The sequence below is a fragment of the Rhinolophus sinicus genome, linkage group LG01, assembly GCF_036562045.2.
Source record: "Rhinolophus sinicus isolate RSC01 linkage group LG01, ASM3656204v1, whole genome shotgun sequence".
In the NCBI taxonomy this organism is placed as follows: domain Eukaryota; kingdom Metazoa; phylum Chordata; class Mammalia; order Chiroptera; family Rhinolophidae; genus Rhinolophus; species Rhinolophus sinicus.
The window spans coordinates 183,764,825-183,824,602 of NC_133751.1; the positions used below are offsets into that span (position 1 = coordinate 183,764,825).

Consider the following 59,778-nt stretch of genomic DNA (forward strand, 5'->3'; position numbering starts at 1 on the left):
ATCCTATTCCACATGTTTTCATGCCAAGCACTTTTTCTTTTGTTTAACTTTATTTATTTTAAGTGTGTTTTTCCAGGACCCATCAGCTCCAAGTCAAGCAGTTGTTTCAATCTAGTTGTGGAGGGCACAGCTCACAGTGGCCCATATGGGGATCAAACCCACAACCTTGTTGTTAAAAAGCACCGCATGCGCTCTAACCCACTGAGCTAACTGGCTGCCCCACCATGCTAGCACTTTCTTGATCTAACTAGAAGAGGTCAATGGATTATTTTCAGGTAACATTTGGGATTCATTTTCCTTTTTCAATGATTTTTTTTTAACTAAAACTTAGAGGGGTTGTAATTGACTAAACATACCGTTGGGAATAATAACTAAGTCATTTAACTTTTTTTTTTTTTGGTCGGGGTGTTAGGCTTACTATTGGTTTCCAAAACATATTAAGAACTAATGTACTTGCTGAATAACTCAGGGCTGCCAGAAGTCTAATAGCTTTTAGCCAGCCCTATATCTCTCTAAGTGCTGGAAGAATCTCCTTTTTGTCTCAGAAAAATTTTCCCTCTTTTCCTAGGAAAAACTCTCTTTAAGTTTGAGAGACTCCTATAACCAGTTAATTCCTTCTTCTTAGGGCTGTGGTTTTTATTCACAATGCACTTAATTCATTTGAAATAAGGACAATTTGAACAGCTAGCTACATCCAAGTTTCTTTACGTGGAGGCAGCGACAACTAGGTTGATACAGCCCCCAGCCACTATTAAGAGACCAGTTTGTAAAATGCATTCGGCTTTCAGAGACGTTAAAGTGTGAAAAATGTGTGTCTTAGCATCTGTGAAATACATTATATCACAGGCTGGGTTAATGTATAATGTATAATGTATAATGGGTTTTCTTTCACAAATTCCAAGGTTGGGATGTGGAAAGAGCTTGCCTTAAAAGAAATCAGTACTTTTTTTGTGTTAAAAAATCTAAAGGGGGTTATAAACCAAACAGTTGCAATAGCCCAGGTTTAAAGTGGGAGAAAGATGCAGTGGGGGAAGCAGAAGCTGAAAAATACATAAAGAATGGAAACTGTGAATGCAAAAACAATGGAAAAGAACGAAGTCAAAAGGTTATCAGAAAAGGGTAATAATTATAGCAGTAACCAAAGAGCAAAGTAACTCATTCTAAGATTATTTTCACGTAAGACATAAGGTCGCCAATTGGAAGCTGTCTCCATTTTAGGTATGATTATTTTCCTTATCACAGATTATCATGATACATTCACTAGTGTGATAGATTCAGGTTTATGTCCCCCATTACACTAAAATGTTTTTGCACAGCACTATATACGCAGTGGAGAGTACGGAGTATCACTGAATGAGTGGATTTTGGTTAATATTTGTAACCCTTTCATGTGCAGTGTGTGTCTTCGAATACCTAACCTTCTTAAGCCTCGGTTTTTTCGTTCGTCAAAAAGGTATAACAGGATTCATCATAAGATCTATAAAGGGTTGCTCCGAGGATGAAATGCAAGAATACACGTATAAACCTTAGACACAGTGCTTAGCACAAAGCAAGCGCTCATTAAACAGCAGCTTTTGTTAGATGCATCTCACTGCGGGAAATACACCAAACAGCGCAAATGACTAGCCCGTTAGTCCCCTTTTCTTTTCTCCAGCTCCTGTGTTGCTTTGAATTGGCAAGCATTTTCTATTTGGCCCCTCAGATAATAAAACCTTGGTGTCTATCTCGCGTCCTAACTGCGCTCTAAGCCTAGTCATTTTGTTTAGAACAGGTTTGATTTCATAAGCTCCGAGTGGGGCCCTGACCCTGGAGGAAGTGTTCGCTTTAAAAGATGTCGGGGAGGGGAGGGTTGGGGGCGGGAGGAAGGGGGCTCCAGCGCCGGGGATGGGGGTGGGCAGGGGGCGGTCCTGCTGCTCCTGCGTCAGAAGGGGCCCTGTTTTCGCACCTTCCCTGACGTCAAACCTCAATCGGGGCTGCAACGCTGCGTTGCCCCTGGAGGACTACGTGGGTTGAGTCGTGACTGGGGTCCGGGTCCTGCAAGTGACGCTCTCACTTTGCTTCTCCTCTCGCACTGGCGGGAGAGGCGAGTGGCTCCTATATCTGGTTACGCGGGCAGCAGGCAGCAGGCGCGGGCGGCCGCGGCGCTCTGGACGGCTCGGGGGTCCGGGCACCGCCATGGGACCGGAATAGGAAGGGAGCGCACCCACCGGTCCTGGGCCTCCACCGAGGCCCGGAAGGAATCCGGGCGGCCACCGCGGAGGTGAGAACGGCGGCGGGGGCGGGCGCGGGCGGGCTGGCCGAGGCGGCGCGCAGCCGGGCGACGCCCGCGGGCTCTGTGCGCGCGGCCGGGGGTGGGGCCTGCTCGCCTCGCGCCCTGGGCGCCTTCTTCCTCCCGAGGGACGCTCGGACCGCTCGCCGGCTCCCGCACCCGCCTCGCAGGTCCTCGGCTTCCCCTCACCCCAGTCCCAACCTGCCCCTTCTGCGTGAGCGGGACCGGTGTCTCCGGGCCGGGATCGCGGTGGCTGGGGCGTGGGGTGGAGGTGGGGCGCGGGCTGCCTTGTGCTTCTGTCGGGGGCCCTGGGACGGAGGGGCCCGCGGACGAGGCCTTGAGCTGGAGCCTGGGGAGGAGGCGGCTTGCGGAGGTCGGATTTAGGGCTTTGTACCCGCGGGGACTTTCACGGGCACCTGTGGGGCTGAGATCGGAACCACCTGTCTACAAACCCCCTTCCCCTAAAGCCCTGCGCTGTGTCCAGCTGTCCTCAGACCTAGGCCTTTACCAGCCTCCTGCGATTAGAATTTGTTTGGGAAACGTTAGATTTTTGTGTTAACGATCAGTTTACTATCGCCGTGCAACAGTTGTGTAAATCTGGTTAAATTACGCCTTCGTTATTACGTGCTCCTGAAAAAGGCCCTTTCCAGCTTCTAACATCCGTCGCGATGATTCTGGCAGCGCGTGGTGGAAATGCATAACGAGATAGTGGTTCAAAGGCACTAAAACGTTTTTTACCCCCACAATAGAATTATATCTGTTTTTTACAGCAAATATATACTATTAAAAAAACCCACTGAAAAAGCCCATAGCAGTTTCATCTTTAAGAGAGAGTCACATTAACAATTTGGGGTTCATAAAGTATATTCGTGTGTTACATAATTGGCTATTAATGTGATCTGCTTTTTTTACTTAACACATCGAGGACGTTTTCTATATCGATGCATAAACATATTTTCACTGCCTTGTCAACTTGCACTGATTTGCACCTAAAGCGTGGAAGGCATGAATTTTCTTTTCTCTGCACCTTTGCCAATGATCAGACACTCTTTAAAGATTTGATGAAGTATCACCGGTAATGGCAAAGATACTGGATAGAAATAAGCTGAATTTTGAGGGTAACAACCATCTTCTATGAAATATTGTTTGCTCTGCTTAATAATATGAAGGCGTATTTTTTCAAATTGCAGTTTTCAGTCCATTGGTGAATTGTGAAATTTATTTGGTGAGTCATAACTAGCAGTTTAAAAAAAACGAAATAAGATAGCATAGAAAATACCAGAAAGCATTATATTACATGTAGGAGGGCATTGTTTTGCAAAACTGTGTGTGTGTGCGCGCGCGGGTGTGTGTGCTTGCATGTGTACCTGCGCGTGCGTGCTGGGTTGTGATATAAAATGTATTTCGTGAGCCACATATTTAAGTTTGAAAGTCACTAATCCAAGGTACTGTTAGCATATATCTCAGAATGGGAGCAGTGATGCAGTTAAGCCAAACATTAGTTTTACTCTTTTCTTTGGAATATGTGACAGTGTTTATTGCAGCAAATTAGATTCCTAATTATTTGTTTTCACCTAATATTAAAACAAGTAATTAGCATTCCTGAAAATGCAGAGAGGAAGTGTTTTATAGAAGGTAAGAGATTAAGAGCATAAACTGCTCAGATTGACCTAGGGTCAAATCCGAGCTACACTGGTTGTTGGTGTGTGACCTGGAACAAGATACTGCTTCTTTAGCTCTAAACCTGTTTCCTGAATTGTAAACTGGTAGTTATCATAACACCAACCTCATCAGGCTGTTTGATATTCAGATGAGATAAGATAATGCTTGTGAATCTGTTGACAGTGCCTGGCCCAAATTAAGTACTCACTAAAAGTTAGCTGTTATTATTTTAATAAGACTGAATGGAGGTATCCAGGGTAATGGTTGTCATCAGAGGAAAACCAGCATTAAGTGGATAATCCAGAGTAGTGAGAAGTTGAAAATCAGGTTAATGTAAAGAAAGGGACACTGAATTATGATTCTTAAATATCATTTGGTCATTGTTCTGCGATTGCTCCCCGATCGTATTCCTAGATTGGTAATTTTGATTATCTCATTCAATAAACGAAATGCCCTTCTATTGTCTTTTCTAGTAAATTGGTGTCTCTCTTGTCAGGCAATTGAAAAATGTTTCCCATAGGGATTCTTGATTTTGTTAGCTTTATTTCGACACTGCAGTCAGCTTGAGAAACACGCACTACAACTCCGAACTCATTTCAACAATGTGTTTTATCTCTGCAGCAGGTACAGATCTCAGGTGTGCAACAAATAGTGTTATAAAGATAAATTAAACTTTATTTCTATTTTGAGACAGTTGTGCTGAAGTGGTCTCAGACAGTTCTGAGATCTCTGTTCACTGCCCAAGATCGTTTTATGCAGTTTTAAATGTTACCTAAACCAGTGAAACGAGAGGGTAAGCATTGTCTTTTTTTTATAGCATTGTTATTTTTATAAAAAATAAATTGAATGCTTTGGATTGGAAAAAAGGCTGTTGCAAAATACTTCATTTGGTGTGACAACTGTAAAACGTTGGGCAAAATCTTAATCATAATAGAGCTCTTGGTTTTGTAAATGTCTTTAAGTTCTTGTGCTTTAGAGGAACGAAAATGGAAACTTGTTGAAGGTATTTAGTGATGAGGTTTTTGACAGTATGAAAAAAATATGACTTGGAACTCTAGCTGTCCTATGGGCGTGCACACATACACACACATACACACCCCTCAGTGAAACAAAAAAGCCTAACTTGACCTTTAATCAAACATACATACATTTCTATGTTTTAAGTTGGATAAAATATTAAGATTATATGTGTATGTATTTTTAAAATAATCTTACTAATTTTTAAAAAGTTAACCAATTACTGTGTCTTGTCAGATTAGAGGGCTTTTATCTTACACTGATAAAATGAAATGCTATGCAATCATTAAACATTCTGTTTTGGAATGATACAGTGTCATATCGCGGTGCTCATCGGTGCTTGTCATGTATGGTTAAGTGAGAGAAGCCTGTGGAATAGACTGTATAGTACCATTCCATTTTTGTAAAAACGTGTTTAGATCAAAGAAGAATATATGATAAATGTTGATGGGTAGTGGGACGATGGCTGATTTTTATGCTCTTTATTTCTTTAGTTTTATAATTGTATTATAGTATGTTTTACTTTCCTAATAAAAATAAAGGCATTTTTGTAAAGAAAAAAATTAGTGTTTTCCTGACTAATTTACAAGCATAATGAGACTAAATGTTTGTTCTAAGGGATACTGATTCTTTAAATTTTGATATTTTGGGTATAAACTAATTCTCGAGTATTCTAGGAAATTGTGCAGAATAGTTTATATTCTGTGAAAAGCTCCTTTGAGTAGGAAAGAACCATTGTTTCAGAATTTTCTTAAAGCACTCTGAGTATAGTATACTGCTTTGCAAAATAGTTCCATACTAACCAAAGGTATGGTCGAGATTTAGATTCTTTAGTCTGTTTTTAAACGCTATCATGGCAAAACCCAATCTACTTTTCTTTATTTCCCCTTAAATTCTTAAATGAAACTATTAGCTCCACCAAAACTTGTCAACTTATTAGCTCCGAATATACCTGTGCTTTCTTGTATTTGTAGTTTTGCTTCTTTGTTATTTGGGATAGCTTTTCCTGACCTTCGTATAAGCAAATCCTACTAATTTTCCAGTGTCCAGTTAAAAAAGCATATCCGTTGTGACATCCTGGCCCCTCCAACTAAAACTGATTTTTGCAACTGAACCATTGGCACTTATTATTTTTGTACTTAGACGTTTCTCAGATACCACCTGATATTTTTACATTGATTTCCCAATTCCATTTTACTTTTCGAGAGCAAGAAAGTTGTCATGTTTTTCTCTCTCTCTTAAAGTTTCTAACATGGAACCCTCCGCAGGCTAGGTGCTAAATATTCATTCCTTGCTTATACAGTGGTGTCACCAGCTCTTATGAGTTTTAAGTGTTGGAATATTTTGTTAACCAGTAATCCTGGATAAGAGTCAACACTTTTCCCGTAACAGTGTGGAAAAAGAAAACATTGAAAATTTGGCTGAATCGTGGATTGAGATGGATAGATGATAAAGAATTGACAGTTTTTTTCATTAAAACCAACACAGAAGCAAAGAGTGGGGTGGTTAGTCCAGGACCTAAATTTAATTTCACATGAATATTTCTTTTCAAAGTTTCTCTTCAAGCTTATTTTGGGTTTGATAGTATCTTTGCCCTTAACCTCGTTAGAGGCACCATTTCGCCTGACATTTTTTTTTACAGATGCTATTCCCCGGCCCCAGAGATCTGGTGTATTAGATGGGGGTTATTTGGGCCATCACCGTTACTCTGCTCCAGAGCATTTTAGGAGGTTAGGTGGGATTCAGTGAGTCATGTGTAAAGTGCTTTGTGTTCAAGAGTTAATATCTTTTCCTCATTATTGGAAACATAATGGTGTCACTTTTCAAACTTAAATATGAATTGGAGGTACTTATTCTGTCGATGCTAGACACTTCTGGGACTTATCTTTTAAAAAAAATGTTTTATTTTGTCTTACAGATGTGTGCCAGGACTAATAATAGCTGATGAAATACCTACCCTTTTCTGCTCAAGGTAAATGGTTTGTTATTTTATAAAAATACCAGGTACCAGTAGAATTCAGAGTTTGTATAAAAAGACCCATTCAGTCATGCAATGTAATATAATCCCAGACCGCAAAGAAATGATCCCTTTAATAAGTAAGAATTTATTAGTACATAAAAATGATGAGATATTATTGGTTCAACCTATATCAGAATCACTTGGGAGCATTTTAAATACGCATAATATGCATGTGCCTGTTTCCTCACCAGCGGATTTTGATTCAGTTAAGTTTTTCAAAATTTTAAAAAATGCCAACAGGTTGTTCTCATTCATTGTAGCTCATTGTCATTGTAGCATGTATATGACACTAGAAATGATGGAAATGGCAAGTAATAATGCCATGGGAGTTCAAGGACATAAGGCTTAAAGAGCAAAAAGTATCTCAGGTATTTAAATTGTGTGTGTGTGTGTGTGTGTGTGTGTGTGTGTGTGATGTTAGACTCATGCTTTCACTTTGCCTTTCTGTAAATGTTTTAATTGTATTTAAAAAAAAACTTAAAAAGTTTTTTATTTTATGATTCTTCAAAGTTTAGCTGTAAGCTCTAGGGTTCTCTCAGCCTGAAAATTACCATATCTATAAATACAACTTAAAGCTTGTTTCATTCCATTGCTTCAGATTACAAATGAAGTCAATTAATGGACATAAGACCAAAAATTGAGTAATTTCTTATATATTCTTTATTTCAGAGACTGATTTAATTGATTTTTTTCCCCCATAAGTGTTGGAAGTCAAAAAGTCAGTTTCTCATAATAAAAAGTAATAGGTAAGTGAAAGTTATGATAGCATTTTGACCTAATGAAGTTTTTCTGTTCTCATCTTACTGGTTTTGAGGCTGTGATTTCATTTTTTAACCATTAATTTCAATGAGTAAACTTTCTCTGTTGCAGGGTCATCCTTATCAGAAATATTCATAACATATTATAGGATAATTCTATTATATATGTTCCAATAGACAATGTTTAAAATAATTAGAGTTAAAAAGTTGATAAAATTATTTCTTACAATTCTATTTTCACTTTAAGAAAACACAGCCAAAAAACTGCATTGTATTGAATTTGTTACTTAAAATAATCGTAAACTATGTACACTTTATGTCAGTGAATGAATTGGGTATATATCACAATTACATGGGAATTTAAAAAATTCTGAATTCTAGATTCTATCTCAGCTCTACTAAACAGAATTTTGGGGGATGATTTTGATACTCCTGGTTTGGGAACCACTGCAGTATGTAATATTGAAGGATTACAGTTTGAAGGGGATAGAGACTTAGAAACTGTTTGTAGAGAAATCTCATTGCATTCATTGGAAAAAATTCCTTATATTTATTTGGTTTATGTAATTGTCAAAGAGAAATGTTTTGTGTTTCAGAGACTAAATTATTTTGATTTTTAGCAACTTTGTTGGGTAAATTTTTTAAAAATCTGCCCCTTTCTGGACTACACAGAAAATACAAGTGGTATATTTACTCTCATGACAGAAAATTAGATGTTATATATGACACTGACAGTTCAAGTAATCTGGAATTTTGTATAGAAGCATAATGGGAAAAATTAATAAGCCTCATTAGCATATAGTAAAAACTATAGTAAAAACTTAGAAATAGTAATTTCTTTGAAATTGAGTACTGTATTCTTCAATACTGAATCAATCCTAATAATGCTAATAAGTTATCAGAAAACTGATAAAAAATTTAGGCTTCAAATGTTGGCAGTAAGTAACTCTTTTAGAAGATGCATAGCTATCATCTCTACTCCAAGCTCACTGATTGATTCCATAGCTCATGGGAGTCTTATTTATTTTCAGTATTATGAGAAATAAGAGTGGGTAGGACTTAAGAATGAATTTCTGTTCTCCGATATTATCATAGCTGTTTTCCTCATGGTAGTAAGGAATTATTGTGATTTTGCCATTTTTTACAGTTTGAGTATTCAACGACAATATCCATTTGGCTTTGGTTATTCAACATGCAGAGCAGACAAGGATATTGCAGCTATTGCTGTGTGCGCTATAATAATCTGGAACAGGTGAGAGGATCCTATTAATATGGGTAATACCTCAAAGGACCAAGTTGTGATTTTCTGTTCTTTTACATTTTATTAAATTCATTTATTCATTCGTTGAACAGGTCACATTGAGAATTTACTAGTTGATAGTGTTTAAGGTTCTAGGGATATGACTGTGAACAAAACCAGGTCCTTTTATTTATGAAGCTTACATTATAGTGCAATAAAACAAAATAGTCGTATGAATCTAGTACATAATATGTCAGATTATGATAAATGTTAGGAGGAAAATAAAATAAAGAGGGGTGTACAATATTAGGTAGGGTGGCCAGGTAAGGTTAAGGCAGTGACATTAGAGTTGAGATTTGAATGAAGTGTGGGAGTCAGGCTTGCTTATATCTGGAGGACGAGTTTCTAGCTAGAGGGAAAAGAGAGCAAGGACAGAGACCCTGAGGTAGAAGGGTAGTTGACATGCTAACCAAAAGCCAGGAGGCCAGTGTGGCAGCAGTGGAGGTAGGGTAGATGGGGGGTTGGTGTTGAGTTATAGGTGAAGAATTCACAGAATTAGATTTTGTAAGACATTGTAAAATAAGGTAAGACTTTGAATTTTATGGTTTTATACACAAAAGTTTTAAATTTTGCTATAGTTGAATTTAGCTTTTTTAAAATTCTTTTTGTTGCTTGTATTTTGGGTGTCATAAAGATTGCTGAATCCAAGGTCGTGAAAATTTATGCCTGTGTTTTCCAATAAGAGTTTTATAGTTTTAGCTCTTGCATTTAGGTCTTTGTTCACTATGAGTTAGTTTTTGTGTATGATGTGATTTAATTACCTCCTAAAAGTCCTATCTCCAAGTATAATCACATTGGTAATCAGAACTTCAGCATATGAATTTTGGGGGTACAGAATTCAGCCTACAGCAGTTACATTAACTGAGTTTCAGATGTTAAACCAATTTTGCATCCTGGGATAAATCTCACTTGTTCATGGTGTATAATACTTTTTATATGTTGCGAGATTTGCTTTGCTAGTGTTTTGTTGAGGATTTTTCCATCTAAATTCATAAGGGAATCGTGTCATAGGAGAAGTAGTAATATAATGAAGTTTTGGTTCTGCTACTGCTAAACTGTTTCATCTTAGATGATATCAAATACAGGTTTACAATATAATACTTAAAAATTCCGTTTAGTGGCATTTGTTTTGTTTAATTATCTAATAGTAGCCACTTAAATTCATACTAAAGAAAAGTCTCTATTGTGATTTCCATACCTCCACCTTCTTAAAAAGAAATAATTTTTAATGCTGGTTATAAACATGATGAGGCAGATAATAAATCTCAAAGCTCTCTTTAATATTTCTCTCATAAATTAGATTACTTGACTGGGAGATTATTTGTTGAAACTTTGATAATGATAAAACATTAATTTTTTAACTACAAGTTCTGTTCAATAAGCTTTCATATAATTTTTTTGCTTAAGGTTTAAGATAATTTTTAGACATTTGGATATGCCTGCAATAAACTGACATTTAAAAACACTGTTGATGACAGCCAAGGTAATTTCTATAAACTGTAAAAACTTGAATAAATATATATATTTCAAACCTTTGGAGAGCTATTAAGGTAGTGAAGAAATATGTGGCTCAGGTCAACAGAAATGATGGAAGCCAAAATAAAGGAAACAACTATCAATTTAGAAGTTTGTATTCAATAAGTATATCCTTTAAAAAAGAAGGCGAAGTAGAAACATTTTCAGAAAACAAAAATTAAGGGAATTTGTCACCAGCAGACCCTTACTAAAGGAAATAGCAAAAGGACTTCTTCATGTAGAAGGAAAGTGATTCCAGTTGGAAGCTCAGAGATACGGGAAGGAATGAAGAGCAATGGAAAGAAAGGTAAATATGTAGGCAATCTAAATGAATAGTATCTTGTGGGATTAACAACAAGAGCATATAAATTAGAAGGGGAGTAAATTGAGTTAATACCTAAGGACCTTGAATTGTTCAAGAAGAGAGTAAAAGTAACAAGAAATGTTAGACTTTGATAGGTCAGGGTTGCTTGTTATAATCTGTTACCACTAATGGACTAGGAAAAACGTCTCCACCTACTAAGTTAACAGAAAGGGAAAAATTGGAACAATAAAAAATAGTCCACAAGAAGGCCAGAAAGAAGAGATATAGGGACATTGTATAGGCAAGAATACTAAAAATAGATTTAAAAATAAAAACATTAAACCCAAATATATTAAGTGAAAATAGACTTGATGTTTGAATTAAATTGTATGCAATATTTTATCAGAGATCCTAGCCAGGGAAATAAAAGAAAAAGCAATAAAAATTATAGAGATTAGATAATAAATGAAACTAGTATTGTAAACAGTGTGATTGTGGAATAGGAAATTCTAAAGATACCTAGATGAAATATTAGAATTGATAAGTGAATTTAAGAAGCTTTTTGGGTCAACATAAAAAGAAATTGTATTTTTATATACAAACACCACACAGAAAATGAGATTTAGAAAAGATATTTATAACAGCTTTAAAGAACACAGCTCATATGGAATAAATATAAGAAAATATGTATAAGATCTTTATAAAGAAAACTATAAGCATTGAGAAATTTAAGAAAAATTATATAGTTGGTGTCATATACTGTGTTCATGGATTGGAAAAACATTGTAAACATGTAAGTTCTGCCCAAACTGATACATTGATTCAATGACATTCCAATCAAAATTCCAGCAAACTTTTTAAAATGAAGATTAAGACAATTCTAAAAATGTATGTGGACATGCAAAAGGCTAAGAAGAACCAGAAGAATCTTAAAGATGAACGAAGTCAGAGGACTTACTGTACCAGATATTAAAACTTATTATTAAATTATAGTCATTAAGACAGTGGTACCAAGTTAGAAAGACCATGGAAATAAACCAGAATCTCCAGAAACACATATATACATTTGATTTATGACAAAGGTGGAATTAAAGAGCAGTGATGACAACACTTTCTTCAATAATAGATACTGGGACAATTGGATATTCATATGGGGGAAAAATGAAACCTTACTGCTAAATCATCTTGGATACAAAAATCAATTCCAAGTACATTATAGATATAAACATTGTAGGTAAAACAATAAAGCTTCAAGAAACAAGTAGGAGAAAATCTTCATGACTTTGAGATAAGGAGAGATTTCTTAAACTGGTCACAAGAAGCACTGACAAAAAAATTGGTAAACCTGACTGTAAGTTAAGAAACAAGATGATGTAACTATTCTTGGGAAAGATACTAGATGTACTTTGTATGTGTGTGCACACCAGTAAAACTATTTGTGAACACACACACACAGATACACAAAGTGAAAAGGCAAGCCACAGAGAAGATGATACGTGAAACACATATAATTGAACAAAAGAGCTCATATCAGAATAAATAAAGAATTCCTATAACTCATTAAAAAAAGAACATTTATTTGAAAAATGAGAAGAGACTTGAGACACACACACACCCTGTTTCCCCGAAAATAAGACCTATCCGGACCATCAGCTCTAATGCGTCCTTTGGAGCAAAATTAATATAAGACCCGGTCTTATTTTACTATAATAAAAAGACCTGGTCTTATATTAATTTTTGCTCCAAAAGACGCATTAGAGCTGATGGTTTGGCTAGATCTTATTTTCGGGGAAACACGGCGTCATAAAATAGGACGTCCAGGTGGTCAGTAAATATGAAAAGCTGTCACAAAAATTGCAATTTAAAGCCACAGTGATACAACATTAAGCCCCCTCTACAATAGCTAAAATTAAAGAGACTGACAATATCAAGTATTGAAGAAGTGGAGCAGTGGAGGTTATGATACACTGCTGGTGGGGGTATAAATTGGAACAGCCACTATGGAAGGGCGTACTAAAGCTGAGCAAACCCTTATGACCCAGAAGTTCTACTCCTAGTAATGTAGTCAACAGAGTGCGTGCACATGGGCACCAGAAGACACATATAAGAAGGTTTTTGCAGCATTGATAGCCCAAAGCTGCAAACAACACAAATGTTCATCAAGAGTTGATGAACAAAATATGGTATATTCATAGAACGGCATACTACACAGAAATGAAAACATACAGACTACGGCTAATAGGAAAAAGTATCACAAATGTTGAATGAAAGACCTGAATGCAGAAGAACATATATTGTATTATAACTCCATTTATATAAATTCAGAAACTTTTAAAACTAATCTATGATATTAAAACTTAGGATAATAGTTATTTTTTGGGAAAAGGGCGGAATATTAGATTGGTACGGGATATTAAGGGGGTTCTGGGTGCTTATTAGTTTCTCATGATTTGATGGTTATAGATGTGTTTACTTTGTGATCTGTGTGCTTTTCTTTATGTAAATTTTATGTAAGCGCACTTCTCCATTTGCATGCTTTTCAAATTTTTATCTAGGTAGAGAGAGGACAAGGTTGGATTTTAATTGAACGATTATTTGTTCCCTTGTGCATTTGTCCCATTCACCACCGGGCAGGCTAGTCCTGGTCATGGATACTGGGCAGTGGGGTGTTCTGTAGCCAGAGAATCTTGCAGTTGTAATTCAGATTGTTACTGGGGCTCAGGCAGCACCAGAGTAGACCCTCAAAGTCAGCATGGAAGGAAATAATTCCAAGAGTTGTTAATAGTGGTCAAGAGCTAACACAATGTTTTAAGTTCTTTTGAGACCTTTACAATGGTATTTAAAACATTACTTCCCCCAAGTATTATTAAAATATGTTATTAAATTGTCTAACTTACTTTAGAAATATGGTTATTAGCACTAGAACTAGCATAATACAATGAAAAGAAGAAGCTTTTAGAGTTAGACTCAGATTCAAATCCTGGCTTTTTCACTTGCTAGGTACACAACTTTGGGCAGTTTACTCTTAATTATTTGTGCTGTAATCTCTTCATGTGAAAATGGGGACAAGATTCATACTCAGTGAAAATTCAGTGAGCTTACTGTGTAAACAGAATAGCACTCTGATATGTTATAGGTGCACAGTAGCTATCAGACTTCTTTTTCATCCCTCCTGGTAGTCCACTAAATAATACTAGTAAAGGCAGAATCTTTCTAACTGTAGAAAGAATTACAAAACAGAAAAGCATAATATATTTATTCTAATCTGTTTAAGGCAGGATTTTTAATCTCTGAAAAAAAATGATGGCCTTTTTGTGAATTAATTACTCTTTGACTTTTAAAAAATACAACGATCCAACTCTTGTCCCTCTTTTTTTAAAAAAATTATTTTTTATTGGGGAATATTGGGGAACAGTGTGTTTCTCCAGGGCCCATCAGCTCCAAGTCGTTGTCCTTCAGTCTAGTTGTGGAGGGCGCAGCTCAGCTCCAAGTCCAGTTGCTGTTTTCAATCTTTAGTTGCAGGGGCACATCCCACTTTCCCAGGCGGGAATTGAACTGACAACCTTGTTGTTAAGAGCTTACGTTCTAATCAACTGAGCCATCTGGCCACCCTTGTCTTCTCTCTTTTAAGAAATTTTTATTTTTAGAAGTAAAAATATAAGAATTGAAAAATATAAGAATTTATAAGAAAAATATAAAAGTTTCCCATAATCATACTACATAGATACAAATGCTTTTAAGATACTGGTATATTTTCTTCCATTTACTTGTCTATATATTTTCAAACTGTAGTTGAGATAAAAGTACACCTGTGATTTGTGCACTCCCCCATTTTCCCCTTAATATGTAACAGTTCTCTATGTTATTAAAGTTTTTTTGTATTATTTTAGATAGGTGCAAAGTATTACATCTTAGGGCATATATAATGTAAAGATTTTAGGAGATTTCCAGTTTTTTGTTACACTGATAAACAGTTTTTTTTTTTTTTTTTGCATAAATCATCCATATTTAAGATGATTCCCTTAGGAGAGATCTAGAGAAATGTAATTACTGTATCTACGGGAAAGATACTTTTATGGGTTTTAGATGCATATTTTAGAATTGCTTTATAGAAAGGGTATGTCAATTTATACTTTTATTAGGAGTTTATAAATGAATCTGTTTCATGAAACTTCCACTACTAATGAGTATTATCCATTGAAAAATATTCAGTTTCTTTTTTCTTTATAGCATGTGTCCAGTGCTCAGCACAGATACTTGACCACACAGAATAGACAACGGATGGGTACCAGTAGTTTGATGGAACGTTTCTTGCAGGATGTACTGCGGCACCACCCATATCATTATCAAGAAAGCAGGTAAAGTAACTGAGTGGAACAATATTAGTACATAGTTATTATGTTACAATAGATGTTTGTGTTAATGTTTCAATACTTATGTGAATCTTTGGTTTTTAATTTAATTAATGTATTTTTTTTCAATTATAGTTGACATTCAATATTATATTAGTTTCAGGTACAACATAGTGGTTAGACATTTATATAATTTATGAAGTGATCCCCCTGAAAGCCTAGTACCTACCTGGTACCATACATAGTTATTAGAATATTATTGACTATATTCCCAATGCAGTAGTTTACATCTCTGTGACTATTTTGTAACTACCAATTTGTGCTTCTTAATCCCTTACCCTTTTTCACCCAGCAACCCCCGATACCTTTCCCATCTAGTAACCATCAGTTTGTTCTCTGTATCTATGAGTCTGTGTCTGTTTTGTTTGTTCATTTATTTTGTTTTCTAGATTTCCCATATAACTGAAATCATATGGTATTTGTCTTTCTCTTATTTTAAAGTGAGTCTTTGAATCAGGGAATATAAAGTGATATTTTATCTGGTAACTTCCCTTTGCAATTATTTAAAAATTTATTTTCTAGCTTAAGTAAATTTTACTATAAAATATATGGACTACACAATGCTTTTTCCCAAATAAGTTTTAGGCCAATAAATACTCATATATTATTAAAATGTTTTATAACTATGTCATAGGATTAAGTAGAGGAAAAAGGTGGGAGCAAAAATAGCTTTTGAAAGATTAGTAACAAAAGCTGGTGACAATAGCAAAGTGTAATCAAAGTAAAAACGAAGTCAATTCCACATTAGTGGTATGATTTGTGAACTGATATCAAATAGAGGTGGCTCTTTTTGTAATCTGTCAGTATGTTGATAGCTTTCTCTTGTATCAATTTATTTTGGTTGTTTTAATAAAAATAAATATTTTTATAACACTTAAGAGTTAATGCCCTATGTTAAAGAAAAATATTGGTAGAAAATGGGTTAAGTATTGCGGTGAGTTTAGTTTGCAGCTGCAGCTGGACAAGGTAAGGCAAAAGAGATCATTAGCACATCTGTGCAGAATTAATTGAGTTAAGCACCAATAGAAAAAAGGATAAACTTTTTTCTACTTTGCTTTGCAAGTATGCTTTGCAAGTCACCAACTTAGAATTGAGCAATGGTGAAAAGGTTTTAATGGGAAAAGTTAGAAAAAAATACGTGGTTTTTTTTAGCTGGTGGAAAGATAGACTTACCCTATCTTAGGGTCAGTATAAATTTCAGCTTACAGTATGTATAAGCAGTGCTTCAGCAAACATATTTGTACATGTAACTGTTTCTGTGGTATAGATTCCTATAATTTGAATTTCTGAGCTAAAGTGTATGGACATTAAAAATATTTTTTATCTTTTTAATTTTGGAATAATTTCAGGCTTACAAAATAGTTGCAAAACTGGTACAAGGAATTCTTGTATAACTTTCACCTGGCTTCCCCCAATGTTTAAAATAACCATAGTACAATGCTCAAATCCATGAAATTACGTTGATTCTATACTGTTTGTAGACCTTATTCAAATTTGTCAGTTGTCTGATGTCCTATTTTGGACCAAGGATTCAATCCAGGGTCACACATTGCATTTAGTTGTCACATCACCTTAGACTCCTTTTTAATCATGAACAGCTCCTCAGTTTGTCTTTGCTTTCAAGACCTCGACACTTTTCGAGAGTGCAGGCCGATTATTTTGTAGTATATCCCTAAATTTGGGCATGACTAATTGTGTTTTCTCATGATTAAACTTAGGTTGTGCTTTTTGGGCAAAAACATTAATTATAATGGATGTTGTGCCCCTCTCAGTATATCAAATCAGAAGACCCATTTCTCATTGCTGGTGATACTTAGATCCCTTGATTGAGGTGGCTTCTCCATTGTAAAGTTACTATCTATCCCATCATAATTAATAAGACTAGTATGGGAAAGTACTTGGAGACTATGTAAATATCCAGTTGCTCTTTTTACTTTCACCTTAATTTAAGCATTCATGGATTATTCTTTCTTGAAACGGTTATTACATATATTAATCAGAATTCTACCGTAAAGAACTTTCTCATTCCCTCATTTATTCAGTTGTTTATTTATATCATTCTAAATTTTTATACCGTCTCTTACTCTGTGGGTTTTCATCCATTACTGTTATCTATTTTGTTGCTCAAATTGTGTATGGAAACTTAAAATTTTTGATAGACACTTCCTAGAAGGCTATACCAATTTATATACAATTGATACAATTGGTGTATATACATACACACTAATAGTATATGAGAGTGCTTATTTCCTGTCATTCTTGCCAACACTGGAATTATCAATCTTTCTTTCTCCCCAACATAATAGGCTAAAAATGTGTATGTCTTATTAGCCTTTATTTATGAGTAAAATAGAACTTTTCTCTTTATTTATTAGTCATATATTTATCCTATGAATTGTTTGTTCATATACTTTGCCTGTTTTCCTATTGAATTATTTGTATATTTTGGATTTGTATGCAATATTTATGGATAATAGTCCTTTGTATTTTAAATGTGTTGTAAATATTTGCTTAGAATCTGTTATAAGTCTTTCAACTGTGTTATCTTTTACAATAATAGAAATTTAACATTTAGATATAATCAGATCTAAGAGGAATTTCCTTCTCTGGCTTTTTTCATGCCTTTTTCTTTATGCCCTTGTTTCTTCTTTTAAATATTTTTAATCTAATTTTTTAAATATGTGGTATGAGGCAGGGCTTCTACTTATGTTTACAAATGTATATCAATTATCTCCATTAATAGAAAATATCACCTGTAACATGAACTAAATTCCTATATTTGTGTGTGTATCTATGTTTATATATTTGATTTTGAATACAATTTTCTTTCCTTGAGTTTTTTTTAATCCCATTCCAACACCACTTTATTTATTTATTATTTTTTATTTTTTTTAAAAGATTTTATTGGGGAAGGGGAACAGGACTTTATTGGGGAACAGTGTGTTCCAGGATATTTTTCAAGTCAAGTTTTTGTCCTTTCAGTTGTAGTTGTGGAGGGCGCAGCTTAGCTCTAGGTCCAGTTGCCATTGTTAGTTGCAGGCGGCACAGCCCACCATACATTGTGGGAGTTGAGGAGTCGAAGCGGCAACCGTGTGGTTGAGAGCCCTCTGGCCCATGTGGGAATCGAACTGGCAGCCTTCGGTGTTAGGAGCGCGGAGCTCCAACCGCCTGAGCCACGGGGTCGACCCCAACACCACTTTATTTAATCATGTTTATAAGCTTTCTAAATTATAGTTTGTTACACTTTCTTTTCTCTTGCCTCCTTGTTTAGACATTGCAGTTTTTATTATTATTATAATTATTTTAGCCTTCTTAAAAATCAGCTCTTGCTTTATTTTTGTTTCCTATTTATTGGTTTTTCTTTTTTAAAGTTTATTTCTTCAACTTTCTTGGGGGAAGAATTTGGTTATTTTTCTATCTTCTTGAATTAGGTGCTCATTTAATTAGTTTGTGTTTACTGATTCTTTTTTAATGGAAGGTTTAAAAGTGTGAAGTTTCCATTTTGATCACATCTCATAGATTTTGATACATAGTTTTGTATTTATAGATTTTTAAAAAATTTTCCCTTTTTAGCCCAAGAGTTATAGAAAAGAATGGTTTTTAACCTTTAGTCATTTGATTTTTGGAGGGCTTTTTTTTTGTTATAAAATTAGTTTAAAATGAGTAGAAGTACAGATTGTAATTTAGTTAACTGTAAACACACACACACACACACACACACACACACAAATACAAATGCAAATCAAAGCATCTAGATGATGATTCTTAACCTTTTTGAAATTTTGCCAACTTGTTGAATTTTATGATTCTGTTTCTTTTTCTTCCTTCCTTTTTTTTCTTAGCCAATTGTTTCAAATTGGTTTTATTTTGAGAATGTTGTGATATTGTTTAAGACAAATGGAGATAATCTACCAGGGTTCTGAAAAACTAGGGTAAAGTGATTGTTGTACTGTAATTTTATTGATTGGATGTCAGAAGTATGAAAAATTATGGAAATTTTTTGCCTCATCATGACATTATTTTGATAACAGGGTTAACTTTTATTTTACAAATACTGAAAAACATTATTATCTCAATATTAATTATGACAATATATTTTTATGGGAAAGAAAGATACAAATATCAAAAAGCATTATCTTAATAGTAATATATTTTTATGGGAAAGAAAGCAATAGTAATATTTATGACATAAAAACGTTGCATGTGGCCAGCATATGTATGCATATTCTCCTAGACAATTGTGGCACCTCTCTAATTGAAAAATATTTAATAATGGTAGTTTTAGGTGTTAATCTATTTAAAGTTTATTTATTTATGATTTTTAATAGACTATTTTTAAGGACAGTTTTAGATTTACAGAAAAATTGAGAAGATTGTGCAGAGAGTTACTATATATCCCCCATTCAGTTTCTCTATGACTAATATCTCACATTAGTATGGTACATTTGTTACAATTAATAAACCAGTATAATACATTAACTGAATTTTATAGTTTATTCAGATTTCCCTAGTTTTTACCTAATGTTTTTTTCTGTTTCGGGATCCCATCTAGGATAACCATGTTACTGACTTGTCATGTCTCCTTAGATTCCTCTTGGCATTTTAAATTTTGATAGACATTGCCAAATTGTTCTAAATAGAGATTAAACTAAACTATATTCCTACTAATAATTATTAAAAATGTCTGTCATTGCACCCTGACTGTATTAAAATAACAGTAGTTAACATCTGTGAATGATTACTATTTTCCAAGCTTTTAAAAACAATGCCCTTTACATATAAGAACTAGTTTACTTCTCAGAACAATCTCATGATGGAAAATAGTCTTATTTTTTTTGTTTTTGGAAGAGGAAACTAAAACCTAGAGGGTTAAGTAACTTGTGTTAAATTTTTTGCCATTTACCTCTCTGATAGCTGAAAAATGATATATGACTTTATTTACGTTTTTTTCATGTTTAGGAGCCATTTGTGTTTATTAAGTAGCAATTGATGGAGCTACCTCCATCTTCTGCGCTGATTACCTTCCTGAAATGCATTATACAGCCTGATGTGATTGCCTTGATTCTTTGTTCTCTAAGAATCTTGCCCAGGATAAAAAGAAAACATTTATTATGCCTTTATTTTAACATTTTAAACAGGTATTAGAATATTTTTATGATTCTTTCCCTTGCTTTTTTTATTTAAAAATTTTTTAAAATTTATTGGGGTGACAATGGTTAGTAAAATCATGTAGGTTTCAAGTGTACAATTTTATAATACATCATCTATATAGCATACATTGTATGCTCACCACCCAGAGTCAGTTATCCTTCTATCACCATATAGTTACCCCCCTTTACCAACTCTTCTGGTAACCGCTAAGCTGTTGTGTGTGTCTATGAGTTTTTATTTATTTGTTTGTCTTGTTTGTTGCTGTCAGTTTTATATCACACATATGAGTGAAGTCATGTGGTTTTAACTTTTTCTGTTTGACTTATTTTGTTTAGTATAGTAATCTCAAGATCCATCCATGTTGTCCCAAATGGCACTATTTCATCTTTTCTTATGGCAGAGTAGTATTCCATTGTGTGTATATACCACATCTTCTTTATCTAACCATCTATTGAGGGACACTTTGGTTGTTTCCGTGTCTTGGGCACCGTAAATAAAGCTGCAATGAACATCGGAGTACATATATCTTTATGGATAAATGTTTTCAGATTTTTTGTTTCCCTTGCTTTTTAGATCAAGGCAAAATGAGAGACTTCTTAGGAATACTGCATCACCTTCTGAATACTGCACCACTGATGATTCTGTTCCTGAAGAAATGACTGATGATGCTACTGGAGTCAGAGGAGAGATAGCCACCAAAAGTTTTGAACCCACTGAGGAGTTATATGCTAGACCTAGTAAATCTCAAGAGTATATACAGGGTGTTCCAATTCGGCCCTCAGTTATTCAAAAATTGGAGAAGGGGCAGCAGCAGCCCTTGGAGTTTGTTTATAAAATGGGGAGTGGCCTGAAAGAATTTAATCAAGTAGGTATTGGTCAAGCCACAAATAATGGACCAAACTTATTATGTCCATCAGTGATTTCTACTGCGCCTGCTAGTCGTTTACCTGAAAGTTCTTATGGTCGACCAGTTACAACTAATACTACAAGGTTACCACTAGCAGCCCATTTGGATTCAGTTATCAAATGTGACCCAAACAAAGTTGACAGGTACCTTGAACAGCAAGATAGGAGCTCTAGAAATCCTATGCTCTCATCCCATCTGGAAACTTCTTCAGTTTTATATCAGAAACCTAAAGAGTCAAATAAGAAATCTGTGTGTTTCAATTCAGATAAATTGGTTATTCAGGAAGATGTGAAATCTCGGGGTGAAATTTTGTCAACTGGCTTTAAATCTCATGGATTTATGGGTACTGAAGGCTCCTTAAAATTTGAATCTCTTTCCAAATTAGCAGTAAATCCAGCAATCAACCTGAATAAAACTGATATGCCTTCTAATAAAGGAATTTTTGAAGATGCCATTCCAAAGCACCATGAGAAATTCTTTTCTAATATGGATCGTACCCAGGAAGTAAAACATTTGGTTTTTAACAAGTCAGCCTTTTTGAAACAGAAGAGCTCAGTGAGCTCTGAAATGAAGTTTGCTTGTGGCTCTCCTCAGTCAGTGTCTGATCAACCTGAAGAGGCTTCACAAGACCTTTGGAGTGAGGAGCAAATTGACCAAGAAGATAAGAACTATGAATCAAGAGGTTCTGAAATGAGTTTTGATTGCAATTCCTCTTTTCATTCACTGACTGACCAATCTAAAGTGACTGCCAAAGAAATAAACCTTTCAACGGAAGTACATGATAATTTGCAGCATAAGAGTAATAAATCTTGTGTTTCTGATATAAGTTCTGATTGTGATGGCCCTCTTCAGTTGGCTACCAACCGAACTCAAGTAATTGTTAAAGGCGTTAGTGTTCAGAAGGCAGTGCATATTAGTCTGGTTGACGAAAGCTATGATTCTAGTGATTCTGAGATGAATTTTGATTGTGATACCTCACTTCAGTCAACTGATGACTGCCCCCAACAGCCTGCAAAGGAAGTAGACCTTCCTAAGGAGGCACACATTTACTTGGTTGATAAGAACTATGGATCCAGTGGCTCTGAAATAAGTGCTGATTCTATTTTTTCACGTCGGTCAGTGGTTGACCGACTCCCCGTGGTGGTCACGGAAACAGAACTTCAGAAGAATGTTCACATTGGCTTGGTAGATATGAACTATGGATCGAGTTGTTCTGAAACAAGTTTTGATTATGATGTTTCTTTTCAGTCAGTAGTTGTCCATCCCCAACTGGCTGTCAAAGAAAGAAACCTAACGGATAGGCATGTTTACCTGAAGGATAATCATAAATCTAGTAGTTCTGAAGCACATCTTGATTGTGATCTCTCTCTTGAGACAATGACTGATGAACCTCAGAGGGCTGTTGAAGAAATAAATCTTCTGAAAGATAAGAATGACCTTGTGGATATGAACTGTGAATATTATTGTTCTGAAATGAGTTTTCATATTGATACTCAATTAGTGGCCGACAAACCCCAAGTAGTGGTTCAGGAAGTAAATACTCAAGAAGTAGCTACTGACCTGCAGAATAAGAGTGCTAAATCTAGTGTTTCTGATCTGAGTTTTGATTCTCATGCTTCTCTTTATCAGTCAGCTAATGAACAACCTCATGGAGCTCTGAGAGAAATAAATCTGAAAGAGTTAAATGTTGACATGGAAGTTAGGAGCTATGGGTGCTCCAGTTCTGAGTTGACTTTTGATTCTGATCCCCCTCTTCTGTCAGTTACTAAGCATTCTGAGCTGGATGTTGAAGAAATAAGAAAAAAGCACATTAACCTGGAAGATGAGAGCTATGGGTCAAATAGTTCTGAAATAACTTTTGATTCTGATATTCCTCTTTGCGCAGTAGTTGACCAATCTCATGTAGCTGTTTATGAGGAGGAACCTGTTAATCTGGAATATAAGAGTAATGAATCTTGTGTTTCTGAAATAACTTTTGATTCGGATATACCTCTTCATTCAGGGACTGATCAACCTGAAGTAGCTGTTAAAGAAATAATCACTCAGAAAGAAGACTATGTACACTTAGGAAGGAAGAATGATGAACGCAGTGGTTTTGAAATAAGTTTGGATTCTTATGTCCCTCCTCATTCAATGACAAATCCTCATGAAGTAGTTATTAAGAGGCTGAATCTTCAAAAAGAACAGGTACACTTTGAAAGTAAGAAAAATGAACCTAGTGGTTCTGAGTTAAATTGGGATTATCGTATTTTTCATTCAGTAATTGGACATTCTGAAGATCTCATTAAACAAACAAACCTTCGGAAAGAAGAGCATGTTCACTCAGAAAACCAGGGTAATGGACCTAGTGTTTCTGAAATCAATTTGAAATCTTATATTTCTCATTTAGTGACTAAGCATCCTGACATGACTGTGAAAGAAATAAACCATCAGAAAAAAGAACACGTAAACTTAGAAGACAAGGGTAATGAATTAAGTGTTTCTGAAACAAGCTTGGATTTCGCTATCCCTCTTCACTCAGTGATTCACAAAGCTGAAGTTGTTGTTAAAGAAACATGGCTTCAAAAAGAAAAGCATGCTAAATTTCAAGATAAAAGTGCTGAATTTAGTGCTTCTGAAATAAATTTAGGTTCTGATGTCCCTCATTATTCAGTGACTGAACCTCAAATAGCTATTGAAGAAATAAATGTTCAGAAAGAAGAACGTGTTGTTTTAGAACACAAAAGTGATAAAAGTAGTGGTTCTGAAATAATTTTGAATTCTCATGTCCTTCCTCAGTCAATGACTGAAAAACCTAAAATACCTGTTTTGAAAGAGGGCCATGTTGACCCAGAAAATGAAAGTACTGAATCTAGAGGTTTGGGAATAAATTTGGATATTGATGCCCCTCTTCAGTCAGTCATTGACCAATCTCAACTAGCCCTTTTGAAGGAAAAACATGTTGATCTGGAAGACACATACAGTGAATCTAGTGATTATAAAGTAAGTTTTAATTGTGATGACCGTCTTCAGCCGTTGACTGATCAATTCCAGGAAGTGATTAGAAAAACAAACCTGTGGAAGGTAGAGGATATTGGTCTGGAAAATAGAATTGATGAACCTAATAGTTCTAAATTAATACAGGATTCTGCTGTTTCTCTTCATTCTGTGCCTGATCAACCTGAAGCAGCTGTGAAACAAATAAACCTTGACAATGAAGGTCATGTGTACTTTGAAGATAATAACAGCCAATATAGTGGTTCTGAAATGAGTTTGGATTCTGATTTCTTGGTTCAGCCAATAGTTGATCAATCGCAAATAACTATTTTGGAGAAGGAGCATATTGGGCTAGAAGATAAGCACAAGCACAATCCATCTTGTGGTTCTGAAATAAGTTTTGATTCTGATGATCCTCTTCAGTCAGTAGCTGACCAGGTTAGAGAAACTGTTAAAGAAATAAGCCTTTGGAAGGATGAAGTTGATGTGGAAGATAAGAGTGATAAATCTAAGGGTTTTGAAATTATGTATGATTCTGATGTCCTTTTTCAGTCAGTGGCTGGCCAAACTGCAGAAGTAATTAAGGAGATCAACCTTTGGAAGAAGCATGTAGACTTGGAAGGTAAGACTGTCAAATCTAGTGATCCTAAAATAAATTTTGATTCTGATGGACCTCTTCAGTCTGTGGCTAATGAAATTCAAGAGGCTACTACAGAAATAAATCTTCTGAGGGAGGGACATGTTTGTCTGGATGATAAGGGCTATGAACCCAATGATTCTGAAATAATTTATGTTTCAAATGTCCCTTTTCAATCAGTGGTTGAGCAGCCACACATTTTGGAAGAAGAACACACCAATTTGGAAGATAAGAGCAGTGATCCTTGTGTTCCTGAAATAAGTATTGCTTGTGATGATCCTCTTCAGTCTGTGGCTGACCAGCTTCAGAAAGCTGTTAAAGTAATAAGTCTTTGGAAGGAAGACCATATTTACCTGGGAGATAAGAGCTATAAACTAGGCGATTTTGAAGTAAGTTACGATTCTGATGTTCACTTAGTGGTTGATCAATCTCCTGTGGCTGTCAAACAAATAAACTTGCAAAAGAAGGATCATAATGACCTAGAAAATAAGAACTGTGAGCCTACTGTTTCTGAAATAAAATGTGATTCTGGTATTCATCTTCAGTTAGAAGTTGACCAACCTCAAGTGGTTTGTAAAGAAATAAACCATCAGAGAGTAGCACATCTTGGCATGGAAGAAAAGACTAGTGATTCTGAAATAATGTCTGATTCTGATGTCCCTCTTCAAATAGTACTTAATGAAGTTCAAGTGTCAGTCAAAGAAGCAAATCTTCAGAAGATGCTGTTTGTGGACCTGGTGACCAGTGATAGTGATTGTGAAATGATTTCTGATCCTGATATCCCTTTTCAGTCAGTGATTGACTCACCTCAAGTGACTGTCGAAGGAATTGACTGTATAAATGCAAAAACTTTTGATTTAGAAGGTGAGTGTTATGAGTGTTGTGATTCTGAACTGGGATATGTTTGTGAAGCCTCTCCTCGATCAGTGTCAAACCAATCCAAAAAGACTTTCAAAGTAGTAAATCAGAAGAAAGATTATATTATTCTGGAAGAGTCAGGCTGTGAGTCTTATGGTTCTGAAATAAATTTTCAAATTGATGCCTCTAATCAGTCCATGACTTACCAATCACCAGAGTCTGATAAAAAAATGTCAAGGTGTATTGATACAGAAGATAAGAGCTGTGAATCTAGCAGTCCTAAAAGAAATTTTAAATGGGAAGACACTTCTCAAGCAATGACTGATCATCCAAAAGAAGCCAGCTTTTGGAAAGATCTAGAAACTGTAGGTCTAAAAGATAAGAACTGTGAATGTAATGTTTCTGCAATGGATTGTAATGCCTCTTCTGAGTCAGCGATCCTGCAGATGGCTGATGAAGATAACCCTTTGAAGTTAAAATATACAGATCTAGAAAGTATGAACTGTGAACCTTGTGGATCTGGGATGAATTTTCAGTGTGATCCTTCTCTTCAGTCTGACACCGACCATCCTCAAGAAGTTGTTAATGAAATAGACCTATTTAAGAAGATGTCTTTTGACCTGAAAGAGATGAATCATGATTCCCATTCAAGCTCTGTTTCTAGGGTTGACTCTATAAGGAACCGGAAAAAAGCAAAGGGGGTCATAGAAGATAGTACTGATGAACCAGTTCTTGAAGCCTTGCCTCATGTCCCTCCTTCATTCGTGGGGAAAACGTGGTCTCAAATAATGAGAGAAGATGACATGAAAATTAATGCTCTTGTGAAGGAATTTAAGGAAGGTCGTTTCCACTGTTACTTTGATGATGATTCTGAGACCAGGAAAGTAAAAAAAAAAAATTTGAATGAAGAAAAAAAGATTACCTCGGCTGACCTTAATGACACTGCATTAATTCAAGTTCTATTAGACTGTGATGATCATATTGATGACTTTTCAGTAGCCTTAGATAAACCTAGCCATCATCCTACAGAAAAGAGGCCTTATGAACAAACATGGCGAGTGGCTTCTCGATGCCAGGCTGTAAAAGTTAGCCATGGAACTCAAACCAATCTCCTGAGTTACCTAGTGACGAAAAGAATAAGTGGACAAGAAGACTCGCCAACGAGGAAGCGTTTACTTTTACACAATGACAGAAAACCAAAAAAAATCAAAATTGGAACAGTTGAATTTCTTGAATCATGTACTAATATTTTGAAGCCTTTGCACCCCAATGCCTTAGTCTACGTTCTTTCTTCAAATATTAAGCTGAAGGAAGGTGAATCCTTCAATTTCTCTAAAATGAGGCACTGTATTGACACAAATGATCAGGATTTTAGCATACAGTACAAATACAAACAGAATTCCTTTAATTATTATGACCCATTGAATAAACAAATTGTAATTACTCCTCCTCTGAACATAGAAGTACCAGAGTCTGACAGGAATAACTGGGTACAAATTCATTTTAGTGACTTAAACTCCAGTGCAGGAGATGACGATGCTCATACACAAAGCTGTACTATCGTACCTTTTATGACACTGTCAGTAAGACATGAATTGATGTCACACGAGGGGGCCAGTGGATCTCCTGTGTTTCTGGAAAAAGCAGAGATCTTGAATTCTAGTGATGTTCTAAAGGAAAGTAATTTCCAGTTAACTCTTTTAAATGGTGATGTTGCCAAAATCTCGCCAAAATTAGTTAGAAATAAGTCTTCAGAAAGTAAAAAGAAAGTTCAGAGAAGGAAGGTGACAACTAATAATAATCCTGGTTTTCCCAAAATGGTTTACAGACCAATTATTCTCCAGCAAAAAACCAGAATCACTTCAGAAAAACAGTCAATTTGGATTCGGACCAAACTAAATGATATAATTAGAAAGTATATTTCAAAATACTCTGTTTTTTTGCGTCACAAATATCAATCCAGGAGCACTTTTATTAGAATGCATCTTAAGAAGAAAAAACCTGATGTCAGTAGGTTAAAGAAGGCAAAGAGACCAGCCAAAATGCTTTCGAACTCAGTTCCATCAGCTGTTTCTGAAGAGAAGTTAAGAGCCATTGTGAGCTCTTCTCCCAAGCAACCTGTGCAGGATTCTTCCAGCAGTGCAGGAACTAAGAAGAATGGTAATGAAAAACTCCCTAGGAAAAAACAAAGAAAGCGTCCTAGACCTGTTAAAATATATGATTTGAGAAGTTTATATTCTCAGGTGCCATATTCTGATAGAATGATGACTCGATTATTACACAAATTGTTAGTTAGTAAGGCAACTAACAATTAGAAGCATTGGTGGTAAAGCTAGTTGAGGATTCAGAACTTCAGTTGAAATATATTTGGTATTTAGTGCCCATAGCTCTCTCAACTTTGGTGAAGAGATTAACCTTCAACTATTTTGCTATAGACATCATTTTCAGAAATTTTATATTATTTTCAAATTAGTGTTTAAGATCCTTTTTTTATTTTAAGATTCAAAAGACCCTTTGTCCATTTGCTATAGAAGAACTTAATCTTAATTTATGTTGCATAATTTAGCACAGTCTATATAATTTTCTCCCTCAAATCATGTTCCTCTTATTTATTTTTTATGATTGTGTCTCATGGTCAGTAGGTTGTAACATTGCAAGATTGAATATGGCAAACATGAAGTGCTATCTCATTTTTACTTTTTAAAAATTGAAACAGTGAATATGTACTTATATTCAGTGTATTTCAGAGTGGCATTGTCAATATCGTATTCTAACTGGATAATTAAAAAGAAACTATAATAAATTATCTCAACTTTTAAGTGGGGTTGACTTAAATAATCACAAACAAAATATAATTTTCTTTTAAAAGCATTCCAGAGAATGAGATTTCATAATCTTTAATCCAGTGTTAATAAACTGCCTGGTGATTTTATCTACATAACACAAACTCCTTCTGCTTTATTTAAAATGGATCTGCAAGTCTCTTAACTTTCCACATTTGGACACAGGAACATATACAATCTCTGTAATATACAATTTCTGTTTTTCTTTAGCATTATTATATCTTAAGGAGAAAATGATCTTGCCAGTGTGACTGTACTTTTACCACCTTTATTCCCCTCCACCTGAAGGGTTGGTGGTTTAATATGAAAATACAGGTTGTCTTATGGCCTTATCTCTTAAAAATATTTCAGACATTACCATATCATTTTGTAATAACTTGAACTGAAACTATTGGTTTGGTAATTTGGGCAGACCATTAATTGTTGTCATTAACAGATTATTTACAATCTTAATATCTGAAATGGTCTAATAAAACTGACAACTTATGTGGAAGCCCGTTTTGCAAGTGAAAAACTGTATTTGTTCATTAATTTGGTTTTCCTTAAACTTGCTAACTATTTTAATAGTTGAAATAAAAGATTTTACGATACGCAGTTTAGGTCTGAGGTACTCAGAATATGTTTAGATCTTTTATTCCGGGCACTGGTTCGGCTGGTACAGATGCATCCAGTTATCCTGCTAAGCCGAGGATTCTGGATCCTTTTCTGTCAATAATGTTAAAGGAAAACATGAATTTCAACTATATTGTAAAAACCATATTTGATTGAAACTATATCAGTGTACCATGATTTCAGAGATAAAAATGTGTTACCTTAGAATTAATGAAATATAGTGTTGTAACAGTTGATTTCTAAATGTAGTTTTATTTCAGGGGCCGTTATTTAACCTGGGGTATGTTATGATGGTGTTATGTTCTAATTTCTTTACTTCTAAATTTAAAACAGTAATTATATTGAAAAAATGGACAAATAGTTATATTTTCAGTTGCAAGGCAGCTTGAACCTTGCCTCATATGCAAACATTTCAGTTTCCTTTCTTAAAATATCACGATGGGTCATTAGTTTAAAATAATTCCCCAATTTTAATTTTGGAGGAATACTGTCCTACTGATTAGGAAGTAAACAAGCAGCTAATATATAAAAATACTCTTTTTGTGGGTATTGGTGTCTTTTTTTCCTATGAAGTAGACATAATTCCCTTAAGTACTCTTAGTAGGTATGCATACTTTTAGTATAAGTTTTAAAAGTGAGATTTCATACGGAAATAATGTACCTATGTAATTATGATGTATCATATCTATTGTGATTACATCATGCAAAGAGGACAGTTCTTATAATTCAAGTGATTAAAAACTTAAAACAATTTACTACCTTTTCACATTGGAAACTCAGATTCTAAGTTCCATTTTTTTTTTAGAGGAAAAAGGTTTATATTTAAAATTTATATTACTAAAAATATAAAAATAATACAGTCCTGATGTTTTTTGAAAACATTTTGGAAATGTTTACTTAGTTCCTATAATTATTATTTTAGACAAGCTTGAAAACTTGAAATTGTGAAAATTATCACTTAAGTTAAATTAGAAATGAATTACTTTCAGACTTTGGTAGGTTACAAGATGTGCCCCTTTGTCAAAATGCATTTTGGCTTAATTTGCAGATTAGATAAAACAGTTGGATGTTTTTTGTGTATTTAAGAATGCATTCAGTTCTTTTAATAGTGAAAAATTGAATTACAGCCACAATGAATATTTTAATCTTGTACTTGTTCAGTATCTTGCATAGATTTCTATTATAATTGTCCCAAGTTATACAGTATGTGGACAATATTGTGTAAAGTGTGTTTTGCATTTGTGCATTTAAATTATTTGTGTAAGTAGGGCTTTGAGTGACACTTTTTTGGTAAAGAGAAACTATATTTAAATATTCAAACAATTATATATTTCCATGTAAAACTAATGTGAAGACTAATGTATTTTTTATAATGCAATTTAAAGAGTAAATTTGTTTTCAAAGTTATCAAGATAAAATTTATCAAATATTGAAATTTGTCTCTACTTTCTCATGTTAGGAACTTTTTCTGGAAATACTTAAGGAATTAGAGAATAATGAAAACAGAAGTTCATTTTATAAATGGTCTTAGCGATAATAAGAGAATATAAATGTTGATGCTGGTGAGAAAATATTGTTTAACCAAAGATATACAGGTTATGCTCAATGGAGTAGTTATTTCAAAGGATTAAAATTAAACAACCATTTATCTGTCTGGTGGAGTGGTGGGTTAGCAACTTTTCACTTTGTATATCTGTATTGAAAGAGTCAGTGAACAGGATGAGTTCAGGAGGCAGTATCTGTACCATTATTTGACACCTGCTGGAAGAGAACTTGGATGCCTCCACTACCACAGTATATGTTATAAAGGACAAGAAAACATGGAAGAGTGTATGTATGTCCGTGAGGTAGGTGCCTTTGGCCTCAGTAGTAGGGACTTCTGGGGTTTTTTGGTCCAGGATTACATTGTTAAGATAAATAACAGCCTGCTCTTTATAATAAAAAATTATCAGAGTAAAAATATAAAATGGAAGTCCATTGTCCATAAAGGAATTTTATATAAATAGAAAGAAAATATGGACAATTAATGAAAAATCATGTAATTAGAGAATTATACATCAAAATGTCAATTTATGAAGATGGGAGGCTGAGGAAGAATCTTGACATTTCCTTATACTTTATTTAAGCCCTAAATATTAGGGAAATAATACAGTTAGTATGTTTCCTTTGTTCTTATTCTTTATATGTATAGTTAAAAAGTTCTCCCAGTGTATTTCGAACTATTTACCTTAAGGGATAGGCATAGGATCAACTATAGTTTCTTGCTGAATCTTTAAGTATGAATTTACTTTTTTCCTATGTTTATAATTTATTACATGCATTTTTTGACATGCATTTTATTTTTTAAGTTTTTAAGCTGAACGTGTGTGTGTGTGTGTGTGTGTGTGTGTGTGTGTGTATACACATCTTGAGCCCTTACTAAGTGCCAGGCCTTGTTCTAAGCTTTTAACCTGTATTATCTCATTTGATCTTCAAAGAGCTCTTATGAGTTATCTTCTGTAACTGTCACTAAATAGCAGATGAGAAAATTGATGCACAGAGCCTCAATTTTGGGATTACTAATGAGTCGTTATTTACTCTAATCAAATGGGGATTACAGTTAATCCCCATTTTCATCTCCAGTCCCTTTCCACCAGTTATCTTCTGCCTGTCTGTACAGTTTAGTGTTCTCTGGACATTTCATATAAATGGTATCATGCAATATGTGGTTTTTGTGTCTACCTTCTTTCACTTACCATGTTTTTGAGGGTTCTTTCATGTTGTAGCATGTATCAGTATTTTGTTCTTTTTTATTGCTGAATAGTATTTATAATTAGTTTTTAATGAAGCTGGTAACAGAGTGCTGGTTTCCTGATAACAAATGTAAACGTTGTTGTGCTTGAGGCTGGCTGTTCGTCTATGCCTCTCATACCTGTTATCCTTGATTACTACCCCTATTCCGAGCCAAACAAGCTATCTGCCTTTTTGAGTGCTCTTACTGATACTTGAATGCTTTATGCTTCCTATGTCTTTGATTCTTATATTCCCTTTACTGCCTATCTTGGCATTCGTTTTACTGTGCATTGTGAATTCTCATTTTCAGTGTCAACACATTAGTATCTTCAGTCCTTTCACAATGGATTGCTTGCAGGTAATCTAACTGAGAAGCATATCCAAGCTGCCCATTATCCTAATCCACACATTCTGTAGCACCAAGAAGTGTTGATGATGGTACTTGTCATGGTGAACATTCTTTTAAAAAATTACTCTCCTACATAACCACTGTCACATCATCACAATCATTGATATGATAAAATTAACACTGATATAACCCTCTACTCCACATACCTTCAGATTTTACAGATTGTCCCAAAATAACCTCTGTAGGTCCAGGATTTGATACAGCATCACACACTGTCATGACTCTAGTTTCCTTCAGTATGGAGCAGTTCCTCAGCCTTTCTTTATATTTAACAACTTGACATTTTGAAGTGTACAAATCAGTTTCTTTGTGGACTGTCTTTCAATTTGAGTTTGTCTAATGTTTCTTTATAATTAAGCTTTTTGTGGGGGTGGGGTGCAAAAATTTTGTGGACTTCTCAGTGTATCATAACAGCAACCATGTGATGTCTGTTTGAATAAAAGTGGTGATTAAAGATAATCCAGTCTTTGTCTTTATCTTAGAAGAAAAGCTTTTCATAATTTGAAATTGGGGGCTGTCATAAAGTGTGAGTTATCAACAAATATTACATTTTTTTGCAACTGAATTCTGAGGCAATTGTGATTATGAAAATTTTATATATTTGTCATCTAACTCATCATAGATAAGTCAGCAACTTATTCATACATTTAACAAATATTACTTATGCCCATACTCTGCCTGGCCCTCTGGTGATTACCAAGGATCCAAGCACCAGCCAAACAGGTCTCTCGCTTCCTTTCATTAACTATATGAGTGAAAAAATTTTAACAGTGGTAAGTCAGTGGACTTGTAATATAATTCTTACGCTATCAAAAGATCATGAATAAACCTATAACACAGGATACTGCTATTGGGCATTGAAAACATTCCTCAACTTAATGTACTGAGACCTGTTGCAAGGCCTTTCTCATCATTAACTGCAAAGATTGTTTTCCTTGTTTGCATTATTAAGAATCATCTCTCCCCTTTGTTGGTTTGATGCACCAAGATGGAGTGTTACATAGACTCAGTTACCCATCTTATCACAGCATGGGAATGATTTCCTAAGAACAAGTTGGTATATTCATCAGATGTTTAGTTTTTGAGTTGAGATATTGTCAGCTCTTTTGAACTGGAAAAATAGAGGGTTTATTTTTGTTTGGAGAATTGTTATTACTAGTCATTTAGTATACTCACACTAGTCACAGATAATGAGGTAAATGATATTTATCATCCATTGAGCTGCAACTATTTTACAAGGTGAATGACTGAAAAATATGAGTTCTAACATGATTTCACTGTACCAAATGGTACCCTCTCACTGGGTTTTACATAGTAGCCTTACATCTAGGATATATTTAGATCAGCATTTGAGGTAACACTGATGTCTCTATAGAATCAGAGAAACCACGTGAACCTTACAATTTTTAGGTTTTCACACTGGGCATTCACCTGACACATCTATGATGTAACAGAACTACAAAAGTCTTTCTGGTCCTACAGAGAAAGAATCTCAAGTTTGATATAAAATGTGGTGCGCCAATGTGTGACAGTCTTTTGAGAAAAACCACAGTAACCCAAAATTGCCCCGTGTAATCAGTAGCAACTGCCAGATAGTACTTTGACCGAGGACATTTCTTCAGCTGTCCTGGGTGATCACATGAGATCACAAAATAGGATAGTTACAAGTGGCAGAATAAAAACAAAACTAAATTTTAGTATTACCTATAATCAAGGGGCCCCTTTCAAAGCTGATGATAGCCATTTTTAGTATGTTTGGATTACCTGGTTAAATTAGCACTTAAAATTTTATTTTTTTCTAGAACAGCTTTATTGAAGTAGAATCCACATGCCATAGAATTCACCCATGTAAAGAGTACACTTCAGTGGTTTTTAGTATAGTCACAGAGTGTGCAGCCATCACCACAATCAGTTTTAGAACATTTTCATCAATGGAACCCGATGCACGTTAGTGATCAATACAAAGTTAAGTTCATTAGATTCATTATGCATTAGAAACCAAAAAGAAACCTCTGTGCCCGTTAGCAGTTGCCACCTCCCCACCACTTCCCCAACCTACCTCCATCCCAGCCCCTGGCAGTGACTAATCTACTTTCTGTCTCTAGAGATTTGCCTGTTCTGGCCATTTTATAAAAATAGAATCACACAACGTGTGGCCTTTTGCGACTGGCTACTTTCACTACTTAGCATAATATTATTAAGGTTCATCTATGTTGTAGCATGTATCAGTGCTTAATTACTTTTTATTGCTAAGTAACATTCCATTGTATAGATACATCACATTTTATTTATCTGGTTATCAGTTGGTGGGTCCCAGTCCTGATTTCCTAACAGCAGATCTGGTGTCACCTCCCAGGAGGCTTTTCCTGGCTCACTGCTATCACAGAATTGTGAGAATATCCTTTCTGTGCCTACCCCTTGAATATAACTGAGGGCAGGAACGTGCCTTTTATTTCCGCATCCCTGCAAGTTGGCAATTGGCCTAGCTTGTTGATGCCCACCTTCAGCTGTTTCTTCTGGATGTCCCCTTTTGTACATCTGCATACCATCTGCATTATCATTTATGGTGAGAGATTTATAAATAAAGGAAAACACAAGAATATTTGGTAAACATCATGTTGTTTCCATTCAGATCACTAACATAGTTATTTCCTTCAAGTCACATCCTCTTTTTTTTACAAAAAGGAATTAAATCTTGTAATAATTTTTGTTCCCTTTGATCATCAATCTTAACCATCTTCCTTCCCCTCTTCTCTTTCACTTTTTGAGGGAGATATTTTTTCTTTCTTTCTTTTTTTTTTTTTTTTAAGGAAAAGTGGCAAGAATGTGCCTGTGATTATTTTTAAGCATCCATCTCAAAAGGCTTCTGAATAAAAGCACAAAGGCCCCAGAGGATGGCCAAGGATGGGTACCCACAGGGCACTTTCTCTGATTCAGATTCAGACAAGCATTCCTATAGCTGAAGGTATATACATATATATATGTATGTATATATATATGGTTTATGCTGAATTAAAGATGTTCATAATTGTTTTGAAGAAAAACGGCCACTTCATTTTAAGTGTTAATCAGGGGTGACTAGCTGCTGCTCAGATAGTGATTGTACTATTTCCAAATGATGTGGCTTAAGTTATGTAAATATAAACTCTGGAATAGGCATGTCCTTTTCAATTATGAAACAGCTAACTTTACTTGCCATAAGAGCAAGACTTCCTTTTAGTTATGTGCAAGGTATATTGTGGCAACAGATCTTTTGTATAACAGGGTAAATGCTTAAAGTATTTAGTACAGATTCTGTGAATTGAAATTACTCTGGAATGATCATAAAGCCTGACATCCTTCCTCAACCCCTGTCCGATGAAAAAATTCGGATTTAGTTTTCAGTAGAGGACTTGTCTTTCTCTTGGACATTCAGAAGGGTTTACGTTATGTAGTAGTTAGGGCATAGCAGTCATGCCAGGGTAATTTTCTTTTCCTTCTGAACCACAGTAAAACCATAGGGGAATCATTCAAATATTTGTTTGAGATATACGTGCATGATGTTAAGTGATGGCATTGAGAGCTCATCTTGAGTAAAGGAAGAGGACCCATTCCTTAAGCAGAGTCCGTTCTGGCTGTGAATCGCCCTAGCCTTCGAATGAATAAATGACCCTGCAGTGGGATCAGGAAGAATAACACAGTAAGCTCAGCATCATCTCTCTCCTCACTCCTTCCTTGGCCACAACCTCCTAATACAAAGTTTATTAACTGTTTACTTAAATTTGCTCCAACATCGGTCATCTCCACTCCTGTGGCCACTGACCTAGCGTAGAACTTCATAATCTTGTGCCTAATTTATTCTAAAAGAGGTGGGGGCTTCTGAAATAGTGGAATAAAGACCTCTGTCAATCTTCCCCTCCATAAAAACAGTGAGAACACTGGCAAAAATTCTCACAATCAACTTTGTGAGAACTCTGGAAACTAACCAAAGGCTTGTAATAAAATGAGGAATGTTTAAGAAAAAGTGCTGAATCTCAGTAACAACAGTGGACTTTGTGGCATTTGAATCTGTCCCACTTCCATTACCCTCTCAGCAGCTCCTCTGTAGCTATGAAAACCAGCAGCCTTGCAGCTACTGGAGAGGGCAGATCATGTATGGAGCTCCTCAGAAAGTCCTGTCTCCAGAACTTTGACACTATTTGACCTGTCTTGCAGCTCTCTGGAAAAACTCCATGAGAGGAGTTGTATTTTTTGTCTGACTTTGAGTTTAATCTGTGGGAAAGCCCCCTCCTTAGGGCATTTATTGAAAACAGCCCATGGCAATCGTTTAACATCACAGCTATGATACCAGTTGGGACAAACAGGAGCCTGGCCAAATCTTGAAAGGCAGATTTGGGGAATGAGATGTCCATTGGTGAATTTGAAAAGCTCTGATACATTCTTAGGGATCTAAAAGGCTCTATAAATGTGCAAGGATGTGTGCATTCCTGCAAAAGACTCTAGAAGACTCCAGTCTCTCACTTCAGGCTGACTAGAGTCCCTGCACAAGCAGGAAGTGAGAGCTAAGACAGAGTCACAAGCTGCCTGAGTGTCAAGGTCATACCGTAACATACACACACAGATTCTCAGCAAAGGATGGGATACCTATTAGTTCAAGACATTTAAGGAAATCTCTGACCAATCATTAGTTGATCACTAAGTTAATTGATCAGAGAATTCAGTAGGTGTATACTACAGAGAAAAAGAATTTGTAGAATTAGTCTAGGAAGTTTGTTAAAGTAACAAACAGCAGTAGCAGCAACAAAAATAAAAGCAATAACAACAGATCCTAAGGGTGAGGGAAATCTGACTTCCAGAGTTGTCACATTATATTATCTAAAACGTCCGGTTTTCATTAAAATTTTAAAAATATTTTCAAAGAAACAGGGACATATGGCCCATACACAGGGAACAATCTATAGAAACTATCCCTGAGGGGTCCAGATGTTGCACTTACTAGACAAAGATTTTAGATTGGCCATATATATAATATAGATATATAATTTATAATTTAAATATAGAAATTAATATTTATAAATAATATACATATAGATTACTAAAGGAAACCATGTCTAAAGAATTAAAGTATGAGAACAATGTTTCACTAAATAGAGTTTATCAATAAAGAGAAATTGGAAAAAAGAACCAAGTAGAAATTCTAGAATTGAAAAAGTTTACATATACTTTGTATATTAGGTTGGTGCAAAAGTAATTGTGGTCTAAAAGGTTAAAAATATTTGCAAAAACTGCAATTATTTTTGCATCAACCTAATAGAAAAGCATGTACATCTTGTCTTCCTTACTAGGTTATGTAGGTTCCTGAAAGGTGTAATAGTTGTTGTATGCATTACATTTTTGTGTCTCTCAATATGTCTAGTGTAATAAATGATTTTCCTGCTTAGCACTTAGCATCTATAATTTGTGAATATATATTTATTATTGTGTGCTTATCTTCCCCATTATCTCGGAGACTTGATGAGAATGGGGTCTTGCCTACTTTATTCACCAATATCTATCCAGCATATGATTCAAATATCTGGCTGATAGTTTTCCAAAAGTATGTGATGAATAAATTACAAACAGATTAATGAATGAAGGAACTGTCATCCGATGAGCATCTGCTACATGTCAAGCACTGTGCTGGATTTATATATGTTTATCTAACTTAGTCTTCACAACCACTCTAGGACGGTTATCATTGTCCCTGTAATCCAGTCACTAATTTCCTTATCTCAGAAGTGAGAAAGACCATTAGTAAAATTCGTTGGTCAGCATACTGTTAATTTCGATGGTCTCTAGGCCAGGAAATTCTGGGCCTCCCTGGTTCCTCCTAGTGAGTGAGTATGGTTAGTTGAGTGATTGGTTTCCTCCTACTCTTTGCAAATGAACGTTCACTGAACTCCTAAAGTTCATTTGAGTGTTTACATAAGATTCATAATAAGGGAGTCCATGTGGGGCCCATAGGGGAACAACTCCACATGGCACCCAAACAACCTTACGCATACCTCACAGGTCATGCAGGCAAAGGCCTGAACCACAGCTAATGTGAATCTTGGCTGAATGCCTTGTTATTTGCCTTATTATTCCCCCAGAACACAACAGGATAAGAGGTCTGTGATGATGAGCTCAAGCTGGTCCAAGGCCATCACCCTTGAGTTTCTCATTGCCTTGGGATACTGCTGAGGTGTGACGTTTTCTGCCTGTCCTTTTGGAATATAGCTTCAGACTATAAACAACCCCGTCCCCCCGCCCCCCGCCCCCCTCCTCCCCCCCGCCCAGCTATAGTCTAGAATTAGCTCCACAGCAATCGGATGTCCCACAGGCTCCTCTTGTTTGGGGGCTCATGAATAACAGGGGTTTTGGCTACTCTTTTGCTGTCAATGTCTAAATCTAAAAAGGCCTAGTGTGTCTTTACCAGTTGAATCTGTCAGCTGGCCTTGGCCTTGACCTTCCTTGCTGCTGTGTGCTTTACAGGGCCTTGATCCCAGAGGGGGAGTCGTCTCAACCCAGTCCTCCGGGTGTGTCTCCCTCACCTGGCTGTGCTTTTCCTCCTCTGTGGGACTCAGCCATAGACTTTGAACTCCAGATCTTAGCTATTTCTCCTTGGTGCCTTTTAATGCTCAAGGGTTTGGTGTGAGGTGCAAGTCACAATTTCAAATGTCGAATAGAAAAAGATCCTGAGGGTGGAGAGGGGAAAATTCACTGAAGAGTATATACTTGGAGTGGCAGCTTGCTTTTTTAAAATGATTGGCCTTGAAAAAAGATGTACACATATATAAATTATATATATAATTCATATATTACACATAAATTATATATAATTGTGTATAATAAACTTATATAAGTTATGTTTAACTTTATTGATTATTAAATATAAAATTAATTATATGATCATGTATAGATTATATAATTTAATAAATTAGAGGTATGAAATTTATGATTTATCATATTAATATATATTTCTACATAATAATAATATAAATAATAAATATATATTTACAAAATATATACTAAAATTCAAACCCTAGCGTTGGGATTCTGGAAGAGTTATTCTCTTGTCAATTCCCATGCAACTTTTGGTTTCTTATTATACAAAAGAGGGTTTCTTTTCTTTCTCCCTTGAATTTCATAAAAATTCCTCTCTAATAACTTGCCATTGCAGGATCCTATGTGTGTGTGTGTGTGTGTGCATGCGTGTGTGCATATGTGCTTACGTGTGTGTGTTTTCTTAACTAGAAGAGAGGGGAGAGGGAAATTCCTCTTATATGGGAGAAAATTGTGTCATAGCGAGGTTAGATCAATTGTAATCAATGAACAATCATAAATGTTGAAGGACCCTTGTATTCCTCAGCAATATTTCGAATGTGCCTATTCTGCACCCGTGCATCCGTATCACTGTGTTTGGGGATTAGCTTTCCTTTAGGCTAGTTATGAGGATACACCGGACACTTTTACTCCCTTCCTAGCTAGAGTGTTGTGATGTGGAGAGGTGTGGCCATCAAAATATTTATTTCTAGAACATCTCCAACTACCTGAAAGTCAATTGAAAAATTTACTTACTGATATTCAAGTCAGAGATGTTGAGTGACTTTTTTTTTTTTAACTAAAAACAAAAATGAAAACAACTTCAAGAAATTTAAGGTTGCATATAAAATTAATGTACCTGTTTATTGTAAATAATTTTGAAGCTATGGACAAGCAAACTGAGAAAATTAAAATTGTCCATAATTCCATCATCCAGAAATAACACAGTTGGTATTTTTGTGTGTGTTCTTCCAGATATACATTTTAATGGGATTATCCTATACATGGTACATGGAGTATTATTTTGTAACTAGCTTTTCCTCCCACTAAATACATTATGAACATCTTTCCTTGCTATGTTTTTCTACAACGTTCTTTTTAATGGCTAAGCAGCATTCCATTACATGGATGAGAAAATGTTCATTTAAATGGTTCTAGATTGTTGTTTTCAGTTTATTTTTGTAAGTATAAAAACCCTGCCACTACTATTCCTTTGGATAGAGCTTGTTGAATATTCATGATTATTTTCTTGGGATAAATTCCTAGAAATGAAATTGTTGGAACAAAGCCTATGTGCATTTTTAATTAGTGCTTTTTCCAATATAGACCAAATTGGTTTTATAATTAGTTTTTACCAAAAAAATGCAGCAGAAATTTTACAGATGGCTCTTTCTTATATTGGTCCATAAGAAGAAGCTGAGGCTAATTTTTGTGCAGTCATATTGTGAAAGGCAACTCCATTGAGGACAAAAAAGCAACATAGTACACATGCATTTTTCTGGAAGTCTATATATATATTTTCTAAAACAAAAATTTTTTTTAAAGATTTTATTGGGGAAGGGGAACAGGACTTTATTGGGGAGCAGTGTGTACTTCCAGGCTTTTTTTCCAAGTCAAGTTGTTGTCCTTTCAGTCTTAGTTGTGGAGGGCGCAGCTCAGCTCCAGGTCCAGTTGCCGTTGCTAGTTTCAGGGAACGCAGCCCACCATCCCTTGCGGGACTCGAGGAATTGAACTGGCAACCTTGTGTTTGAGAGCCCACTGGCCCATGTGGGAATTGAACCGGCAGCCTTCGGAGTTAGGAGCACGGAGCTCCAACCGCCTGAGCCACTGGGCCGGCCCAAGTCTATATTTTTTGTCTGTCTACTTCATTAGAAAGTAAGTCCCATGAAGAGAAGGACTTTATTTCTGTTTCGTTTTGTTTTGTTTTGTTATTACTGTGTTTCCAGTACCTATATCTAGCACAGAGTAGCTACTCAATAAATAATTGTTGAATGAATAAATTAATGACTCTCCTTTTTATAGGTGCTGTAGCTAACAGTACAAATTGAGGTCATTAATGAGTGCTTGATTTGCATGGTGTTAAGTAGAGGGCCATTGGTGGGGTAGTGGTGAGGCAGGAAATGCAAGTTAATTTTATATTGATTGGTAAGAAACATTTAGTTATTGCATGTATCAGTTCAGATCCTCCAGGAAGAAGCACTGGGATAGAATTAGAAATGCAAAGGACTTATTGTGAAATGTAGTTGTCCAATAAAAATGCCTGTGAAACATAAAGAGAGTGGGGAGCAAGAGTAGGCAGAGAGTATTCAGATGCAGTGTATGTCTGACACCTTTGAAAGGAGAAGAGGGGGAGGGAAAGGAGCAGTATTGGATGGGAAGAGCCACAGACTATGGTGTAGTCTTGACCAGCTCCCAAAAGGGCTCCACTGTAAAGATATCTAATAGAAGAGTTCCATGTTGGGCAGCAATGGCTCAGTCACTGGCTGGGGGCTGTCCAGGAGTCTCAAGGGCTCAGCTCACTTAGTGGCTCCTGAAGGTGATACAGCTAGAGGCTGTCAGCTAACTGTCCTCCTCACTGCTGACCAGCAAGTTCTTCTTAAAGAGAGATCCAAGAGGCACACCTCCATGGTTAACGGTTACCACAGCCCTCTCTTTGAAGCATGCAGATCCACTTCTCCATACACATTTGGGGAGCAGCTTCGCTAGGCTTTGTTACAGAGTACTGCCTCTAAACTTGTATCTTAGCAGGCCATTTTACTGCTCTTGCAGGGATGGTTGCTTTTTGCATGGTATCATATATGACATGACCAATGGATTCCATGGTCATGGGCCCACTACTGTATTTGCTTTGCTGTGAATTAGGATGGTTGACATGTTGTGTGCCACATCATGGCTGCAGATCAGTTATCCTAAGCCCCCAGATCGTGATGCTGACAGGAAATTTAAAGGCAGAAAAGATAACCCCTTACTTGAAATTAGTATTTATTCCTTGGAGAATGAATCACTGGCCCTTCCAGGACATAAGGAGTTCAAAGTCATCAACTTGCCACCAAGTGGCAAGATGGTCCCCTTGAAAAGTCATGCTATATCGTGGGTTCAACATTATTTGCAGGTTAGACATGTTCTTTATTGTTCTCAGGTTAGACATTCAGAGGTAACTGTATCTAGATTGACCTTGATAAGTTTAAGTCCATATGGGCTTTGGGGCCGCTGTGTGGCCTGTATCTCTGACATGGTGGCTACTCTATTTGCATGCCCATCTTTCAGTTTGCAAGTGGTTGATGGTGAAGGCTGGCTAATGTCTACTGGCTAAATCATTTTATCTATTTGGTTGTTTATTGTGTATTCTGTGGTGGGCATTAACATGTGAAACAAAAATCTTTACACTTCGTGCCCATTCCCATATGTCCATCCACTTGCTTCTACCTCAGAACTCTTAGCTCCAAACTCCCAGAATTTTACTTCTGGATGCTGGACCAGCTTATCAGGCCATTCATCCTGTCCATGATTCTGTATCTGTATTCTCACCTTGGACCATTTCTCCTTTCACACAAAGTCAACGATCAGGTAGACCAGTTGAAAGCTCCAGACATTATAAAATTTTTCTCTCACCACTTTTTCAACATCACTTCCATTTATTTGGGACTGTAATGTAGCCTCCATTTATTCTGAGCTTTCACCCCCAGTCAGAGCCAATCCATTTGTAAACCAAACTCAGGTTTTTTCCTCCTGATCATGTGGGGCCATCCACCAGAGGATAAGGTATAAACTAAAGGAGGAGCATTGGTGCAACCGTGGAAGGTAAGTGGGAGTCCGGACTGCTTCTTCATGCAGCTTACACATGATCTGTGTCCTGCTTGAGCTTGATCCCCGGTGACCCTTTTTCATTTTATAAGGGGCTTCGGCTGGGAAGTTACATGCCGCTACCTGGTCTCTACTATTTCAGACACCCATTACCACCACTGCTATGAACTGGCTACTTGTTGTGACTGCCTCTTCTACAATCAGCCCTAACCTGCAGAGGAAGGCCACCACTGAATATCTTAGTCACATGAGTGCCCCTCTCACCACGGTATTTCCGAGGGCCTTTGTGAATGCTGTGTCTTCTAGGTTTTCCTGTGGAACATAATCCTCTGATTGGTCTTCTGGCCCCACATAATGTATGCATCCCAGCATGTCCAGTTCCCTGAGCCTTTTAATTACTTTCTCCACTGCCTGCCATGGCAACTCAGGCATTTCAAATTCACTTAGCATGGACCATTGCTTTCTCCAGGTTTTCAAAGCCACCCTACCAGTGAGTTTGCCCCATCCTTTTGGGTCCTTGCCAGGGTGTCAAATCTTATGTTCTGAGTTTATTGACTTAGGACATAAGTCAATATGTCAATAAACTCTTGCTTGTATAGTTGATCAATCACACTCAAAACCCAATCCTATGGCTTTTGCTAGTACATCTTAGCGAAACCTTGCAGCTCCTTCAGGGTGTAATCTCTTCTTGCCTTATCATTTCCAGCACATGCCCAGTTGTGTTATGCTGGGATTTCATACTAGTTATTGATCTGGCAGCCAGGTGAGGCGGTGGGGACAACTTCTGAGGGGGGACCGGTTGTTTGCAGAGGAGAGGTCTCTGTAATGGCTTTCTGCACAGGGAATGTCCTAACGCAGAACCAGCCCTCTTGGGGGAAATGCTAGCTCTTATTAGGGAGGAGAAAGTATCCTCTGAAATCTCAGAGCCAGAGTCTTTTAGGGATCCATCTCTATCCCATGTTTCAGGGTCCTGTATTTTCTAGCCAGAGCCTTAGAATAACAGACTTTCCTTGTCTGGGTATTCAACAGTCTTTGAAGTTTGATTACCCTGAATTTGTTCCAAAGCTGAGTCTATTCTCTCACTGCAGGAGATAAGTTTCTTTGTAAGTTGTCATATAGGTCCTTTGACTCTCATGCTTAGTTTTTAAGTGTTAACTGCCTTCAGTTTCTCATTATCTTTTTGTATCCCTTAATAATAACCAGCCAATTCCATTGTCCTTGTATGTATTGTTCACTCACAAACACCTGAATTATTGCACTGGCCTGAAAAGTCTCCTACATCAGAACCCTCTCCTGAGTCATGGCTGGTAAAAGTTCGGTGACTAGGCTGCTACCTTGTGTCAGGGACCATCAATGCCTCTGGGGCAAGGGGTCATCATTTGCAGCTGAGCAGTGAGTAACCTAGTCTCAAATTCATCTTGCTATCTGCTGTCTTAGACCACTCTCAGTATCAACTGACTGAGTTTGCATTCTCTGAGAAGAAGATGCCAAGTCCAAATTGGCAATTCGAGATTCATGGAAGTAACCCCATGAAATACAAAAGGGAGAGGGGAGGAATAGGTAGGTAAGGAGAGATAAAAGGAAGATGAATTAAATAGGAAGAGCCAGGACCAGTCAATTCAGTGGCGAGCTCTGGCATAAAGACTGCTGGTTGAGGGGGGTCTCATGTGCTGATGGCCAGCCCTTTATTCACCTGCCATGCTCAGTTATTGGCTTAGGGCTGCCAGGAAGAATGGGACACTTCCTGAAGGTGCTAGAGCTGGAGACTATCAGCTGACTGAATTCCTTATGCTGATTGTCAAGTTCTTTCTCAAAGGCAGAGCCAAGTGGCACACATCTATGGCTACCACATCAATTATTTACGTACAAACCCAGGTGCGCTAGGTAGGTAATGACTCTCAAAAATATGTTCACCTCCTAAGCCCTGGAACTTGTGAAATAACTGTCTTGTAAAAAGAACCTTTGCAGATATGATTAAAATAAGGATCTTGAGATAATATTATCCAAGAGGACTCTAAATGCCATCCTGTGTCCTTATTAGAAAGAGGCAGAGAGAGATTACACACACACACACACACACACACACACACACACAAGGTGATGTGAAGACAGCGACAGAGATTGGATTAATGTGGCCACGGAATGCCAGTAACTACAAAAGCTGGACGAGGACAGGGAATGAATTCTCCCCCAGAATCCCCAGAGTGAGTGTAGCCCTACTGACACCTTGATTTCAAACTTTTGGTTTCCAAAACTGTGAGAGATAAATTTCTGTTGTTCTAAGCCACAAATTTGTGTTTGGTTGTTATAGCACCCACAGGATACTAATACACCAGGTTTATGATTTCTTATTTTATGTAATTTTTGTTGAGATATAATTCACATACCATAAAATTCACCCTTTAAAACTATATAGTTAAGTGATTTTCCAGTATCGTGAAAGTTGTACCAACTTTACCACTATCCAATTCCAGAACGTTTTCATCACCCCCGTACCCATTGTCAGCAACTTCCCACTTCCCGTGCCCCCAGACGCTAGCAATCACTCATCCACTTTATATCTCTATGGATTTGCCTATTCTGAACCTTTCATGTAAATGGAATCATACAAATGTGACCTTTTCATCTGACTTCTTTCACTTAGTATAATATTTTCAAGGTTCAGCCATGTTCTAGCATGAATCAGTACTTCATTTCTTTTTATGGATAAATAACAACATTCCATTGTATGGATATTCTTCATTATGTTTATCCATTCATCAGTGATGGGCATTTAGGTATAATTTCTTGAAATCAAACTTCAATAGGGGAAATTTTTCTGTTAGAACCTTATGTTACCCTGATGTCAGTTTGAATCATCCTTCCTCTTAATATTTTGAATAAATCCCAGTTCCAAATCTAAGTACCCTCAATCTTTCTACAGATTCATTTTTGACATTTTTGAAAAGTCAGGTTTATTGAAGTTTAATTTACACAGAGCAAAATTCATCCTTTTTAATATACAGTACTGTGAGTTCTGACAAATACATATAGTCATGTAACCATCACCAAAATCAATTTATAGAACAATTTCAATATATGAGAAGCCCCCAAGGTGCTTTCCCAATCACAACCTCCTCACTGCTTTCTAAAGGTAACCACTCTCCTAACATTTATAGTGATTACTTCCTTGCTTCTCTGTACACTTACCGTCTAACAGGAGTTTAGTTTTAATACATTAGAGTTTAATTTTGCCTGTCTTTGAACTTTATACATAATTGGACAGTTTGAATTTTTTTGTCTGGCCTTTTTTAAATAATATTTTTATTAAAATATAGCTAACATAAAATATTGTATTAGTTTCAGGTATATATCATAGTTATTCAACAGTACCCACCTAGCACTAACATAGTTATTACCATATTCTATTCCCTATGCTAAAGAAGTGATCACTATGGTACTGGCATAAAAACAGACACATAGATCAATGGAACAGAATAGAGAGCCCAGAAATAAATCCATGCCTACATGGGCATTTAATCTACGACAATGGAAGCAAAAATTTACTGTGGGCTAAAGACAGTGTATTCAATAAATGGTGCTGGGAAACCTGGACAGACACATGCTGGACCACAAATAATGGTCCTGGACAGACAAATAATGGACAGACTAATAATGAAGCAGGACCACCTCCTTACACCATATACAAAAATAAATTCAAAATGACTTAAAGACTTAAATGTAAGATCTGAAACCATAAAATTCCTAGAAGAAAATATAGGGAGAAAATTTACAGACATTATCCGGAGTAAGATTTTTACTGATATATCCCCTCGGGCAAGGGAAGTAAGAGAAAACATAAACATGTGGGATTATATCAAACTAAAAAGTGTTTTCACAGCAAAGGAATAAACATCAACAAATATACATCAATAAAACAAAAAGAGATCCTACTGAAAGGAAAAAGATATTTGCCAATGATGTATCCGATAAGGGGTTAATATCCCAAATTTATAAAAAACTCAACTCCAAAAAAACAAACAACCCAATTGAAAAATGGGCAGAGGACATGAAGAGACATTTTTCTAAAAAGAACGTACAGAGGCAAACAGACATGAAAAAAATGCTCAACCTCACTAACCATCAGAGAAATGCAAATAAAAATCACAATGAGATACCACCTCACCCCAGTCAAAATGGCTATCATCAATAAATCAACAAACAACAAGTGCTGGCGAGGATGTGGAGAAAAGGGAACACTTGTGCACTGTTGGTGGGATTGCAGATTATTGCAGCCGCTATGGAAAATAGTATGGTGGTATCTCAATAATCTGAAAATGGAACTACCTCGTGATCCAGCAGTTCCACTCCTAGGTATCTATCTGGAGAAATCCAAAACTCTAATTCAAAAATGTTTATGCACCCCTATGTTTATTGCAGCACTATACACAATAGCCAAGACATGGAAACAACCAAAATGCTCATCGGTAGATGACTGGATTAGGAAACTGTGGTATATTTATACAATGGCGTATTATGCAGCCATAAAGAAGAAAGAAATCTTACCATTTGCAACAACATGGATGGACCTAGAGAACATTCTGTTAAGTGAAATAAGTCAGACAGAGAAAGACAAATACCATATGATCTCACTTATATGTGGAATCTAAAGAAAAGAATAAATGAATGAACTAATCAGAAACAGTCTCAGAGACACAGAGGAAAAACTGAGGGTTGCTAGATGGGAGGGGGTGGGGATAATGGGGAAGGTGGGATTAGAAAGCACAGTCAGTAACCACAGGATTTCCACCAGGTTATGAAAGTTAATTTGGGGAATGTAATCAATAATGTTGTAAAGATTTTGTAGGGTATCCGATGGACACTTGTCTCATTAGGGAGACTGCCTCAGGGAAGATGTAGATGCCTGATCACTGCACTGTACACCTGAAGCTGAAGCTGAACAATAATGAATGTCAACTACAAGTTTACACACACACACACGCACACACACACACACACATATAAAGTGTATATAGTTACAAGAAGTGGAGTACAGCATTAGGAATACAGACAGTGGAAATGGAATGGCTGTGTGCGATGTCAGAGGGATAGTGGAGGGGGAGGGGGGTTGACACAGTGTGAGGGATATAAATGATAAATGTCTATTACATTGTTTTGTGCACCTGAAACTGTTGACACAGTGTGAGGGATATAAATGATAAATGTCTAACTATTACATTGTTTTGTGCACCTAATAAAAAAAAGAAAAAGAAGTGATCACTATGATAAGCTCAGCAACCATCTGACACTGTACCATGCTATCGTGATATTATTGACTATATTTCCTATGTTGTATATTACATCCCCAAGACTTATTTGTTGTATACCTGGAACTTTGAACCTCTTATTCCATTTTATCTTCTCCCACCTGTTTTGAGTTTTTAATTACAGTTGACATTCAATATTATTTTACTGTGTTTCCCGAAAATAAGACCTAGCTAGACCATCAGCTCTAATGTGTCTTTTGGAGTAAAAATTAATGTAAGACCGGTTTTATATTATATTCTATTACATTATATTATATTATACTATGTTATATAAGACCCGGTATATTATATTATATTATATTATATTATATTATATTATATTATATTATATTATATTATATTATAATATATTATAGATCGGGTCTTATATTAAAATAAGACCAGGTCTTATATTAATTTTTGCTCCAAAAGACTCATTAGAGTTGATGGTCTGGCTAGGTCTTATTTTCAGGGAAACATGGTATATTAATTTCAGGTGTACAGCCTAGTGGTTAGACTTTATATTATTTATGAAGTATCACCCTGATTAGTACCCACATGGCACTATACATATTATTGATTATATTCCCTAAGCTTTACTTTACATTCTCATGACTATTTTAAAACTATCAATTTGTATTTTTTTAACCAATTTGTATTTCTTAATCCCTTCACCTTTTTCACCCCGCCCCAACCCCTTCCCATCTATCACCCCAACAAATCTACTACCCATCTGACACCATACATAGTTATTACAATACTACTGACTGTATTCCTTATGCTCTACCCTATATCCCCATGACTACTGTGTAACAACAAATTTGTGCTTCTTAATCCCTTCCCCTTTTTCACCCACCCTTAAGCCCCCTCACATCTGGCAACCATCAAAATGTTCTCTGTATCTGTGAGTTTGTTTTTTTTTCCTGTAGATTCTACTTAAAAGTGAAATCATATGACATTTGTCTTTCACTGTCTGACTTACTACACTCAGCACAATACCCTCTAGGTTCATCCATGTTTTCCCAGAGGGCAAGATTTCATTCTTTTTTACGGCTGAGTAATATTCCACTATATGTATGTACCACTTTTACTTTATGCATTCATTCATTCAGGGACACCCAGGTTGCCTTAATATCTTGGCTGTTGTAAATAATGCTGCAATGAATATATGGATGAGCATGTCCCCTCAAAGCAGTATTTTTGGATTTGTTCAGATAAATACCCAGAAGTGGGATTACTGGATTCTTCTTTGTCTCTTGTTCTCGCCTATTTTAAAGTCTATTTTGTCTAATATAAGTATTGCTACCTTAGCTTTTTGGCTTCCATTTTCATGAAATATCTTTTTCCATCTCTACTTTAGTCTGTGTATGTCTTTCGATCCGAAGTGAGTCTCTTGCAGGCAGCCAATATAAGGGTCCTGTTTTCTTATCCATTCGGCCACCCTATGTTTTTGATAGGAGCATTTAATCCATTTACATTTAAAGTAATTGTTGAGTTTCCACCCCTGCTTTTCTCCCCTCCACCTGCACCTCCACCCCAGGATCGTCTGTCCTTTGGTGCAAATAAAAAAGCAAGTAGCAATTGGACAAGAAAAGAATGGTTTTGAAACAGATTTTCAGCAACAAGGATTGCAGAAACTTTTTTGAACATGACAGTACTGAACTGAACTGCAAAACGAAATTTGCTATCTACTTACCACCAAAGGCAGAAACTTGAAAATGCCCTACGCTATATTGGAAGTCTGGTTTAACTTGCACAGGACAGAGTTTTATATCAAAATCTGGTTATCATCAGGCTGCCTCAGAACATGGTCTTGTCATTGCTCCAGATACCAGTCCTCCTGGCTGCACTATTAAAGGAAAAGATGAGAGCTGGCACTTTGGCACAGGTGCTGGGTTTTATGTGGATGCCACTGAAGAACCTTGGAAAATGAACTACAGAATGTACTCTTACATAACGGAGGAGTTTCCCTAACTCATATACACCAATTTTCCAGTGGACCCTCAAACAATGTCTATTTTTGGCCACTCCATGGGAGGCCAGGGAGCTCTGATTAGTGCTTTAAAGAATCCTGGAAAATACAAATCTGTGTCAGTATGTGCTCCAATTTCCAATCCAGTGCTCTGTCCTTGGGGTAAAAAGGCCTTTAGTGGATATTTGGGAACAGATCAAAGTAAATGGAAGGCTTATGATGCTACTCATCTTGCAAAATCCTAGTCAGGTTCTCAATTGGACATACTAATTGATCAAGGAAAAGATGAGCAGTTTATTTCAGATGGACAGTTACTACCTGATAACTTCATAGCTGTCTGTACAGAAAAGAAAACTTCTGTTGTTTTTAGATTACAAGAGGGTTATGATCATAGCTACTACTTCATTGTAACCTTCATTACTGATCACATCAGACATCATGCAAAATACCTGAATGCATTAAAAACTTCAGAAAAGAGAATCTCTTCAGGATTATAAAGAGTGCAATAAGCAGAATTGCAGGGAAAAAAGATTTCAAAATATTATATTTTATAATGCTGAAAATGCTTCACTCTGTAGTTAAATCACCTTCTGAACAAATATATGAAACCTGAAAAAAAGTAATTGTTGGTAGATATGTAGTTATTGACATTTTGTTACTCATATTTTTTATTTTTTATTTATTTTTTCTTCTTAAAGAAGTCCCTCTAAGATTCCTTGTAATACTGGTTTGGTGGTGATGAACTCCTTTAGCTTTTTCTCGTCTGGGAAGCTGTTTATATGTCCTTTGATTCTACGTGATAGCTTTGCTGGTTAGAGTAATCTTGGTTGTAAATACCTGCTTTTCATCACTTTGAATATTGTGTGCCAATCCCTTCTGGCCTGCAAAGTTTCTGTTGAGAAATCAGCTGACAGTCTTATGGGAACTCCCTTATAAGATACTAGTTGCCTTTCTCTTGCTGCTTTTAGGATTCTCTCTTTGTCTTTAACCTTTGCCATTTTAATTATAATGGTTCTTGGTGTGGGCCTGTTTGGGTTCTTCTTGTTTGGGACTCCCTGTGCTTCCTGGACTTGTATGTCTATTTCCTTCTCCAGGTTAGGAAAGTTTTCAGTCATTATTTCTTCAGATAGGTTCTCAATCCCTTGCTTTCTCGTTTCTTCTTGTACCCCTATGATGTGAATGTTGTTATTCTTGAGGTTGTCCCAGAGGTCTCTTAAAGTCTCCTCATTTTTTTTTTTTGTATTCTTTTTTCTGTTTGCTGTTCTGATAAGGTGTTTTCTGCTACCTTATCTTTTAAATCACTGATTCGATCCCCTGCTTCATCTAATCTACTGTTTATTCCCTGTAATGTATTATTTATTCCAATTATTGTATTCTTTATTCCTGAGTGGTTCCTTTTTATGTTTTCTGTTTCCATTTTTATGTTTCCTATCTCTTTGTTGAAGTTCTCACTGAGATCATTGAGCACCCTTATAAACAGTGTTTGGAACTCTGCATCAGGTAGATTGCTTGTCTTCATTTTGTTTAGTTCTTTTTCTGGAGCTTTGTTCTGTTCTTTTATTTGGGACATGTTTATTTCTCTCCTCATTTTGGCTGCCTCCCTGTGTTTGTTTCTATGTATTAGGTAGGGTTGCTATGCCTCCTCGTCTTAGTAGAGTGGCCTTATGTAGTAGGTGTGCTGTGGGGCTCAGTAGCATAGTCTTCCTGGAGAGCTGTGCCCTCCAGGTATGTCCCTTGTGTGGGTTGTGCCCTTCTCTTATAGTTGAGCTTTGGTTGCCCTTTGAATGTCAGTGGGAGGGATTGTTCCATGGGCTCATTGGTTGTGAGGATTGGCTGTGACTACAGTGGTACAGAAGCTGATCTTACAGAAGATCTGCCTCAGCGGGGCTCTGGTGCCTGCCCAATCAGCCTGTTGGATGTGTCATCCTTGGAGTTGGCTGGGTGATGTTCCAGCTTGTTTTGAAGCTGGTCACTGGGCATGCCAACCCCAGGGCCACCTGGGAGGCGACCTGCTGCAGGCCAAGTTCAGCCACAGCCTGTGCCCTGCTGGGGGCCACCCAGCAGGAGCCACAAAGCAATCCGCAGATGGCTGCTGCCCATGCTGTGCTTGGAAGTGCCTCTAGAGGCAAAGCCAAGAACCAAGGCTGGCTGCTGCTAGTTCCAGGATTAGGGCTGCTCAGCCAGAGGTACGGGACATACTCAAGCAAGATCCTGCTTATCTGGGTTTCTCGAACCTTTGAGAGATCCTAGGAAAGTTTGTAGCATGAGCTAAGGAAGGTAGTTTGTATGAAAAAGTCACTGAAAGTGGCTTGGGTGTGCCCGAAAATTGGGTGGGGCGGGGTCTCAGAATCACCAGGGTGTGGCAAATGAATGGTGTTAGGCAGCTTAATGGAGACTCAGCTATCGCAGCCACCTGAGTCTGCATGCTGGGAAGGGGTATGGCTCAATCATGAAACAATGGCCTTTGCAGCTCCTCCATCTGGGAGAAAGCTGCCCCTCTAGCCCTCTTCCTGCAGCCAGACAACTCAGTCCCTACCCTGCCCCCCCCCCCATATGTCCCGGTCACCTCCCCAGCTGCTAACCCAGTGCTGGAGTCCAGAGCCAGTGATTCTGTCAGTGAGTAATCTGTGCACAGTCCCTTTATGAGGAGCCCCTGGGACTCCAGCCATCCTCTGTCTCTCTCAGCCTCAATCTCTGCTGGTTTTTACAACCAGAAATTATGGGGACTTCTCTCCCTGGCACTGGAATCTTGAGCTAGGGAGCCTGGTGTGGCACTTAGACCCCTTGCTTCTTTGAGGGTACCCTCGTAACCGAGAATCCCTCCCAATTTTTAATGGTCACACGTGGGTGTGGAACCAGCCCATTCTGTGTCTCTGCCATTCCTACCAGTCTCTAGTTGGATTCTTCTGTGTGTCCTTAGTTATAGGGCTTTGGTTAGCAAGATTTCAGGTGATTCTCAATGATGGTTGTTTTGTCACTTAGTTGTAACTTTGACGTGGTCGTGACAGAAGGTAAGCACAGCATTTACCTACTCTGCCATCTTGACCAGAACACCTATAGATTTTTAGGTAGGGGGAGTGAGGAAGGCTTAAATTTTCACAGTCACCTCTGACTCCTATATCTTGAATTGGCTGAATTTTTGTTCTTTGTTCTGACTATTGAGGCTGATTCTTTATTGCATCATATCTCTGTATTGATATGATGCAAAACTTGGAACTCAGTTCTTTTTCTCTATTTCATTTCCAGCTTTTGTTGCAAGTGACAAAGAAATGAATTCAAACTGACTTAAGCAAAGGAAGGATTTTAGCATCTTGAGCAGTGGTTCTCAAACTTTTTGGAACCAGAACTTCTTTATACTCTCAAAAATTATTGAGGATTCCAAAAATCTTTTTTTATATGGTTTATATATATTGAGGTTTATTGCATTAGAAATTAAATATCAGAAGAGTTTAAAATCTTTATTAGTTCAATTAATAATAGCAATAATAATCCTACTACATGCTAGCATAAATAACACATTTAAAATGACATGTAATTATATTTACAAAACAAAAACATTAGTGAGAAAAGTGGCATTATTTTATAATTTTTAAACTCTTTATAGTAGTTAATAAAAGACAGGTGGATTTTCATATCTCTTCCTGCATTTAATTTGTAGCTTTCTTTGAATTATGAAGAAAATTTGGCCTTACAGAGATGTAAATTGGAACAAAAGAGGAGTATTTTAATAGCCTTGTCAGACAGTTATAGATATTTGTCTTTGAAATTACATCAAAACTTGACAAGTGGTAGTTTCTTAAGGGACAGTTGCAATGTGGAATCTAAGGCCATACCAACAATCTTTCTATACTTGATTATATTAAAATTCATTAGTCTATCTTGCACTTTGAATGGATCTTTTATCCAGGCACGATATATAACATCATTTATTGGTCATTTGGAAATACGATGTCACTGAGTTATGCAGATTTCCCAAATGTTCACACGTTTCTTTATATAATATCAAAAATCACATTTGTTTTTATTGCTACCAATTTCATCAGAACAGCCTTTAAGTATTGGTAACCTGTTAAACTCTCAGTGTTGGATACAGATTTCTAAAATCCTGATTTTCACTCGAAGGCTTGCATTTTATCCTTGGCAACAATATTGTCAGTTGTTTTCCTTGAAGCTAAAGGCACACTTCATTTTCAATAAAATGTCTGCCAAAGATCCCAATCTGAGTAAGCATGCTTTGCCTGCCAGCTGTTCTTTCAAATAAAATGGTATTATGCGGAAAAGCAGCTAGTCCAGTTCGTAAATCAATGAACAATCACTCTTCCTTCAGACAACTAATATTTTACTTTAGAATACAGTAGTTCTTTAAGTGTACTTTCTATTTCATCTTACAGAATATTTAAGACATTTACTAAACTGTCCAAGTTTAATAAAATTAATAATTTTTACTGGTTCAGGGGCATTCTTAAGTGAAACACGTTTTTTTGTTTCATTATTTTTTCCAGTAAGTTCATTTTGGTAAAGAATATAATGACCCCTAACACGGTTTAGTGCCACCGTTTTGATATGTACTTAGGGGCCAGCAGTTTTGTTCAATAGAAATGTAAAAACTCAAATCATGTCTTAGTAATATTACAAATTGTTTTTTAACTTTATAGAACCCACTAAAGGGTCTTCCATATCTTCAGTGGTCTTTGGGTCATGATCTGAGAATAGCCTTAGACAGCTTTATTTCCAAACGCAATACTCCTAAGAGCTTTAAGCCCTCATCATCTCAGCCAAGGAGACCTGATCGTGCAGGTGGGGAGCTGCAAACTTCACAATTTTGTACTGAAGTTGGGCATGAGACAAAGAAACTTTGACCTGTTTAATCTCCAACTATCTGTTTGTCATTTTCCTTGTTTGCTATTTCTTTATATCACTTGGTTCACATGGTTTATATTAACATTGTAAGCTACAGCAGTGAACTCATCAATACAATTTTATAAATATTTTATAGTTGGTATGAAATAGATTAATGAGATAAAGACAATCTTTCAGCTTGACAAATGAAGCTGTTTAGCTTCTTACGGAGCTGTAGGTGGTCCAAGGATAAAAGTCACTTATAAAAGCAAAGAACAAGGGCAGAAATTATTTCTGGTATCTCATACTGGCAGCATGCATGTCATGTTCCAAAATTATGCCAGCATCTAAAATGATGGCCTTTCCCACGTAAACTCTGTTTTTATGAATTGCTGTTCAAAGTGGATAACATTTAGTATTAATCAGTCACTTCACAAGACCCAGAAGTTCCTGTATTTTTGTTTAAGCATATTTCAATTTAGGCCAGTTGCAGTTTGAGCATCAGCAAGATCAAAAGCAGTTATGTGGGTGGGGAGTTATACTATAAAGATTTTATTATGGTCCTGAGGATATACAAAAAAGGAATTTCAGTGTTTTCAAGTGATGCAAAAGAACTTGCTTTATTCCAGTAGTAGCCAGTGAGAAAAAAAAATCAAAACCCACAGGTAACGCTACTCTAAGGGAACAAAGATGTAATATGCGGCTGCCTTGAAAGAGAAATTGGAAGGTTTGATTAAATCCCTGCTAGGGTTTCTTCTAGATAAGGTGTTCTGCTCCTAAGAATTAAAAATCTTGTCAGGGAACTGATCTGAAACGGGGAGTCTGAAAATGGAGATGCAGCTCATTCTTTCACACAACATTTTTTTTTTTTTTTTTTTAATTAGGGGCCTGCTATAGTCCAGGCACAGTGTACTTGATCTGATGGAAAATTATGAATGCGTGTCAAATCTGAGTGTTGGAATTAACCAAACACTTAACAATAGGTCAGCAATATAGTGATTCAGGAAAATGGACACATGCTACAAGGCTAAAAGCACATAGGTCATCTCTACTCCTTATTTCTTTACTTTCATTCTGACTAACCTGCACTTTATCCTCTTCTTAGTCTTTCACCATCTGCATTGGTCCTTCTTTCCCACTTCATTCATTTATTCAACGAATATTTACTGGTCATTGTTTGTGTGCTGGGCTCTCTGGTAGGATACTATGGGTACCAATATGAACAAGGTAAATAGGTCCATTTGGCACTTGCAGTCTAGTCGAGGAGACAAAAATGAGACAAATAATTACATAACTAATTACAGTTCTGATGTCTTACAAAGGAAAAATATAAGGGCCATGAAAGTGTGCAGTAGGAGATATGACCTAGTCTTGTGGGTTGGAATTTGCATTCTGTCTTGTGTATCGGTCAAGCAGCCAGAGTCACCAGGATGACGACTAAATGTGGAAGTCGAAGGACCAGGGACGCATGAAGCCACATTGGGGTGACCAACTGTTCAGGTTGGTCTGGGATTGAGGGGCTTCCTGGGACGTGGGACTGTTAATGCTAAAACAGGGGAGGTCCTGGATAAACCCAGACGAGCCGAGCACGCTAAGCGACCCCCATCTCAGAATACTTTCTCTCCAGAAAAAGGCTCCTTTGGAATTGATGAACCTCAAATAGGCACCTCGTAGTGATACAGAATTTCCCCTCCTTGCCACCTGAAAGGAGTGGAAGACAAAGGGATGGTTTGTAAGATGTATGAACTTGGTCACAGCAGTCCTGAGGGCAGGGCTCTGCCACTGCAGGACATTGTTCCATGGGCACGGGGGATTTCCGGTGGCCCCAAGCCCTGTAAGACTTGTTCAGTTACAGAGGGTGGTATGATGAAGTGACTTTGCTATGGTTACAGAGCTAGTTGAAAGAATAGGTGATGCAGGTCTGGTTTCCATGGAAACAGACTCTGCAATGAAGATTCTGTTGCCAAGGATTTATTAGCGCTAGCTCCTTGGAGTGAGGGAAACAGGGTTGGGCAGAGAGCGAGAGGTTGAACTGTGATGCAAGCCTTAGCCAGAAAACCCTAAAGTGGGAATAGATTTTCAGAGATGTGTGGATTGAGGCAAGAGGTCTGGGTCCACCAGTCATTGTAGCCTGCCTCTGGGAGGAACTGTAACCTTTTGGCTGAGGGCACTTTCCTTCCGCCGAGGCAAGGAGTGTTTAGTCCTGAAGAGGGGATCTGGGTGGCGCACAGTCTAGCCCCCCAGGTCTTTGGGCTTCTGTTCAGTGTTTCCATGGTACCATGTGTCACCTCTTATTAAGAATTGCCCATAGACATCTTTCGGTGTTTGATTTAGCATGCAATTAAATACATTTTCTTGCTCCAAAAAGATGCTGATCCATAATGTAAAATCAGAGTTGTTAATAATGAATGAATCTGTAGATGCAAATGGGATATAATGACTGTGTACTGCTTTCACTGAAAAGACACTGATTATTTCAGGTGGAAGCTGACTTTTAAAATATAAACTGCGACGTGCCCATGAGCAAAGAATCAGACATTTTTATAGTGCCAGCATTTGCCAAGACAAAATGTGAGGTGACATTTCCCTGCTGCTTAGGAAGTGTTCTGTGGACATCTAAGAAATTTCAACACAAAATGAACAGAGGGAGTTGAGAAAATGTGTCTCAAAACTTAATTTTAAAAGACTCACATTAGTCTTTTTTTTTTTTGAGTAAAAAATATCTGTGAAATCAAGGTTTCAGACTTTGATTTATTTAACTTGGGGCTTTCTTGAATATCGATGTAGCATTAGTAAGAAAAACACACACAAAAAATCTCTGTTTCATTATATAAAATCTCTGTTTAATTACATACATTTAGAATTTAGTCTGTGATAAACAAAAGATAATCTATGCTTTTTTGCCTCTACATCTGATCCAGTGAAATTGCAGAATAGCTGCCTTCACTTACGGCTGCAGCTTAGACTCGCCTAGGGAACAGAAAGAAATGTTCAGGCGCTACCTTGGACATTGTGAATTAGAATCTTGATGTGGACCCTCTAGTTTGTATCTTATCCAAACTCTTAAAGTAATTTCTATGCAGCTGGCCAGGCTGTCTAGTGTCCTGATTTACTTTGGGGAGGTACTGACGTAGAGGACAGCTTCAGTTGCAGGCCATGTTTTGTTGTAGTTGACTTTTTTTATTATGGTAAAATATAACATAAAATGTACCATTTGAACCAAAGTTAGGTGTATAATTCAGGAGCGTTAAGTACAGTGTTGTACAGACATCACCACCATCCATCTCCAGAACTTTTTCATCTTCCGCAACTGAAACTTGACACCTTTTAAACAATAACTCCCCTTTCCCTCCTACCTCCAACCCCTGAAAACCACAGTTCTATTTTCTGTCTCTGTGAATTTGACTATTCTATGTACCTCAAGTAACTGGAATCATATAGTATTTGTCCTTTTGTGACTGGCTTATTTCATTTAACGTAATGTCTTCAAGGTTCTTCCATGTTGTAGTATGCTTTAGAGTTTCCTTTCTTTTTAAGACTAAGTAATATTCCATTGTATGTATGTACCACATCATAGATGGACACTTGGGGTTGCTTTCACCTTTTGCTTTGTGAATAATACTGCTTGAAAATGGGTGTACAAATATCTGCTTGAGTCCCTGCCTTCAGTTCTTTTGGGTATATGCCCAGAAACGGAATTGCTTGATCATATAGTCATTTTATTTTTAATTTTTTGAGGAATCACTATAACATTTTCCACAGCAAGTTGCATCATTTTACATTCACACCAGCCCTGGGCAAGTGTTCCAATTTTTCTGCATTTTTTGGTTTTTCTTGATAATAGCCATACTAATGGGTATGAAGCAGTATCTCGTGGTTTTGATTTGCAGTGCCCTAATGATTAGGGATGTTGAACATCTTTTCATGTGATTATTAGCCATTTGTATTATCTTCTTTGGAGAAATGTCTATTCAAGTCTCTTGCCAATTTTTTCCAGCTGTATTGAAGTATCATTGACATATAAAAATGTATATATATTTAAGGTGTACAACATGATGTTTTGAAATAGGTGTACATTTGAAAAGATCAGCACCATCAAGCTAATTAACATATGCATCACCTCACATAGTGAAGTGATAATTATTTTTGTGTGTCTATAGTGAGAACACTTGAGAGGAATCTCTTAACAAAATTTAATTGTATAATACATTATTAACTATAGGCACAATGCTTTCCATTGGATTCCCAGGATACGTATTCATCTTATAATAGAAACTGTATCTTTTGACCAACATTTCTCCATTTCCTTACCCCTCAGCCCCTGGCAACCACAATTCTACTCTCTGTTACTATGACTTTGACTTTTTTAGATTCCACATATAAGTGAGATCATGCAGTGTTTGTCTTTCAGTGTCTGGCTTATTTCACTTAGCGTAATGTCCTTCAGGTTCATCCATGTTGTAGCAAATGGCAGGGTTCTTTCTTCTGCTGGTTGAGTCTGCTGTTGAAGAAGCTCACCAACCTTCTTTAAGAGGATTATTCTGAATTCTTGTGTCAGCTCATTGTTCTGGTCTCCATGTCTTTAGGGTCAGTTTTGGAGCTTTATTAGTTTCCTCTGGTGAGGTCATGTGTAC

At 36.6% G+C, this 59,778-nt stretch overlaps 1 protein-coding gene and 1 pseudogene across 4 annotated transcripts; both read left to right on the forward strand.

Moving 5' to 3' along the window:
• Window positions 1–1,920: 1,920 nt before the first annotated feature.
• On the forward strand, window positions 1,921–32,881 carry ZDBF2 (zinc finger DBF-type containing 2). Of its 4 annotated transcripts, XM_074340961.1 has the most exons (7): window positions 1,921–2,260; window positions 6,867–6,920; window positions 7,638–7,714; window positions 8,874–8,978; window positions 10,743–10,856; window positions 15,076–15,203; window positions 20,982–32,881. In XM_074340961.1, the coding sequence occupies exons 4-7, from the start codon at window positions 8,919–8,921 to the stop codon at window positions 28,099–28,101; spliced, it is 7,422 nt and encodes a 2,473-aa protein (XP_074197062.1). In that variant the 5' UTR covers window positions 1,921–2,260; window positions 6,867–6,920; window positions 7,638–7,714; window positions 8,874–8,918; the 3' UTR covers window positions 28,102–32,881. The 4 variants fall into 4 exon arrangements, with proteins under 4 accessions (XP_074197062.1, XP_074197044.1, XP_019582455.2 ...); XM_074340943.1 differs by lacking the exon at window positions 10,743–10,856; XM_019726896.2 differs by lacking the exons at window positions 1,921–2,260; window positions 10,743–10,856 and adding an exon at window positions 2,332–2,439.
• A 17,048-nt stretch (window positions 32,882–49,929) lies between these two features.
• LOC109445020 (S-formylglutathione hydrolase) lies at window positions 49,930–50,802 on the forward strand (annotated as a pseudogene).
• The last annotated feature ends 8,976 nt before the right edge of the window (window positions 50,803–59,778 follow it).

Bases quoted from the DNA above. Each gene is read 5' to 3' on its own strand.
- ZDBF2 (XM_074340961.1), top strand. From the start codon at position 8,919: ATGCAGAGCAGACAAGGATATTGCAGCTATTGCTGTGTGCGCTATAAT. The intron at 8,979-10,742 runs GTGAGAGGATCC...TGTCACCAGCAG, and splicing joins GCTATAATAATCTGGAACAG to ACCCTTACTAAAGGAAATAG. The intron at 15,204-20,981 runs GTAAAGTAACTG...CTTGCTTTTTAG, and splicing joins TATCATTATCAAGAAAGCAG to ATCAAGGCAAAATGAGAGAC.